Source organism: Strigops habroptila, chromosome 1 (genome assembly GCF_004027225.2).
Source record: "Strigops habroptila isolate Jane chromosome 1, bStrHab1.2.pri, whole genome shotgun sequence".
NCBI lineage: Eukaryota > Metazoa > Chordata > Aves > Psittaciformes > Psittacidae > Strigops > Strigops habroptila.
Window position 1 is genome coordinate 113,329,358 of NC_044277.2, and position 71,001 is coordinate 113,400,358.

General features: G+C 43.5%; 2 protein-coding genes across 6 annotated transcripts; one reads left to right on the top strand and one right to left on the bottom strand.

Annotated features, from left to right (window-relative positions):
• Window positions 1-760: 760 nt before the first annotated feature.
• Window positions 761-14,350, bottom strand: MTPAP (mitochondrial poly(A) polymerase). 2 transcript variants are annotated; one of them, XM_030489830.1, is made up of 9 exons: window positions 14,155-14,350; window positions 11,584-11,756; window positions 10,818-11,051; window positions 10,259-10,483; window positions 6,661-6,872; window positions 4,537-4,763; window positions 3,209-3,301; window positions 3,042-3,115; window positions 761-1,643 (listed from the first exon to the last, which is right to left on the bottom strand). In XM_030489830.1, the coding sequence occupies exons 1-9, from the start codon at window positions 14,315-14,317 to the stop codon at window positions 1,305-1,307; spliced, it is 1,740 nt and encodes a 579-aa protein (XP_030345690.1). In that variant the 5' UTR covers window positions 14,318-14,350; the 3' UTR covers window positions 761-1,304. The 2 variants fall into 2 exon arrangements, with proteins under 2 accessions (XP_030345690.1, XP_030345697.1); XM_030489837.1 differs by lacking the exon at window positions 3,209-3,301 and having other exon boundaries at window positions 14,155-14,337.
• Window positions 14,351-15,128: 778 nt separating this feature from the next.
• MAP3K8 (mitogen-activated protein kinase kinase kinase 8) lies at window positions 15,129-36,889 on the top strand. 4 transcript variants are annotated; one of them, XM_030489864.1, is made up of 9 exons: window positions 15,129-15,137; window positions 20,256-20,380; window positions 21,299-21,659; window positions 24,414-24,578; window positions 26,068-26,329; window positions 28,723-28,829; window positions 33,004-33,156; window positions 33,775-34,021; window positions 35,506-36,883. In XM_030489864.1, the coding sequence occupies exons 2-9, from the start codon at window positions 20,346-20,348 to the stop codon at window positions 35,637-35,639; spliced, it is 1,464 nt and encodes a 487-aa protein (XP_030345724.1). In that variant the 5' UTR covers window positions 15,129-15,137; window positions 20,256-20,345; the 3' UTR covers window positions 35,640-36,883. The 4 variants fall into 4 exon arrangements, with proteins under 4 accessions (XP_030345724.1, XP_030345708.1, XP_030345717.1 ...); XM_030489848.1 differs by lacking the exon at window positions 15,129-15,137 and adding an exon at window positions 15,324-15,455 and having other exon boundaries at window positions 35,506-36,889; XM_030489857.1 differs by lacking the exon at window positions 15,129-15,137 and adding an exon at window positions 16,894-16,968.
• The last annotated feature ends 34,112 nt before the right edge of the window (window positions 36,890-71,001 follow it).

Consider the following 71,001-nt stretch of genomic DNA (forward strand, 5'->3'; position numbering starts at 1 on the left):
TGCATCCGTATGGTAATCTCCGAGTCACAGCTATTTCTTGTACAGAATTTCTGTTAAGAATAAAGACAACAGTCTGTAGAGTTACCGCTGTTGCCATTTAGTTTCAGTGCATGAGTGGCTCTCAAACTGGGCAGGTAGAATACTCACAAATGTACCTGGAAAATCTATGTGACGTTTGCTTATCATCACATCTGCTCTCCACTTACCTTTCTGACTTTTTTCCCTCCCCTCTTCCCCTTCCTCCAAAAACACTCTCTTTTGTGGCAGATGGACAGAGAACTCAATGCTTTAAGTCAATGGGAAGGATTGACTCTCACTGGACCAACTGATCTGGAAGGGGGACAATCGTCGTTTTGCTGAATATCTGAAAAATATAGCAAGACTGGGAACAGGATTCCAGCATGATACCTGATTCCCTATAGATCTCTGCAAGGAACAGATCCTTCTGCAAAGCATAGTGAGAGGAAGGCTTTGGTGTTGTCTAGTAGGCAGCAACTTTTGAGGAGAGTGATGAGGCAAGAAGGCCATGCAAAAGCCCCTGCCTGAACCTGAAAGACAGGTTTAAAGTGAAGTTGAAGGCAAGATGAGAAACATGAGTGTATATACAAGTGTGGTGGGAACCAGTCCTATGGGTACAAACAACAAAAGAGTCAACTGAAGAAATTTCAAATCAAATGGTAAATACAAGAACAAAACCACTTTTCCACCATGGAACAGTTGCACTGCCCTTGGAGAGCAATGTCTTACGAAACGGCAAACCTTACTATCTAATTCCATTCTCTTTATTTTGTCTTGGCACTATCTACATGAATGGAAAACGATTGCAAAAATAGATACATGCACTTCGGTTTTACTGGGTTTCCAAAACATGATTGGATTGGAAGCAATGGTTCTAACACATTAATCTTTCAAACTGAGGTTTTACCAAAAGGTGGTTGTTTCTTGAGCTTTTACTTAGGATATCATTTGTATGTTAGCCATCAGAATTCCCAAAGGCTTCTTCTCATGCTGTTCCTGTCAGTCTTTTTTTAAACAGGGCCCTACTGAAGACTACTTCCAAAATGTATCTGTAAAACTTGCATTTGAATGCTCTTCATTCATCAAACAGATGGCAAAATGAAGAGCAAGGAGAAAAATGTACAGAAAGAAAGCAGACCTGTACAAAAAGCATCACAATGGAAAACAGAGGTCATTTTACTCTCCATTTCACCATAATAGAAATATTAAAAGTAATGTTCTTCAGACTGTGTGTCACTTTCAATTCCTAAAACAGAATATCAGCTACTGTGTTTCTGTGCTGAAAGTCACTTTCCCACTGCTTTTTGTAGACTGTTTGGATTATTTAACTTTAAAGAGTCCAAGAGGTTTCTGATTGTTTCACTTCCTATTCCTTTCATCCTATTCTTCATCTTGTTGGAATTACTTTTTCCAAATGGTATCAGTAGGGCTGCCAGTCCCCAAGGCTCTTTATTGATCATTTGCTGAGCTTTCTCTTCCTTCCGTAAAATCCAGGCACTTTCTCTGGCCATAGCCACAAATTTCTCCAGCTGTGGCTGATTAACATTCTTGCTAATATTAAGGTCTTGTTCAAAGGGATTCCAGATATAAAGAGGAGACGATTCAGGTTTATTTACTTCCTTTCCCTGCAGACAGTGGAAAGAAAAAGCCAAAGTTGCATATGTGTATTACAGGCTGAGCAAATAACAAATCACTTGAATTATTACATTAGCATTACAAGTATTTTGACCTAGTAGAGAACTTTTTGCAAAAAAAAAATCCCAGTTATTATTAATCAAGTTAATTTTCCTGTCAACCTGACTGTATGACTCCTGTTCTCTGGATCCTCTTAGTGGTGGTATTCCTTGCTGCATCCAGCTTAGATTTCCTTCAAGGCAAAGAACATACAACTACAGCTTAGCCTGTCTTTTTGGCCGTTTTCCCGTTTGCTTTTCCACAAACTTCAGACCTCACTGATTGCGGCTTCCTACTCCTATCTCTCTCCATTTGTGTACGGGCAGCATGAGTGTATCATATTAACCTGCATAGCCCAGTTTGATAAACTACTACAAGCACTTAAACTGTTCGAACCACTCCTCTTTCAGTACTCATTAGGAGCTAGTATAACAAAACAAGATTACTACTTTGGTTGAAATTGCTCCCCATTCAGTCTGTCCTTTAAGTACAGAGGTATTCAGGTCATGGTCCCCTTTTGGGCAAGTCGTTGACAACTATGTAGTTTGCTATTTCAACACGCTTCCATCTCGGCACTTATCAGTGCTACTCGGCTGACCTGCTCTGTATTATGGAATCTCTTCAGGCCTTCCACCGCAAGCTGTAGCGGGAATCTACCAACTACTGCTAGTCCAGGAAGTGTCCACGTACATGCCACATACTCTTGCCCAGGCCCAAGAGTACTGACTAGTTAAACAGAAAAACATCAGCAGCACAGACATTTGCCCTGATAAGCTCAGGCTCCAGCATGTGTATATTTTTTGCTTGCCTTTTTTAAGGCTTAATGGCAACCAAAAGTTCCCCAGGTTAGTGAATCAGTTTCTAAGATCAACCTGCAGCAGCAAAAAGATCTCTTAATGCCAGTAATCCCATGTAGGAAACAGAACACAAACAAGTGTCCACACAGCAACACAGCACTGAAACCCCTGCAAGCAGCCCAGCAGGAACAGGTGGAAGTTAAGGCAGCTACAGTTATCTATGTAGCAAAACAGCTTCTGTTTTTTAAAACTGCCACTTTTATTACAGGGTTTTCATGAAAAACCATAGAGGCTTAGCATCAGAGTTTGTGCTTTCCGACATACCCAAGTAATGACACTGTAAATGTCCTTAATGGTGCTATAAGTGATAAGGCTTTGAGAGGAAAACTTCCTGCCTTCACAGAAAGGACACTGTTTCTGGATACAACCGATGCAAATAGACTTTGTATATGCAATTAAAAATGACAGAAACTCTTGCTTAGCATATGTAGTTTGTCAAATGGCAGACAAAGAAATTCAGTTGATACTGATGAGAGATTAAAATTCATTCACCTTTCGAAGGTTTATGGAATTCCTTCTGAAATCAAAGTTTCCATAATATTCAAAAAAGTCACCCAACAATACATCTAAGGGAAAGAGAAACAACAGTAACATTAAAAGTTTATTTTCAATATGCTCATAAAAAAATAATTTTAAAAAGTTGATGACAATTTACCTACCAAGTGTTTCTGTATTATTTGTACGTTTAATCTTGCTTAAATCACTAACAAATGAGCAATCATATCCTCCAATTACAAGCTTGTCTTTTTGATCTGAAACAAAAATCATGGGCATAATTTTAAGTGATAAATAATAAAATGCCATTGTGTTTAATAAAATTCAGATAACAGACATGACTGAATTTGATGAATGCTATTGCATCAAGTACCTCAAATTAGGAGTTCACAAGTGAACTTTCAGGTTAAGATTCAACTTCAGTGCTTAAAAATTTAAAATAAAGAAGTCCATGGACAGGCAAAGGAAAAGAAGCATGAGTAAATGCTGTATTTTTAAAAGCCTACAGGAATAAGGTATAGGATATCTTTGTATCTCTTAAGTTACTTATTTTAAGTAACAAACCTGATATCTCTGCATACAGAGCTTTATCACACACTAAACAGCACAAATCTCTGAGGTTAATAACTATGAGGGTTTCAAAAAATTAGACCCTAAGTGTCCACTGCCTTTTTTTGAAAAACTTAAAAGATGTTTAGGAATATTCTTGTAAAATTTCAGTGCAGGTGTTTTGGCTTATGTATTAAAAAAAAAAAAAAAAAATCTATAGAATTCTGATGGAATGTTTCAACTGTTTTTAAAGCAACTGGACACAGACCTTTTTCTCCACTCAGAGCACTCAAACCTTCCAGAGAAGCATGTCAATAAGCAGAAGGCATGAGTGATGAATCAAGAACTTGGGGTGTCATTCTCTATGCTTTCCTAAGATTTACTGAAGATAATACACCTTGAAAGCTACGTATGAAACAGCCAGAACAGCTTGTTTGGGAAGATAAAAGGATTATTTGCAGATGGCCTAGACAGTCTCAAGGATATTATAAATTGTGAGGAAAAAATATAGCCTTTCTTTTAAACATTTGGTATCTATAAAACAATACACATCATACCAGTCTGCACAAAATTCTTAACAACTGCAGAGACATCTGAGACCCTGAAAGTCTTTTAAAAAAACCAAAATAGAAAATAAATGAAAACAAAAGCTAGCATGGGAGCACTGAGCAAATAAATGAGCTCTTGATTATCTGAGGCACAGAACAAGCCTAACCCCTCTAAACAGAATTTAGTATTGTATTGAAAATGGATATTTTGCCTTTAAAATATATTATTTTCACAAAAAAAATACATCTAAAACCTGTATATTCCCTTAAACATAAGGCACACATAGTATGCATTAGCATTTGAGAACATAAAGAAATTGCTTGAGTTTATTGATCACTTTAGAGAAAATAAATGTGAAAGTCACTGCAATAAACACACAAAGAGCTGTCCTCACCTGCCAGTTCTTTAAGTTGATCTAGTGTTGGAATGATAGGTGGTGATCTCCTTTGCAGAAAAAACATGACCATCATGGTCAGAGAGAAGTTTGTAATCCAGGTACCAGGAATACTATTTGTAAGTCCATGAACACGGGCCCAACATCGTACACTGAACACTAGTGCTCTTACACGGGAATCCAGACAGCCATAGATGTACAAGAGTTCTGAACTTTTTATAGCAATGCTGAAGAAGAATTGAAAAGTAAGAGACATGTAAATAATGAGAGAACTGTGAAGTACCAGATGCAGTGTTCACTGTTCAGCCCTACAGCAGCAGTGGGGTATCCATAAAAACCCACATTTAACTTTTATGCATTTAAAAAAATAGAAGAGAATGCCTGAAATTGTCCAGGATGAAATACTTGGTGATTTTCCATAGTAATAAGTATACAGTTATGGGTAAATAACAATACTGCATTTGCACTGTTCCCTTGTTCCACATCATAGTGTGAGTTAAACAAACAAACAAACAAAAATCAAACCAAACAAACAAGAAAGAAAGAAACAAAATAAGTCCCATCAAGTACTCGGGAATGAAACTATACATAATGAAGGCAAAAAACATAATTTAGCCACAATTGCCTTTGAGGTACATTAGATAGTATCACTATCCTAACACTGTATTGAAAAATACATGAAGTGCAGAGATACAATGGAATCTGCAAAACAAGTCAATTTTCAAATTACTAATATTTGGTCCTTCTAAAAAACTCTACCAATATAGAAGGATAAAGGTTTTCAGATGGATCAGTTTTTTTATCTGCTTCATCATATGGTCATACAAACATTCATGTAGTGTACAAATCGGAGGGCAAGAAAAAGGAGAAGAAAAATGGAAGCATAGTGTGAGAGCAAAACTTATTTTGGGTTCAGTTTAAAGTACTTGTTAAACTACAGCTGCAGGAGTTTTTACTCCTAATCTTGCACTGAATTCTTCTAAAAATCCACCATGGCATTTTGGGGAAATTTACCATGTTGAAGTTTTACACCTGGACTTCTAAAACTTCAGCTCTGAAGTGCTTCCTTGTGTCCAGAGATTTGGTTTTACTCCAAATGATAACAAGACAACACCCGCAGTCCCAACCAGCCAAACTCTCAGTAGAGAATTAAAAGGAAATGTTCACATGCCGACTTTCACTGTGGTTGCATATACAAAATAATATACAAAAGCAATTTTATTGCAAGACATCTGTTCAGCACTGCCTTAACAACTCCTGCATATTCTGAAATGGAATTTTGGGTAATTCAGAAAATTCAGGCTAGGTTCTGATTGTATCTCATGTAGACAAATCACAAAATCTGCACTAAAAGTCTTATCAAAAGTATTCTCAAAGATAATCACTCACATTCTACTATTCCCTGACAACAACAAAAAGAGTTACTCATTTTTGATTATGTATCCTTGAACCAGTGCTATGGACGTATTCTGGATTGAGGTGGGTATTTCTTAATAAATAAGTGACAGCAAAACAAATCATATGTTTTACTATCAACCAAACGAGAGTAAGCTGTAAGAGGAAAAACAGATGCAAAGAGAGGTATTTGTAAGAAGCTTGCTCCCTCTATTGGGCATTGCGGTGAAAGGTCCAACATGACAGTAACACTTGAGACTCCGTTTTCAGATGCAGCAAGTTAATTTAGCATTCAAGATATCTTGTCAGCAAACAGTTGTATGCAGACCGTTAAGAAGAAAAGGCCACCAAAATAACTAGAAGCCAAATAACTGAAAATTAACACAATGGAGCTGCTTAATCTGAAAACCAATCAAAAGAAGGCAGTGCATATACCCATACACATGAAGGGAAGTAACAACTAACAAGCATTGCCTTCTTTCAATTCCTTATAAATCAACCTTACTGTATAGAGTGGTTTCAGCCAGCAAGTATTTCCTATGCTGGAGAAAGATATCTTAACTACATCAAAACTTAAGCTCTAGAAGTCAAATATATCCTTTTTACTTTCAGAGCCAACATTCACATCTGTTACCACCACAGAAAGGAGGAGATGAAACAGTTTTCATTACCCATTTTCAGAACATAATTACATTAGTATTCTTTCTAAACTTTTTAAAACGGTCTCACCTGTTGCTCACTGACAGATCACACTGGAATCCTGTCGGTTGATGGGAAAATTTCACTAGTGGGCAGCGAGCATTGAGTATCTTCTGCACACTCACACATCCAGGACCAAAATTATCAAGGCAATCACCAATCACAGACAGAATTTTCTGGGTTGCTAATCTTTCAGATGGTAATCTCTTCATTTGATATTCCATTTCAAAGGGACCTTTTTTCTAACACAGAATTTTAAATGTAAAGTGTTAGCCGTGGAACCAGAGACATTTAAGAATAATTGTGACAGACTACGAGAATTTGCAAAGGAGTTTCAATTAAAGATTGATAGACAAGAATTATTCAAAGCAACGTGCAGAACTTTGAAAAAGGTAAAAACATATTGTATTATCTTTTATATTCTTTGTCAGTGATTCCATTTTTCCAGACTAATAGTAATCAACTTACCCTCATCTGAACAAGTAACTTTACAGTATAACATTACTACGTATCACTATTGCCTACAATAAGTAATTCTGGAATTCCTGAGAGAGCATATGCAATCTGACTGAAAAGAGGAGCATACAGTGAGATTAGAGAGGCAAACGACAGCCAAAACACCCTTAATTTCAAACCACCAGTAATTCCATTTCAGATCCTCAAAGAACAATGCATCGTTAGTGAATCAAATAGCAGTGTAAAGGAAAATGTCTTTTTCATTTAAAAAAATTCAAAAAACCCCAAAAACCCGTGCAAATAACTTCATCCGTCAAATTGAAGATAAGCTTCTGTAAGACCTAAAACAATCACTTCACAACACATACAGTTTTTATGACAAATAAAGACACCTGTGAAGAGGTATTCTGACAACATCAGAAATTAATTTTCCTGTAGGTCTTTGTATTTTGAACTGTCATATTTGTAGTGTATACCTCAATAAAGTGACTTCATACCTATGAAATCTCTGTTCTCTTTATAGTCCCTCTATGTTTCTAAGAAGCCTCAGCTGATTTTGCTTGCTAATTCAATAGGTGACACTGACCCGCCTTAGAACACATCATGAGTGAATGCACGCTATACAAACAGCATTACACAGTGACCTAACTAGTCCTCTGAGACACAGGGGAGGTTACTTTTGTTGTCACAAGTTAGTGCAAAAGAAACATGGGCTCACAGACAGGAGAAACGATTCAGAAGTTAAGGACCTTGGAACCTTTCCCATAAACTCAATTTAGGTGCTGAATTTCTGAGTTGCTCCAGCAATCACTGAAGTGGACTGTTCCTGCTCTTGCCAACAGTTCTCCAGACAGCATGTGTGTTTGACCATACCAGGAGAGAGATCCCTCATCCATTTAGCTGTGTAGCTGCACGCTACAGCAGGGCTGGCTCAAAGAGAAAAGAGCCTGTAACTATTAACATCGAGGTAGGTAACAAGAGAAAAAAAATATGGGAACTTGGCCAACATGTAGGTGTGCTGGTGTTCAGACCTTTTTGTTTGTGACAAAAATCACAACGTGCCTTCCCAAACAGCAGCTCAATATCTCTCAAAAGCTGAATAAAGACTTTTTTTTGTAATGATAAAACACATACTCTTAATCATGGATAGGACTTTCTTACATAGCTTTGGTGCCTGCTGAGCAGGGTGAAGTACTGATACACTTGCCCCAGTCCTGGGGTTCTCCACCTATTCTTGCCATGTCACTCAGAACAGCAAATGTACATAAAGTAAACTATTACTCGGGAGTAAACTGATACAGTAGCTTACCAGCATAACTGTTTTAACACAAAAACTGTTACTTTAAAAATATCACAGAACTCTGTTTTATGTCATTCACTAATATCCCAAACTGCCGACATGTTAAAAATGCCATACTCATGGTCAAACATTACATTGATAATCCACTCTTGGTAAAGAATGCTCCCACTTTTGCTGCTTTTTTAATTCACAATTAGCAAGCAGTTTACCATAAGACTAAAAAGAATGTCATTTAATGTAAATAGGTACTGAAATGCCTGGTACTCCTCCATTGCTGGTACCTCCTAAAAGGCTGCAATAGAGCAGAAATCAGAAGATACCCATGCCACTGCTGCTCTATCATCTTATAGCTAAAGCTACCTCCCCTTGTCTTCACTTGTTCTAAGATAGTCAAGTAACGTATACTAGTCACACAATTTGCCAGGGAGAATACTGTTCTCCCTACAAATCACACTGCCAACTACGTGAGACTTTTGCCTTTCTCTGAAGTATTGTCTCTTGCCCATCACAGGTGACGAGCCCAATGTTAGTATCAGGTTTACACGGCAAGGTTTTGGTAGTAGGGGAGCTGCAGGGGTGGCTTCTTCGAGAAGCCACCAGAAGCTGCTCCTAGTGTTGGACAGGGACAGTTCCAGCCAGCTCCAAGATGGACCAGCCACTGGCCAAACCTGAGCCTGTCAGCGACGCTCTAACGTTCCTTATTTTACATACTTTTACATTGATGCAGCAGATGTGCCCATGTTTTAACACTCTAAAATGTCAACAAAACCAACAAGATCATCTTCAGTGCATATAGTCTGTGCTTGCACGCAAGACAAAAGCTTTGCTGCACCACACAGAGTATAAGTATGCCACACAGCCTATCAACCTACCATGTAATCTGAAGGCACACACTCAGATAGTATCCCTGCTGGCTCTTGCTGCAGCATCCTCATAGTAGTAAGTCTGTGAACCATCCACAAGTAATCACAACTGCTAGTAAACCTGTCCATCATCAAATAGCAACAAAGTTCACAACAGAACTTCTATTTCTATAGAGGATGAATACTAAAGAAAACAGCTAGTTACAAAACATGCTTTGAAAATAGGCGTTTTATACTTCAAAGATTTTTCCCTCAAAATTTAAGAGGCAACTTTACTGTTTAAATGTAAAGGGTTCCTAGATTTTAACAATTCACACATGATGTGTGTGTGAACTCTTCAGCTGACATTTTGCTTTCGTTGTGTCTGATCACTGCAATAGTACTAAAAACTATGTATGTTTGAAGGGATATTTCTTTAAAAGTAATGTATATGGCAATACACAAATTGTACAGAAAAGCTGAGTGAATTTTTAATCTTCAAAAGCTTAACCCTATCATGATTTTAGTTTTTTTAAGGAAAACAAAGCTAGTTTTTCACAAACTATCACCATACAAATAAAGAGTTTTCAAAATGCCAGAATCACTTACTTAATTACCTATTAAGAATCCATGAAAACCCTAAGAATCAAAGCCAAGCTTTAAAACAGCATGGATGAAGCCCAGCAGCTTCGTCCATGAAGATGAAACCACAACAGTAGAATGGGAAGGTCTGACGTTGCATCCATTTCAGACAATGAGGGCCTTTTTCACAGGGAAATACACCCTACCAGTACAAAGTCTACATCAACACCAAATCATTTTCTTCCTATTGCAAGGAAGATGTTTTTCATATCACATCCAGCTTTTGAAAGTCTTCAAATCCAAACTTTCAAATAAACTTGTTCACAGTCTATAGTATGAACTGATGTAAAACCTAAGTATAAACAATTTGATTTCTGTGTGTGGAACAGCAAATGAGCTGCTCTGTTGAAGAAATCCAATAGGTTGAAGATGTAGAGCATAATCTTACCATTTTTGCAGCATGCTTTTGTGTATCACGGAAGTCCAGAAACATGTCCACATCACATCCCAGTTTGCCAAAGGTGTTGACTGAAGAGCCAAATGGTTTTACTGTGCTGTCTGGAAAATACGCATGTGCAAAATCCCGAACCAGGGAACATACCAGATATCGGAGCTTGATATTTTCATCTGTAAGCTGATACTCATTCAGTAGAATGTACATCTGACTGCTTATCTAGTTGAGAAAATAAATACTTTGAATATAAAATCACCCACTTTCTGTCTGTTAGCATACATTTACATCTACTTAACATCACTGCAACTGGAAGATTTTTTTTAATCTCAAATGTGCTTATTTCATAAAGAAAAAATTATTTTGACAATCAAAATTCCTAATTTCATCCATTTTTTCAATGAAGGAGAACCACTCACACAAAAATCTAAAAGAGGTTGAGGGTGTTTTTACAAAATAGAAATAAATTGTTTGGTAAGTTGCATATGACCACATGCAAATCTGAAATAGGCATGGTTCATTTCTGATTGACAGAGATCAAGAAACCTCTACTTACACTGTCTGCATGACAAAGCTTCTGAATAAGGTCTTTCACTGGAATGTGAAACTGAGGAGAGAGGTGAAGTGGTGTCTCTTCAGCAGCTTGACTAACTGGGTTTTTCAGCATGAAAGTAAAAAGTCTAGATTTAAATGGAACAACGTGATACTCCGCAGCACTTGGGACTCCAATGGCGTCCTGCAATGAGGCTATACTGTTCTTTTCCGAAAATTCTATTAAAGCATGGATACCCTAAAACATCAAGAATGCAAACAGACAGGGTTAGATAAATGCATACAAGTCCTGAAATGATACTATTTAGATGTTCCTGGGAGTATTGAGACAGTTTAATATGACAGTCCTGAAGCCGAATGCTAGGTTCTGTACCTCAACAATTTTTAAATGCTTCCTCACAAATGATCAGAAATATTTAAGATATGCTATTCATGGCAGTAAGCACTAAACATAAAAGTTCTAAAATCTATTTATCTTCACAACTGCAACGTTTAAGAAACGCATAAGAGTGTTATCTCTATTGTTAGAACAATGCAGAGTGCACTGCTATGTGAAAGTTTCAAAGGTTTAGTGTAAAACAGGTTAGCTATGCCTTAAGTGTTGCTTAGCTGACTTATGAATAAAAATCCGTTGCCCAGCATTAACAAAGATAAAAAATTAATTTAATATACTAATTATATATCATTTTCTTAACTTGCATTGTGAGGCCTTGACCAAATGCTGGTATTTCTTTTTGTCTAAATTTTACTTTACTTTGTTAATTACTTACCCGATTTTCAAAAAAGAAATGACTCTTAATGTTTCCATGACTGGATAAATATTGCAATAATTTGTTTTCATTAAGTTTTGGTGGGCACTTAATTAAAACAGTCCGTTCTGCTTGCTCCAATCGTTCTGTTTGGACCTCAGTGAATGTCTTCTTTCCGGTATTGACTTCAGCATCTGTGAGAAGAAATGAGCATCAAGACTCTTCTATATAAACAGGAAGATTTAAAACTGATTTTAGTACATTTAGTCTCTTTTTCTGGATTGAACAACTCGCCAAAGGTTTGTCCTGGCTCTCTGAGAGGGTTACAGCAAAAGAGAAAACAATCAAGAATGAGTGAAAGACACAAACATAAGTGTATTTCTGCCACAAATGCATACATTTGTAAGAACAAGAAATAGCAAATATAGGAAGAAAACAATACTGACTTCCCTTGATGCCCCAGGAAGCTTGATAATACAAGGAATCTTTTCTCTCCATTGATTTGCTGCTCACCATCAAAAAACTCAGCACGCAGAGTCAGACTCTACATATGAGTCTGGAAATACCAGCTAGGGTATGAGGTAGAGCTAGACCTTTGGCAAGCTGCGCTGGAAAGATAATCTCTCTCAGCTACCACAAAACCAGCACTTTCACCTTCGGAACAATTCAACGTTGGCTTATTTCTACAACTCGTCACCTTCTTTTACAGTAAACTCCTACTCAAAATTTTCATTTAATACTACACTTTCATCTGCTCTACTACAATAAACCCACAGATTAGTCATATCTTGCCACACTACTGGCAATCTACATTGCTGCTGACAGCCTAGAGAATTAACATGGAAATGAGACATGTTAAACGTCCAGAAACACAGACACTTTTTTCTTGATTGCATACATGAAAAGGGGACATGTCCTGAATTTGAAATCATAATCACTTGCCTGCATAACTCTCAAACTGATCTACTGACCACAGCACATTACTAGAGCCTGTGAAGCTGCTGCCTGTTAATACTGCCATTTGTAAGTCAGACTGGAGAACATGCTGTTACTTCCCTGCAGCTACTATCTGCTACAGGAAGACTCAGCAGACTGCTCTTTCTTCTGCGCAAAATCTTCTTGATTTTGAGGAACCCATGGGATATGGCAACCTCAAGGAAATCTTAACTATCACCCAATGACATTTATTAGTATTTATTATTATTAAAAAAAAAAAATTATTTCTCAAACTTAAACAGGTGAGATTTAGGTTAGATATAAGAACGAAATTCTTTACTGAGAATGGTGAGGCCCTGGCACAGGTTGCCCAGAGAAGTTGTGGCTGCCCCATCCCTGGCAGCGTTCAAGGGCAGGTTGGATGAGGCTTGGAGCAACCTGGTCTAGTGGAAGGTGTCCCTGCCCATGGCAGGAGATTGGAACTGGGTGATCTTAAGCTCCTTTCCAACCCTAACTATTCTATAATTTTATTTTACAAATTCATGGAGCTCTTACATAGCCTTGTAAATGCGAAGCAACATAGTTTTTTTGATAGCTTAGTTGTATAAAGCATTTTTCATCAGAAAACCAAATAAGCACTTTATGAAGATGATAAAAATTCTATTTTCCTTATGGTCAGAGCAGCATGAAGTGACTCTGATGCAGAAAGGACAAGTCCTATAGACGAGTGACACAATCAGGAGATGAACCTGGATCTTCTCACTCCCACAGCTCTGCATTATGCCAGACTGCCCATGTGATTCCCGCCCGATTTACTGCCTGTACGTGCTTAGTTACTACAGCAGCAGATGTGCTCTGACATCTCTTCCTGGCTCCGCTGTCATCTGCACAGAGCACAGCACAGGTGCAGACGATCACATCCAAAAGGTGGTTGGAAACATTTTAAATGCATGAGAGACAATCCAATTTGCTTTCTTCCCCTGTTCTATACAACATTTCCAGTTAGTGCCAGAGTTTCACCGTTATTTTAAACAGGTATACACCAGCACTCCTGCTGGAAGAAACGACACCATTCTCCACATGGTGCTCGTAGATATTCTAATGCTGCCCTCTGCATGCTGATGCTAATGCAAGCATACACACAGTCATATAGCAAACCAGGTGAGACTAATGATCAAAGTTATACTCCAAAAAAAGAATCATTAACCGAAATCTGGTCACATTCCAACAGGTCCACGTCCCTTTTATGTTTGGGGTGCAGAACTGAAGGCAGTACTCAGGTAGGATCTCACATGAGTGGAGAAGAGGGGGAAATTCATTCACCTCCAGCCCGTTTCTAGGTTTAATAAACCAAGTCCCAGACAACGCCAGCAGACTCCGGCCTCCCAGCTTGCACCCTGGCCGGGAAAGCACGGACCGACCCAGCCGCCGCAGGATGCCCCCGCTGCTGCAGGAGCTCCCAGGCCCTGAGCAGCTACTGAAGCCCGGGAGGCCGGCACTGCCCAGGCGCCTCTCCCGAGGCCGATCCTCCCGCCGCAAACACGGCAGGTGGCCACGCCACTCCTCGCGCCCTCTCCGGACCCCCTGGCCCCCCGGCAGGCACAGCCGTACCGGCGAGACCCTGAGGGGAACGCGGCGCGGCCCGGCGACCCCTACCTTCACCCGGCTCCTCGGGGGCGGCCGCCTGCGGCGCCCTCTGCACCGCGGCGCCGGAGGAGCCGGGCCGGACGTGCCCGCGGGGCTGCCCGTGCCCCGGGCCGGGGAGGCGCAGGCGGCCCCGCAGCAGCGACAGCGCCCGCCCGACCGCGCGGTGCGCCATTACCGGGCCGGCAGCAGCTCTGCGCAGGCGCCCGCCCTGCGTTGGACGGCGGCCGGAGAGGCTCAGCCTTCCTTCGTCTGGCACGGAGGGGCTCCCGGCGTACCGGGCTGCCCCGGGGCTACCGGCGCGACGTTTGCCGGGCCGGGCAGGACTGCTGTCAGCGCCGAGGCGTGTGAGAGCGGGGAGCTGCCTGCTCTGGCATGAGGGAGCAAACTAACCGGCCAGCCCAGGCCGGGCCGGGCGCAAGGCGTGTGGGTGCCCATGTGAGGCAGCACGGAGCGGGGCCTGGCAGGACTCCCGCCAGGCAAGGGCAGGAGGGTAAAGGTGGGCATGGGGGTGAACCCGAAGGGGCCAGTGGCCAAAGTGATAGGGGCCGAATGCAGGGTTTGGCTGACTGGCTGTTTAAGAAGGGGAAGCACTGGTGATAGCTACTGGTGATAGCTCTAGGTGCAGTCAAGAAATGCATTAGGGCTTAATTATTGAAACGTACCAAATAAAGAGTGTGTTTCTTAGTAATAGATACATAATAACGTGGCTGCTCCATCCCTGGAGGTGTTCAAGGCTAGGATGCGGCTTTGAGCAACCTGGTCTAGTGTGAGGTGTCCCAGCCGGTGGCAGGGGGTTGGAACTAGATGATCTTAAGATGCTTTCCAACCCAAACCATTCTGTGATTGTGTGATTTGCCTGGTCCCCTGCCAGGGATGCGAAAGGGGAGTTGCTGTAGAGAAGGCAGTATGCGTGTTCTGCGGGATCAGAAATGCAGTGGTTAGGTCACAGAGCTGCAGGGCACTCAGGAAGTGGCCTGCAGCATGGTTCCCAGGTACGAACTGATGAAAATGCAATCTCCTTTAGTACTTAAAATAGTCATTTTTGTAAAACTTAGGGGCACATGTGTATTGTGTGTTAGGCTGAGCCATGTAGCTCCTTTGTGTGTTAGCAGGTCTTCACTGCAGAGCTGTACTCTTGGGAGCCTCCTAGTAAGTCAGGGTCTGTAGGTAATTGCTATGACCGCTCTCAGGTTTGTATCTTAGGATGATCCTGAATCTGAGCAGATTGCTTTTTAAATACTGCATTTCAGTTTATACCCTACATACGCATGCCATGGAGCAGAAACTTGTGTTTCCTCTATCTCTCCATGGTGAGTTTCCTCTGGAATCCTATGACTTGTCCTTCCTAAATGCATTGATGTGGAGAGAAACTCCTCCTCTTTTCCTCTTTGAAGCTGGTCTAAAAAAAGGAAAATGGATTCATTAAAATTAATTGTGGGTTTAGAAACACTAATAACCCAAGCAAGTTCCTGAAAGAGGATACCAAAGGTTTCGTAGTGTGAGAGATGCTGCGTGTAAGAATGTGTTTGCTCAGCTTTAACCTTCCACATTTGAGGTGCTCTCAATTTTGCCTTGTCCTAAGCCTGGCCTCTCTCCTTTTTACCTCTCCTGTAGCCTACCTTCTTCCTCAGTCCCCTTCGATTTCCTTCCTCTGGTTTTATTTCAATGATCTTTAACTTTCTTGCATTTTTTCACAGGTGTTTCTTAGTAAATGCACTGAGTAGTGCAACTGAGGAAGGTCAAACTCAGCAAAGACATGTATTTCTCTGTGGAAGTTTGCTGATGTGTTTATCATCTGTCTGTTTTGGAGAACAAACTATCTGTGAACAGAGGTTAATGCTGCTAGCAGTATTCCACATGCTAAGTTATGATGCTAAGGGAAGCAAAATCAGCTAGTGAGTCTGTCCCTACACATTTCAGAATGTCATTTGTGCCATACTTGGGGCAATTTTGAACTGAACAAGTAGCAAACGTACAACCTTTAAACAAGGGAATCAGTGTGTCTGGGTAATGGAAACAGAAAAGGAGTTGTACGTACTGATGATAAACACTGGAGCCTAAGGAGAGCATTCTGACGCTTTATAATGGAAGTTTTGCCACTGACTTCAGTAAGCAAATAGTCATTATAGTGCAGATAATAAAGAGAAAATACAGCTCGTGTCTCATGAGACCTTGAGGCAGGTTCATCTCATCAGCTCCTAGTGCTGCTGCAACTGGGTTTGGCGATCAAGAGGTCCTACTTCTCTCCTTAAAAGCTAATTCAGTAAAGAGGAGCTGTTGGGCAGTGCAGTCCTGCAGGAGTTACTGCCTTTTGGACGAGAAATAAAACGTAATCCTGCCCAATTTTAGCAATTACCAAATCACGCTGCTGTCTCCAAGAGGAGCATTTCAATCCCACTGCTGCTAACAAATACTTCACATTGTTGTCCTGTGTTCCACCAGTGTCAGCTGAAGTTTTGTTCAGATAATCATAGAATCAACTAGGTTGGAAAAGACCTTCAAGGTCATCAAGTCCAGCCGTTAATAATGCTTGAACTCGGTGTGCGTAGGGAGCCGGTAGGCTCCGCCTGCATGCGCACGGGAACACGGGGGACCCAGGGTCTCACGGATGGCGTTGGGGCTGTGGCCGCGCCCGGAGCAGGGCGGCGCAGCTCCCGCCTTCCAGGAAACCGAAATAGAAACCTCGGCGCGGAGCGGGCGGCGCCACCTGCGCCCTCCCCGCCTCCGGGAGTTCCCCGCGGGACCCGGCCGAGAGCGCCCCGCGCTCCCGGCGTGCGGGTGGACGGACGGACCGACTGAGCGGCTTCTTCTGCCGTCCCGTGGGTAAGGGGGGACGGGCTTGGGGCAACGCGGCCTCGGGTAAGGCGGGAGAAGCCCTGGGAGGGCGCCGGCGGGACGGGACGGGGCTGCGGTGCCGGTGAGGAGGCGGCTGGCAGCAGGGATGGAGGTGCGGGAATAGAGCCGGGCAGGCTCCCGGCTGCTTCCCCGCGCCGCGGTGCACCGTGTTTACGCTAGAGCCGTTTGACCCGCAGCACCTGCGCTGCTGTTCCCGGGGGCTGTAGGGCAGGGGGGCACGGAACGCCTCCCCGCCGGAGGTGAGCGCTCTGCACGGGCAGCGGGCGGGGAGCGGGCACACGGACGGACACTTTCCTGTAGCACGAGAGTAAAACTGGAATGATGTAGAAGTTGAAATTGTTGGTACTTCTTGTTTCTTAATAGCAGAGCTTTTTTGGGTGGTTTTTTTTTTTTGTTTGTTTGGTTTTTTTAAAGAGGTTGTGGTTCTTGATGTCTGTCCATAGCTTTTCGTAAAAGCGAATAGTGACTTGTTTGCATCACTGGTGGACAATTATTTGCCGCTTAAACTGGAAATCATTCCCTAAAAGCAGCGCAAGAAATCTTTCTTACGGGTGTATGATCTTATTAAGCCAGTCTGTGAAGGTGTTGATTAGTTGGGTTTGTGTTTTTTGGTGCTTTGGTGGTTTAGTTTTTTGGGGTTTTTTTTGGTTTTTTTTTTTTTTGAGGATGAGGAAGGTATTTTTTGGGGGGGTGTGTGTGGTTGGTTGGTTTTATTGTAGGTTTTGTTTGGGTTTTTTTGCCTTGTTGATTCTTGACACACAAAAATCCCCCAGGGGCTCAGAAGGCTGGTATCCAGTTACTGTTCATTTGATATGGTGGAGGTAAGGATGCTGTCAAGCAGCACACTTTTCAGGAGGAAAAAAAAAACCAACCCAACAAACCGGGGGTTAAGGAAAAGCTACTTGTGATAAATAAAGAATTAAACGTTTGGCTTGCAAATTACTCATGTGGCAATGTTGAAATAATGGCGGAACCGGAGCAAGAGTCTTGTGCTTTAGAAACTGACTCAAGTGCTTACATTTAGTATTATTTTTCCACTGTAGATAAGAACAGTTTTTTAACTGAGAACCTAAGTAAAGCATACTTAGTGATTTAATTTCTGTATGTACCTGGATTGTATTGAGTGATTTAGAACATTACTTGAGTCCTCAATACAGGTTCTAGTATAGGATTGTAGGGATAAAAATGAAGGATGGCCCTGTTGGCAAATGGACACCTTTTTTTGCTGGTGGTGAAAATATAATGCATAAATTGCTGCATAATTTTAAAAAACAGCTTTGCATAGTCTAGTCACTGCTCTCATGTCAACATTTAGTGTTTAAAATTTGCTAGATAGAGGGAAAATAGAATCACAGAATCATTAAGGTTGGAAAAGATCCTTAAGATCATAGAATCCAACCGTTAACCTAACACTGCCGAGTGTACCACTAAACTGTGCCACATCTACACGTCTTGGTGACTCAACCACTTCACTGGACAGCCTGTTCCAGTGCTTCACAAGCCTCTCTCAGTGAAGAAATTATTCGTTATATCCAATCTAAACTTCCCCTGGTGCAACTTGAGGCCATTTCCTCTTGCCCTATGTTACTTGCGAGAAGAGACCGACACCCACCTTGTTACAATCTCCTTTCAGTTAGCTGCAGATGTGAATGAAGGTTCTGCTGCTTTTCTCAAGCACTGAAAGCACAGAACTAAATACACAGGTTATAATCACTTTTTCTTGTTATTCAGAGCTTTTGGGGTAATAGTGACACTGTCAAGGGTGTTGTAGTATTGTGATGTAGTTTTGGAACACTTTGAGGAACAGAGCAGAGCTGGCATTTACAGAAAGCTGCATTTGGTTTAAACTGTACAGATGCCTTATGCATGACAATGTTATCAGAAAGTGCATTAGTTTAATTGTGGTACATACTTGTCTTTATCACAAAAGACCCAAGCATCTAGGGGCTCATGTTTTTCTCCAGAAAGTCCCTCGGGACTAGTTTCTAACTTTGCCTGACTTTACACATGCAGTCTCGCAGTTCCTTTTATGACTGTACTGTTTCTTTTCTCTCCACCCCAATAATTCAGCACCTTAAAAAAAAAAATTAAAAAAAAAAAAAATGGCAATGACTAAAAGTACTGCTGTTGGGAAACCCAGAAATCTCCTTCACAATAAAGAGTAAACGCTCTGAAATGCTTTGTCAACAGCTTTTAGACTGGGTGTAGAGCAGGAAGGTTGGATGCTAAAGGTTAGAAAACACTTCTAGTATCTATTTTCTCTTCTGTAGTTTGGAAAAACCTGACCTCTCTCAGCACCCCAGATATAGAGCCTGGGTCTCCCCACTTGAGTAGTGCTAGTGACCGCAACGTTTCCCACCGGGCTGCCGTCAGGTTGACATGAGGCTGGGTGTGCTGGTGAAAGCTGCTGTCTCTCTCTTGGGGGGACAGGGAGGGGCACAGTGCTGCTCTGCCACTGTCACCCCTGGGGTTTGGAAAGGAGCGTGTTGCATCACAGGCGCTCCCCTTGCCTTTTCCTGTGCTGCGTCTGCAGGGCTGTCCTGTCCTGCCTTTCAAACTCACAGCACATGGTCTGAGTTTCTTTGCCAAGTCTGATGCGTCATTTTACTTGGTTTTTTTCAACGTTAGAGCTGACGTAAATACTCTAACCCATGAGAAATACGTGCCATAAAGCTTCCACATCCTTGTGGGAAGGGTAAGAAAGATAATAATCATAACCAGAAACTGTACCTGGGTAAACGCATTGCTTCATGGCCTCAGGGGACCGAGTCTGCTGTTCGTCCTTGAGATAAATAGGCTATGCTTGCTGCTTTTCTTTTTTGTTGTCTTTTTTTTTTTAATTATCTTTTTGTATGGTTGTTATCTTTCACCCAAAATAGATGGTTGCAGTGGATTATGAAAAAGGGAAGTGAGAGCTCTCTAAATAGGGCATGCTCTGCTCAGTTCTGCTAGAGGAAGAAGAGATCCTTTTCTTTGCTGTTAGCAAGCATGAGGCAGGGAGACTAAAACTCAGGACCTAACCATGGAAAAATTATTTTTCACTACTACTTGGAAATCTGGATGATGATACAGTAGCTTGATTCTTTTTTGAGGTGTCATCTTTTTCTGCAGAAAAATCCCCTGTTATCTCAGCCTTGTGATTACTAGTTTTTCTTTCCATGAAGCCTGTGAAGCAAATGATCATATGAGTATAAACCAGTCTTTCTGCTTGAACTAGTATGCCATGGCTTTATTTGTTTTGCTTTTTTTAATAGACTGCTACAGAACGCTGTGAAATTGTCATCAGTGGTAAATACGGGTTCAAGAAACATGACAACTTTAGGGATTATATTGAGGCGTTTTTGATGGTTTTGTGTGATGTAACCAGGATAAATACAAGGTAAGTGCCCTAGACATTTACGTGTTGAAAACTATTTGTGTAAGTATTTTAATTACTGACCATGCATATGGTTTTAACTTGAATAGAGTAACTCTCTCTGACTTAAAGTAGGAACCTGGGATGGGAAGGGACTTTTTGGGGTGTTGAACCCAGTTTCTTGTAGTGAAAGTCGACTTTAGCAAAATGGTCAAGATTCATCTTAAGAAGTTATTTTTAGGACTAATGAGGGCAGGACAAACTGCTGAAAACTGTTTCAAAAGCTCGTTGCTTTTATAACTCAATTTCTGACTTTCTTCTGAAACTGGTGAAAATTTCAGTTCCAGTCTAGTTCTAGATCAGTTTTTGTAAAAAAGATGGATTGCGTATGTCAGGTGGTGATTTACTTGCGCTTTAACCACAGATACTAACAGGTGCTTGTTACTAGTGGAGTGATCTTGCTCCGTGACCTTCTCCTCATTCTGGACGCATTACATAAATTGCTCATAAAAACTTGGGGATAAACTAATTGAGTATGTTTGTGTCTCTCTCTGTCATTCATTTCCAAATAATGAATTCCTTCATCTGTATTGAGGATGCTACTTCATTTTTGCATATCCAGCAAAATATAACCAGTTTGTGCTTCCTTACTGTCCATTTCCTCTAACAAAAAGCTTTATCAAAGTAAATTCCAAGAATGAATGACAGGAGAGGTTCACTAATAAATTCTAAATAAAATTTCACTAGCAAAGACTTTTTTTCTCCATTTCCTCTTCATCCAGGCCACTAATTACCTTTTTTTTTTCATAATACAAATTAATAATTTTAGACCTAACTGTATAATACTGAGCTATCACCCCGATCACTTCTTTTCATTCTTACTTTGCTAAAACAAATTTAGGTGAAAAGTGTTTTCAGGTTCGTTTCTTTCTTTTTTTTCAGGAGTGGTTTTGCAAAGTGGACAGTAATGGAGTATATGAGCACGGGTAGTGATAGCAAAGAGGAGATTGACTTGTTGCTAACTAATTTAAATATGTCTGAGGTGATAGACATCATGGAAAACCTTTATCCAGGTGGAGACCTTGCAGTCTATGAAGACAGCTTAATTGCAATGTGTGAAGAAGCAAATCAGAATGAAGAAAGTGCGGAATCTTTACTGTTTTGTGAAAGGGAAGTTTCTTTGATGTCCTCTGTCAAATATGGGACTGTGGAAGACTTGCTTGCTTTTGCAAATCAGGTGTCTAACACTGCAAAACAATTTAAAGGATGCAGACAGCAAGAATCTGGAATCCTCTTGAATATGGTACGTCTCTTTTCATTTTACTTGAAAATTAGTAGACCTTAGAAGTTAGAAGTTTTTAATGAATCTAAACAAAGTTCATCTTCAGTCCCGGGAGTAACAGTCAGGCTGTGGTTCCCTGGGCAGCCCTGGGATTGGAGGGGATCTCTGAGGGCGTCAAGTCTAGCCCCTACAGTCTCAGGCAGCTATGGAGAAAGGTCTTTTTTTCGGCAAGTCCACTCTATGTTGCCTCTTCGTATCCGTGGAGATTAGAAAGCATTTCCCAACATGCAGTAAAAAAGCAAAAGCCACAGCTATGATGGTTTTACAGGTTTGGGAGGTGGTAAGGATTTTCCAATGCCTTATGCAGTAAAAAGAGTTGACTATGCAAAACTCCCAAATAAAGGTCTAGGATCTATTTTGGTATACTTACTGAGTTCACTCTATCTGCACAAAATGTAAAAAATAATGAAGTAAGGAGAAAAAGCATATAGTATCAACAGTGACTTTCAGAATTACAATATTGCATAATATCACACAGTGCTAAATTAACGTATCAGTGCATTAGTTTGAGAGATATTAATTTTCCCCTGAAATGATTTGTGTTGTACAAGCATCTGTAGACATTAGCATCATTGCACTTCTATTTAAAAACAGTTGCACTGGAAATAATCAGTTATGAAATGGAAGTTTATTCATATATGCTTCTGCTGCTGCTTTATTTTCTTAAGATATTCTACATCTATAATCTTAAATATCTTGCATGTAGTATGTTTTACATGTGAACACTGGTTGCTTGAGGTGTACTGGTTACTTGGATGTGAAATAGCACAGGGTATTGCTTTATTCTGCTTTAAAGAGAGCGTTGCAGTATTGCAAAACAGTCACTTTTAAACTCTGTAACATTGAAACGACACTTAGTAATATTAAATGTTTCTTATACATAGGGTAGACACTGTTCTACATACTCGTGGTTGTTTTTCTTGTGTGGTGTTTCTACATGCAATTGGTATGAACCAAGTACAATTAGGTGCACGGGATCCCATTAAGCAACTGAGGATTGGAGGCAGGGCATTACCTGTACATGCTTTTCAGCAGGTGCATCTACATTGCAAATATCTGCAGCATTTTAGTTAGGATCAGGAGTGTTTCTGATTGCTCGATGACCCCCGCTGGCCCATAGCTTGTGTCACAAAGGGTCTTGGAGTGCACAAGCTGGAATTCTTAGTTGAAACTAGGTATGGAGGATACATTACAGCCAGGGATGAGCACTCAATCTGTGACACCAGGCTAGAAACTAGTCCTGAAAGCCTCCTGGAAACGTGAATGGTGTGGTGGTCACTGCTTTCTTGTTCTGCAAATCCAGTCCACTGCATCTGTGTTACTTTCCAGGATAGGTGTAACCCATGTGGATTAGCTAGTCTCAACCCCTTGAAATGCAGAAGCAAGCAGGTGAGATGTATGGATTGCTAGAGTCTTTACCTTGGTTCTGATAAGTAGAGGGGAGGCTCATTCTGTATATCGTAAGCAAAATACTTTTTCTTAAATACACTCCTCCTCCCTCCCCCACTGTTAAGAACTTATCCTCCATAAAATTAAGAACTTCAAAGAATTAGCTTAGTTCATGTAGATACTAGTCACAAATGGCAGTTTTAGCAGTCAAAAAGATACTTTCCCAACTGAAAATCATGGAAGAGGGTTAAAGCACAGAAAGATTGTGTTACATCTTAAAAAGAAATCTAAACCAAATAATCTTACCAATATGCTGTTATCTTAAAAAGAGTAGTGGAAGAGCTGTGTATGGGAGGCCATGTGACAGACATGAAGTGATAAATATCTTTGATGTGCTTCTACATGTCTTCAAGAATCTTGATAAAGTAGCAGTAAACAGGTTATCGTATTGCCAGATACTGACAATACTCTATATCCCTAAATGAATTAGAAGCGTTTTCATAGGAAACATTACTAGTTCTTTACCTTAGAGAATATTAAGAGACTGAAGAAATAATACCAAATGCAAAGCAGTACTGTAGTTAGGGAGTTTGGTCTGTCGTGCAGAGGGAGGGAGCTGTTTCAGAGGAAGATTTAGAGCAAGATACTGGCTTAGATGCTGTGAATTGCTTCCTGGATGAGCCCTCCTTCCCTTCTCAGTACAGAGAACCAAAGCTCCCAACATTACCCACCAAAAGCAGACAGTGTGACTCATGCTCTTTTTTTTCAACAACAGTGTAAAACTAGAAGGTGGTTGATAAAACTCTGGCAGACTTCTTTGACCTTTTACTAAGCAGCAGAAACTCTGATACAAGATGGAAAATTAAAATGTGTTCCCCTAGCAGTACATGTGATGTTAGGAAATGCTGAAACTCTTGCTCATGTTGTATAAGATAGCCTGTGAGTAACAGGTATGTGGCATAACAAGTTAGCAGATTACAGGAAGGGCAAACATGTGCAGGTAAATCTAATAATAAGAGGTGGGTAATTTCATTAACCCAGCAACTGTTGTTGTTGTTTCAAGACAATTAATTGCAACTTACACTTTGTAAGTTAGTCACTGGAGAGAAACATGGATGCCTGGGCTGTGAATGAATGCCACACCTCACATGCTGTTCCCATTTGATGTTTCTAAATAAAGACTGCTGAACAGATCACATGCATCATGCACATATATGTGATATATTATTTCCTTTTCCACTACATGTATAAAGTCAATTAGGCTTGAAGTAGTTTTAATTTCATTGTGATTTTTTGTTTTGTTTTGTTTTTAATTTAACTCCACAGATCACACCCAAGAACGGGCGCTACCAAATTGACTCGGATGTGCTCCTGTTTCCGTGGAAGCTAACTTACAGGAACATTGGCTCTGATTTTATTCCTCGGGGAGCTTTTGGGAAGGTGTACTTAGCCCAGGATAGAGAAACCAAGAAACGAATGGCATGCAAACTGGTATGTTAGTTCAGTAGTTTTATCTCTGAGCAAATATTGTATGACATAGTACATACAGTATATTTTCAAGCATGTCTGCATCAAATTCCACTGTTAGGCTGATAATCAACTTGGGTTTGTTCCCCTACACAAGGTAGGAAAAATGAATGTTTTAAACTGTTAACTTGTTTTAATTTTCTGGCTCTGAGGCTGCAAAAGTTTCTACATTTTGAAAATATCTGGAAGTATGTGTAACTGCCACATGGGCTGCAGTGTGGGGGTAGAATTTCTACTTGTCCTCCTGTACTCACAGTGGTAAATACCAGCATGAGATCACGTCTCTGCTGAAGGTGATAGCAAAACCCTGTGGCTGCAGACAGTTTTAGGATCTTGTCCTTTAACTGTTGTCCTTAGGCTTAAGTTTTCTGTACTCCAGTGCCATTAATGTCTCTGAGAGCTCAGTTTACATGCAATTCTCATTGTGTTTCGGGGCCTGACTGAGCTTAAGGTTGAGAGATGTCTCAAGAAAACTGCTGAGCACCCCCCAATTTTTGTGCAAGCCAGTGTTTTCTTTCAACATATTATTCTGAATTGAGCCGTAAATATTTAGGGCCAGTGCAAGCTCATCTGGGACATTGCTCTGTATCCCCTGGCTTGTGCATAAACACCTGTATTACTTTTGTGTGTGAAAGAGTTGGGGAGGCAGTTGTATGTCCTTCCCTTGCAGCCAGTGCATCCACATGGGGACAGATTTAGTTTGCTGCTCCTGCATAACCAACTGCAGAATTAAAGCACTCTAATAATCCTGAATATACAAAGAGTATTTCTCATTGCAGTAAAAATACTAGCGTTCTATTTGGTTCACAGTCACAAGTTTGAGGGAAAGAGAATAAAAAGAGTGGTAGCAGCCTTTCCGTGTGTAAGCAAACACGGCTTTTATTGTCTTAGTAATCTGCTGTTGGTAATTTTCAAAGAAATATTGTGCTGCTGGGTGCTCACTTTCAAGCAGGTTTCATAAAGCCATAAATCAGTGCTGATAACGATTGAATCGAGGTCAGGAAGGTCCTGAGCATGGTTAGTCTGTAGACTCTGCCGGGTGCTGCAAGCACTGATCCATGTGTCAGGTATATAGCTCTGGTAAAGCAGATGAGACTGCACAAAGTTAATGGAAAAAGCAGAGGGATTTTTTATCTCCTTCACCAGGAAGTTTGCGTGGAGCTTTTGCATAACCACCAGATTTTGACGGGAATAACTCTTGCTACATTGCTTTTTCTGGAAGATTGCACTTTTTATTTGGGCATGATTCCAAAAACTCTTTCAACTTTAAACAGGATGCATCTCAAGCGGAGAGGAAGAACAAGTGACAGGATCAAAATAAAGCTCCGTATTTTAGCAAGTGGATGCAAGTGCTTTGCTTCCTTCTTCCATTTTAATCTGTAGGATAACTAGTGTTAGTAGGGATAACTTGCTTATTGAGCTGGTTTTGTCTGGTTTTGTTTCAATGTCCTAGGTCCCAGTGGAACAGTTCAAACCCTCGGATGTTGAAATACAGGCATGTTTCCGTCATGAAAACATTGCTGAATTATATGGTGCTATTTTGTGGGATGAGACGATCCATCTCTTTATGGAAGCTGGAGAGGGAGGATCTGTCATGGAAAAGCTGGAGAGTTGTGGTCCTATGAGAGAATTTGAAATCATTTGGGTGACAAAGCATATTCTGAAAGGACTTGACTTTCTCCACTCCAAGAGGATTATCCACCACGATATCAAACGTATGTGTGTTCTTTGGGGTACTTTCTGGCCCAGGCTGGGCTGGGGCTCTGGCGGAGAGCCTGGGGCTGAGCTGGAGCACGTATCCTTGCATCTCTGGGAGGATTCTGGACATAATTGTTATTTACACTATTTATTAATTCAGTTCAGGGGAAAGGATGACTCAAAAGTCATAGTTCCTTTGCCTTTCTTTTCTGCAACTCAATTTGAAATAAAAACCTAATGAAAATGAACAAAATTATCAACCTGTGTTAAGCTAAAAGTTTCCCTCTTTCCATGAAAATTCATCCTGACTGTTTCCATGCCCGCTTTCCACTTGCACCTTCTTTTAGGTTTTATGTTTCTGCATGGCTGTTCCTCAGTTTGAGACACTTTGGACTAAATACGTAATTTGTACTGTCATTGTCTTTCAACAATTGCTGCAAATTTTAGTACATTTAAAAAGCTCTAATTTCAATGCATTACATTTAATATTACATACTTTTTCTCCCAGCACCACCTCCCCCTGCACACAGATAAATTCTGCCTTTTTAGTAACAGTGCTTCTAATGAAGGCTTAATCTCTTCTGAGTTAATTTTTGCTAAACTTGAGGGTTTAAAAGAGAAATATTCAAACTAAAGTGTTACAATAAATAGTTGTCAGAACATGATTATCAGGAATTGCTAAATTTTTGGCTCTGTTTTGCATTTTTTAAATTTTTTTTTATTAATGTATGTCAGTTCTTTAGATGTAAGCCTTTGAGATTCTGACGACTATAAAACTGCTTGATTTTTCCATTAGTTGTGCTTTCTTGCTCGTAGTAAGAGTCTTTTTTTATGGGTGTATTGTAATTGGCAGTAACAATGGCATTAATTAAAAGGTTTAAAAACCAAACCAGCCAAAACCCAACCCACTACATCTAAACAATGTACAGGAAAACTAGCCTGTTGTTGAATATGGTGGATGTGAGTGTGTTTCACTTTTTTTCCAGCCTTTTTCTTCCTTAATATCTGGTGACATGTCCTCTGCTCAAGGGTTTTCCTTCAACAGGCAAAATCAATAGAATAGGCTGTTTCTCAAACATCTCTTATGTCTTCCTTACTGCATCAGCTGCTACTACGGAGTCTGTCCTGCTGACGCAGGAGGAGGTGGGGATTTTACTGCGAGAAGGACTGCCCTGAGCCAGGAAGGGGAGGAGAACTTTATGTTGGCTCTTAGCAGCAGTTCAGTGCTGCCACTTATTTTAACCCTTGATTGGAAAGCAGTTAAATCATAAGGCTGTTTAGTGGGGAGAACTTCAGTCCAAAACCAGCCAAAGCTTGGGCTGGCAACAGTCCCAAACAGGCAGCAGAGTTTGCTGTGCTGTGGCAGTGTGGCCCTCTGCCTTGTCCTTTGTGGGGTGTTTAAAATCCTTATCTTCAAAGGTACCCCTAAAATTACGTATTTATTTATGTAGTTTTGTAGCACTGGTAAGGAGGCAGCTATGTGAAGGATTGCTTCAGGTACTGCTGAAATCAAGCCTGCATCTTTCTGCTGGATGGTCGTGGTGGGTGCTGTCAAGGTGGAAAATGACCCACAGCTTCTTCTGGGAGAAAACGTGTATCTGTTGTGTAACTTGGGGACTTCATTTGTCCACTTCTTCTGAAACAGCAAACAAGAATTTCTCAAGTCTTATGCAGAGCACTACCTTCATAAATATTTGATCAGAAATACAACTTCAAAGAAGGCCTCTGAGTACAAAGTTGTGCCTTAGGCAGAGTTTTATGAAGTGAATTAAGCACCTAGATGCTGCAGCAATTCAGTGGGAGTTCAGAACTGTCCATCTTTTATTACTCTTACAGCTATAGTCTGTCCTCTGTTGTCACACTGAGCTGCTCTCGCTGACTGTAGTGCAGGAGACCGGTGTGGCTGCTGTAGAGGGGCCTCGGTTACTCCCTACTTCTGTCTTCATTTGAATTGTTAGTGTAGAGAAACCTCGTGGTGACCAACAGTTACGTTGTTGATAGCCAGACCTGCACAGCATGCTCTCAACCCTGGAGACCATTAAACACCTTCAGAGCAAGTCTTGTGCTGAGGTGCCTACCAGTCTTCCACCTTTGTTCTTACCTCAGCCATTTTCTCTCTGTCTCTCTCTCTCTCTCTCTTTTTAGATGTCAGGAAAATGACCAAACATTGATTAAACATTGATTATGCTTTTACATAAACCAGTCCAGTTTGATTTTTTTAAGATACAGTTTAAAATTGGACCCAATCACGAACAGACTGGTTTTGGCTAGGAGAAGGACTGTTGGTTATCGAGACCAGTTGTGCTATCTCCCTTTTCAGGCTAACATCCAAATGAAACAGGCATGTTGTAAAATAAATGCTGAATGTGCTAGAAACTTATATGTGGTCATTTTTTTTATTTTCTTTTAGCAAGCAACATTGTCTTTATGTCAACTAAGGCTGTTTTGGTGGATTTTGGCCTAAGTGTTCAAATGACTGAAGACATTTACTATCCCAAAGACCTCAGAGGAACAGAGGTAAGAAGCTGGAAGGACAAAAGCCCTTCTGCTCTATTACTCCCATGGTTGTGATGCTTAGGCTCAAATTTGGAGCTTGAGGGTAGAAGCTTGGGCAAAAGAGTTTTATAATAACTTACCAAAAAGTTACAAACACTAATATAATCTCAATTATATTTTTATTTTCAACTTGCTGAATGGAGAATCAGGTGTTAAATTTTGAAAACCATGTCACCTTCTCTGCATTCCCATTTGTTAGTGATTATTAAATCTAAAAGTAAAGAGAAATTGGGGTTCACTGAAGTCAAACAAAGGAACAGTACTCTGAGGAGGGTTGCTTGCAGTGGATCAGCTGCTGGTCAGAGACACTTCAGACAGGAATTTGTCCTTTGCTGTAGCAAAGATTTGTTTGGAGATTCCAGCTATGGACTGGTGTGACCTGCTCAATACAGTATTATGACTCCTCCTTTGAAACCACAGAAACTACAGACCTCTAGATTTCATCCCTTAGCATTTCTAAGCTCCACTCCCCATCTACATGTAACCCTCTTGTCCTTCAGGGGTTATGTATGGCACGGCTGATGATTATCTGGTAAACTTGCTTAGGCATTACATTGATGGAGGTGGGGCAATTTTAAATGGTCTCGATGACTTTGACTCTGAACATGCACAGAGGTCCCACATGCCACTTGAGCTACACTCATGTCAAGGTGTTCCCAGGGCTGGAGATTTAAGCAAACAACCAAGCATCAACAATTGGCTTGGATAGCTGCTGCAAATGTGGCTCTGCATGCTCTCCATTGCCTGAGGAGGTTGTTTACATGAAACATTTCAGCTGAAATGTTGGTGCTTACCACTCAGATAGTCTTCCACAGCACAGGCATGTGTTTAGAGGAGATACTTGTATAACTGAAGCGCATTTCACTCCTTGGAAGGGTGGGATAAACCAAGATTTCACAGAATGTCAGACTTGTTTGTTTATTTTTTTCAAGATATTTGGGAAAATACTTGAACATTTCACTGTCTTTCTGTTCAGGGGAGTTAAGAGCTTAAAGTGCTTACTGTACTGGAGACAACATGCTTTCAGGCATTTAATGTATGTGCTTTGTGGGGTTTTATTTTGGTTTGATTGGGGGGTTTTGTTCATTTAAGGGGATTTTGTGTGCTTCTAAGTATAAGAAAAATGGTAGGAATGAGTTGGAAGCCCTGGTAGGGTATTTCCCAAGGATGGAGATGTATGTAAACAGGAAATTTCCACATTTGTGGAGTGGGCTGGTGATGATCCACTCCTATCTGTTGGAGGACACGCCAAGTTCATGTTGGTAAGAACAACTGTGAAAAACACTCAGTTCTTCATTTAGTAGGAAGAAAATTACTCTGTACTGTTGAGCACATGCAGCCATGTCCTCAGAAAGCAGATAGCCCCCACAACCCTGAAACGTGGTGCTTGGTGTTTGCTCTCTCAGGGGAGAAGTATCCAGTCCTCAGAACCAACAATCCTGCCATCCGCTGCAGCATCACAGGCCAGAGTAAGGTTGCAGAGAGGGCGATGGGAAAGGAGTATTTCAAATACCAAAGACTCACAGGAACATCAAGAATGCTAGTCTATAGGTTTTCATAGTCTTCCTCCTAGGCATCTTCTTCTCCACAGTGCCTGTGTTCAGCTTTGTGGGGTGCCTAATCCCTCTTTGTAGTCTTTGATAACACTGGCTTGCTTTGATTTTTTTCAAAGTAAGATCTTGACTCTCCAAAGTCCTCCTGAGTTTTTCACCCTGTATTATGCAGCCTTAAGAAGTGTTGCAGTCGCCCAGGAATGCTGTGCCTGCATGTAGTTGTGCAACCCCTTGCTAGGGCTCTATTACTGCCATGCAGCATCGTGCCTGTGAGCTGGCTGGTTTCTCTTAGGTCTGGTATTGGCAGGGACTTGTGTCCACAAAGGAAGTGGTAGCTGGAGTTATCTTTCTCCTGTGCATGTTTTCCTCTGGGGGTTTAGGATTTTTATTTGCTTCTATAGAATAGAAAGTCTGAATGTAGCAAATCTTTGTGCTTGTGAAAATGTATAGTTGAAATTCTGGACAGAATGATTGAAAGGTAATTTTGGTTGGTAGAGCATGACAAACCTGGGCTTTATGAACAGTGTGTGTACAAGGTATGCAGCACAACGTACCATGGTTGTGATGAAATTGCTCTGCAGGAAATAGTTTTTCTAGGCATTTGCTACTCTTTCTGCTATGTTTCTGTCGCTTTGTTAAAATACAACATAAGCTTATGTTAAAACATAAACTTCAGTTACAACTATTTAAGGGGATGAAAAAGTTGTCTGCTAAGGTTTATTGAATGTGGAAGGTGTGGTTCATTTGCAGGAATGCTAAACTAGCATGAAGAGGAGGACTGGTTTTTAGCTGGGTTGTGTCTCTGGTCTGACTGGCAGACAAGTACCAGCCCAGCAGTGGGAAGGAGTTAGAATGGGAAGGTATCAGGGGCTTGGGCTGCCTACAGTGGTGACAAGAGTCTTAGGCCAGCTTAAATCAGTCTGAAATCACAGCTTTGGTGCACATCTCATTTTTGCATTTTGTCCCTGTGCAATCAAGGTGCATCTTGACCGTTTTCACACTGACTGTAACCGCAGACAGGTTCTTGTCTCAGCATCCTTTTTTCCTCAAGAATGCAGCTGCTTTTTGTTTATATAGATTTCACTCAAGTTGCACTTTATTTGCTAATGACTCTACAAGAATAGAAATTATGTTCTTTGCTCCTTATGAGGCTTAAAGGTGGCAAGTGCAGATGCACTTATTCTATCTTAGCCCTGAGGAAAGCAATGGATAGGAGTAAGTAGCAGTTGTAGGTCTCTGCTGAACCTTTGCACACACTTCCAGTCGGCAGCTCTCTTTGCAGATATGGTATGTGATTTACTGGGAAATATTCCTTGGAATTTGCATGAGCCCTACAGCCATTCTCTGTCTGTAGTAATAAGTAGTCAAACCATGTGGTGGTGACTTAACTTCCTGCTCTTGTGTCAGTTAATGGCTTTTAACACGATTCTTTGTGGCGGTATGACTTGAACTAATTAAAAGTTCTGTTTGGCTCCTTTAGAGGGAAATTGGGTGAGGGAAAAGTAGAAACCAGAAGCAAATAGGGCGGCTTGCTAACCTAGTGTGTTGTGGGCTGTGCCCATCTTGTGTTGAAACTTACTTACTCCCTTGGTGATGGCAGAGTGGTGTGGGCAGCTCCTGCCAGCCAAGGGGTGTGCCTCCTGCATCCTGCCTGGCTGGTTCTCCTCCAGCTACACTCCGAGCTGCCTGGAACTGGCAGGAGCTTCCCAACATGTCCTTCTACAGGGTCTTGACAAATCCCAACATTTCAGTGAAATGTTTGGTTGGAAACTGAATTTTGGTTTAGACAAGATCAGAATTTTTGGTTAAAAAAATAAAAGGATGGAAGAGGGATGCTTGCCTTAATAGCTACTCTGGGGGTCACCTGGTGGAAAAGGCATGCAGCAGGACTTAACAGACCTGGCTTTTAATTTTACTATGTTGCCTTAGACCTGGCTTGTTTCTCGCTATCCTGTTTCTTAGGATAATGCTCCAACGTGCAGGTTATTGGCTAAGGAGTGGAGAGGAGAAGAGTAAGGAAGAAAGGAAGGTATATATGTCAGTTCCGCTCAGACACTCTGTGTAGTGTCCAGTGTAACAGGGATTTGGGAAGTGGACTCTGCACCCAGCTAGGTGGTTAGCAGTTGAGGTCATCCTCTTTTTAGCCTAGTACCTACACGTTGTTCAAGCAGAATGGAGCAGTTCCAGAGTGCCCCACAAAACAAAACTGACAATTCAGGCACCTACTTTTGCTGTGTAGGGATGAGGTTCCTGCTGTCCAGCTGAATGGAGCAGAGCTATGGCTTGAATCTCAGCCTCTCACAGCTCAGCTAAGCCCCAGAGCCACTGAACTGTGGCCTGTCCAGGGAGGGCAAAGCTGGAATATGAGTTCGTCCAGGTGCCAGACCAGAAAATCTCTGTGGTTGTGGTAATGTGCAGAGAAGAAAAACCTTATTCTCCAGATGGTGGTTGGTCTTTAGGCTGCGGTACTAGTGGGATGCATCCCTTCAGAGGGGGGTTTCTCAGATCACAAAATGTCACGGTTTGTCTTTGCTTGTTGTTTTACCTTATTGGTTAATCTTTTTTGTGACTGTTCTTCACAGATCTACATGAGCCCTGAAGTTATTCTTTGCAGAGGTCACACAACAAAAGCGGACATCTACAGCATGGGAGCTACCATTATTCATATGCAAACTGGCATCCCGCCCTGGGTGAACAGATATCCTCGTTCTGCATATCCATCCTACCTCTATATTGTAAGCGTCCTCAGCAAAGCCATAGCTCGGTTTCAGTTGAAGGGTTTCCTGTACTCTTGTTGGGAAAGCTCCAGCCGTAAAAACTATCAAAATATTTGTCAAAGAGATGATATCATCATTTTTGCTTCGGGGGAGGGAGGGAAGGAAGAAGTGGGTTTTGATCATTTAGGGGAAGACAGAGGCTGAGCTGGTTTGCATTACAATATACAGACTTGGGTTTACTGCAATAACAGGGTTAGAACAATGCGAACCTTGATTGAAACAAGCCCATCTGTATTCTATTTGTGTGTTTTGCTTAGAAGGTGCAGACAAAAACTGACAAATTTGCTTTTCTGGTTCTTCCAGTGTGATGCAGAAACCTGGTGAATTTGCATTGCACTGGATTTTAGGCTTGCTTGGAGTTGCTTCGAGTTTTTAGGTTTATGATAAAATCTGATTTTAAAAAGGTGGATTTTGTGCAGTTCCATGTTCTGTTCTCATTGATCAGTGCAGCTTAGGAAGATGATGAGTTGTAAGCAGGGAATTCCCAGGCTGCTTCTGTGGTTATCTGTGACTTCCTCTTCCATTGTTTTTGGAATAACTGTTTCAATGGTCTTTTTTTTTTTTTTACCCCAACAGATACACAAGCAAGCCCCCCCCTTAGAGGACATTGCTGAAGACTGCAGCACTGCCATGAGATTGATGCTAGAAGCAGCTCTAGAAAGGAATCCTAATCACAGGCTGTCTGCAGCAGACTTACTGAAACATGAAGCTTTACATCCACCCCCAGAAGAGCAACCGCGGTGCCAGAGTCTGGACTCGGCATTGTTTGAACGGAAAAGACTACTTGCAAGGAAGGAGCTGCAGTTGCCAGAAAACATTACAGGTAATGATATCGGGCTTACTTAGCTTGCGCTTTATAGATTTTACTTTGTGTCAAAACTTGATTTGAGCGAGTGTTTAGAAACAAATGAAACTCAAAAAGCTTCTGGAAAGAGACCAGTAAAAATCCCAATCAGATGAGATCAGACCCAGAGCTTATTAAGTGTTATGTAAAACGCCCATCAACTTCAACAGGGGAAGAACTTAGCCTGAATTCTGCAGCTCCGGAAGGGCTGGCTTATGAAAAAGCCCTGGCAGTCATTCAGGGCACTTCGTGAATTGCAGGTTGTTGCACCAAATTGCCTTAATTTGCCACAGTACTAGAGATGTTTTATTGATAGTAGTGATTTGTTAACAACAACAAAAGGTCCAACAACCACCATCAGGACCAAATCCAACACTTTTTACCTCCTTAAAGAAAAGGCACACGTAAAACCATAACTGTAATGTTGCTGAGTGTCAGTAGTACAAGCCCTTTGTTTTAAAAAACAAAAATGACTGTAGGCTAGAACATGGTTCACCTTGCGCATTAATAAGTGCTTTATGAAGGATAATACATGAGCCAGTTGAGAAACTCAGTGTGTCCTTAGATAATATCAAGCCCAAGGGAGATTTAGTGCCAGCAACCTGCTAACAGACTTCAAAATGCTTTTCTTACTTATAAAATACACTAGGAGAGTCCTGACAAAAGGCATTTAAAAACCGACCCCAGACAAGTGGTTTATTTGATAAGTATTTGAAAAGATATTTATGTGAAGTTTTGGGTGCCATAATGCAACAAATCCACTTAACATTTAAATCAGTCACAGCCTTTGCATCTAAAATGGCATTACTCCTTCCGGATTTTGCCTTGTGGGTGCATAATCCTTTGATTGGCTCAGGCCATCTGAATCAATTCGTTTGAAGATGAAAGAATATTTGACCATTAAACTGGAACTTCAGTTTAGATGCCTGAGATTCCAGAACACTCATCATACAAGTATTTAGGGGAGTTCTGCTCTTGCAAACCAGGTCTGGTTTCTTCAGACCTTGATTTAAAAGAAAAAGAAAATAATCTGAGACTGGTGGTCCCATATTTGTTCTGTATCGTCACGCATAGTGGCAGAGAGGATGTCATCTGTTTAGAGGAAAATTGCCCTGTAATGAAGGGGAATTCTCAGCTTCCAGAAAGTTAGCAGTTTTTTCCTTGCACCAAGCTTTTTTTTAGCACTATGGCTCAGAGGAGGAGGAAGCTCTGCCTAGCTGTCCCAGCTGATGGAGTTGGTTTTTTAAATAGTGGAACACACTTGCTCTTTTCAGTAGCAAACTGCTTACCTTTCTTTGCCCTAAAGCTGTGCGTTGGTTTGTTATCTTTTATTTTATACGAAGTTTATGTTATGTTGCCCTTAAAATGAAGCTTTCTAAACCAATGTAGTGTCTACAGCCATGAAATTGAACTAATGTAGATATTTGTGCAATAATGACATCCTTTGTCTCTTTCCTTTTTAGATTCCTCACTGTGTACCGGGAGCATGGAAGAGTCGGACCTGTTAAAGAGGCAAAGATCACTCTACATAGATCTTGGAGCTCTAGCTGGTTACTTCAATATTGTTAGGGGACCACCAGCTTTGGAATACGACTAACCCAGTAACGTTTTATGTTGGCAGGTCAGAAATGGACCTCTACCTCTTAAAACTTGATTTTAAGACTTAATTTTCAAATTTGTACATAAAAATATTGCCATTGTAGGCTGGCAAATGTGAATAGTGTTTAATTGCACAGATTATTAAGCTAAACCCTTAGGGGCTCTGATAAGCTGATCCCAAGCATTTATGCATCTGCTAGTTGACCAACAAGAAGATGGCAGAAAGAACATTGCTGGGAATGTCTTCATCTGGGATATCTTCCTGTGCTGCGCCTTGCACTTTCATAAAACTTATAAGATGGGCTTGCAAATACTGCCATGAAAAAAATAATAACAATTGAGCATGTGGGCTGTAAGATTCAGTCTCTCTGAGCTGTCCTTAGAGAACCTTCCAAAGGAAAAAAAAAGGCTGTGGTGTAACCAGTCAAAGAGTGGTTCAGTCTTGTTCTGACTTTGAGACTTGGCCAGTCTCTGGTCATGCTTAATGGAAATCAGGGCCTCCTTTATGCTGAACTAATTTCTATCAGCGATCTCTGGAGCCAAAGCATCACTTGGTTACTGATGTGTTTTAATTTTGCATCTTCCCTGGGCTGTTGGAGCTAAGCAGGGTGCTGTCCCCCTCTCTGTGGGTGGAGGGAATTCTGTAGCGGTTAGTTTTGGGAATAGCACAGCAAGCTGGCCCTGGCAAAGCACAGTGGTGACTCAACCCAATTCCGATGTTACTGATACTGCAAGGATATCCTGGGTAGTTTTCCAAGGTAGGTCAAATGTTATTCCCTATTGGTAACAGTGGGCAGGCTCCAGACTCTTGCTTTTTAATACTTCAAAATTGTACACGTGTATAACTGCTGAGTGCTATGGTTTGGAAAGCATGTCACTAGTGACAAGCTGTGTTCATGTTCCTATGGAAATGGAATTATATTGTTCTTGCTGTGCCTCGTGCATTTGAAACATGATGTTTTGGATGATAGTAAAACTATGTAAACTGCATAGTTCTGTACATCCCATGGGATGAGAACGTAAACTTTTATAAAACTCTCTTTGATGCTTAGGATGACTCTTTATAAGCATTTGTGTTAAAATGGCATACTATGTATGTTGTACACTGAATCTTTTCTGAAGCACAGTCTCTTTTTCATACGTCTATTATTTAATGCGGCTCCTATCTAACACGTGATCTTAAAGAGATGATTTCTAGTTTGATACTGATATGGTCAAATGAATAAATCCAGCTCAGTGCCTTGAGAAGTGGTGACTCTTCTTTCATCTATGAAAACAGCATGGGGCTGTGACTGTATTTGGGCCTACCTCCCCTGCTGTGGCCCAGGTACACTGCATTCGTTGTTCCACTTACTGGGGAGTTGAGAGAAGATCACTGTTGATGGATTTTGGACTTTGGTGACAGGTAAGTCACCAAAAATGGTGAGGTCTGTTTCTCAGACCTCAACACTCCTTCTGGACCTCCTGGATGTTGTGCAGTGGTTGTGTACAATATGCAGCACTTCAGTCCCAATGTTAATTGCTGCAAAAAATCCTTCTGGGAATAACGTACCTGCTCCGGTACTTTGTACAAAATCTCTAGATGACTAGCTGCTTTGAGGAGAGCTGTGTAGGGAGCCCTCTTTGTGTTTGTACTGGCTGTAGTGATCAGGATATTTGGGGATCAGACTTTTAGTGTAGCTGACTGAAAGAAAACACAACCAAATGGTATGGATGCTCACCTTTGCCTTGAGAGATCTGGGTTCAATTTTCTGATCTTTTGCTGATGGCTTTTGATCTTTAATGAGATTCACAGAATTAGTGGGATGCAGTATTTCAGATACTGGAGATGGGTTTAAAATCTCTTCCCCAGTTTCCCTTCTATAAAATTAAGTTGATAATCCCCACCAAATAGTGGGTGGATATTATGCAAATACTTATCAAGTGCCTGAATACTCCAACAATGAGAATCCACGTTGAAACTACAGGCTGATATGGGGCTTTGACCATTGAAAAATATTACACTCATTTTTCTTCTTTAATTTTTTTGTCCTTTAATGCCATGTTGCTCTCCCTCACCCAGTCATGAGAATCTGCTTATGGGGACAGGCTTGCTATTTAATGTTCATTCTCAGTATATGGCTGTTATATATCTTCACACTATGCAAGTAATATGTGACCAGGTTATCTAAAGTAATTACAGTTTATGTATTGCCAGATATGGGTGATAAGTTTTGGCTGAGTGAACCAGCCAAGCCTAGCTCTTTATAGGTATATCCACAGGTCTAAACAGTATATGAGGCTTTATGATAAATACCACTTCAGAGGACTGGTACACAATCAACAAGTAGCTGGTCAGGTACACTGAACACCAAGCATTGCTAACCAGCTCTGCGAGCATTCTAAAAGCTGAGGGCTATTTTTCAGGTGAGCCTCAAGCTGCAGCTAAGCAGGGATTTCTCTCTGGAGCAATACATCATATCCTGAGAATACCACATCCCTCAAGCGTATCCCACAGTGGTTGATCCCTGCGTTGTGTAGGTTCGCCTGTTTGTGCCACTGCTTGGGGAACAAGGTCAGGTCAATGAGCTGGGTTAGAAATAACCTGAATGGGGGAAGATTGTTTCTCCAATCTGATTGCCTGAGCAGCTGTGTAATTGGAGCAATTGAGGCTGGAGAGGTGGGAGGAATGAAAAGGGATGGTGGGAAAACCTGCCAGCACAAGCCCCAGGGGAATGGCTGATCCGTGCTGAGCTGTGGGATTTTGCAAATGGTTTGTCTCTGTGTTGGTTTCTGGTGTGTGGTTTCATTTTCTCTTGGGGAAATACTGTGAGTCGTGCTAACGACAAAGGAAAATACAAGTGTGTGGAGAAACCCATTGCTCGCAGTAACTGATGTAATCAGCGAGCTAGAGGCGCCTTTTCTCCCCCTGGGCTTAGCAGGTTTCGTGTCCTCAGATCACCCTGTGACCCTGAGACTAAGCCCATCACCATGCTCCTCCGCAGGGCTTCCTGGTGTAAGCAGCCTACAGAGGGTTTGGAGATTGTTTGAAGACATGCTGAGCTCTCCTCTCTGTTCACGAAGGAAGATCTGGTTTAGGTCATGCCTTTGAAAAAGCATGGGGGCAGAGAAGGAAGTCAAAGTCCGTTTCTTTCATGTTTTATTGTAGCTGCTGCTTCTTTGTCCCCCTGCCCCCATCCTGTCTCATGCCTCCTGCAAATGAGAGGGTGTTGCTCGCTGCCTGGTTCCTGGAGGGTTCTCAGCTCCTAAATTCAGGCCCTTGTTTTTCTAATCCTGCAAAAATATCATTGGACAGAAGAGACTGGGAAGAGCAACCAGAAGAAGTTTTCTTGCCTGGAGGTTAAAAGAGCTTCCGTGTAAACCCAAATGGAAGTTTGAGAGGAGCTGCAGTGGAAGTACAGAACAGTTTGCCAGACCCTCCCTGCGTGTGGTGCTGGTGGGGATGGGGAAGGAGGCCCTTGGCCAAGCCGTAGTCCCTTTGTTGGGACCTTGGGGAAAATGGTGTGTTGCTCTTCTGGCTAAATGGCAGAATCAAAGAAGCACCTGGGAAAGGGGTGCTGGAGGTGTGACCCTTGCAGCAGCTGAGAAGACCAAGCAGGTTGGTTGGGAAGGGCTGGGATGTAGGGAGCCATGCGGTGCTGTGTGTTGCCAAAACTGGGAAGGTTTGTGTGGCTGGAAACAGCTTCCCTTGAGGCTGTGCTAGCTGCTTCCACAGCAGGCTTATCTAGATATCATGGGTGAAGACTTTGCTTCCTACGCTTTGCTTTGTATCCCAAAGGAAGGAAGGACTTAGCAAATTCCCAGTAAACCAGTAAACAAGCTCTAAAGTACTATTTGGATCCCAAACATCCTTATATTTTCCTAAGAGAAAAGGCCCAGCAAGGCCCTTTCCTAAAACTGTCAGCATCCAAAGCTAGTTATCTGGGCTGAGGGAAAACAAGTCCTTTATAAACAGTGTGTGCTGACCAACTCAGCAACACCCAAAAAATCCAGCTGGACCTTGGGAGTGGCTCATTACAGTCCCATGGGCGCACTCGTGCTAGTGCTCTGGCTGGCCACCAGGCATAGCCCTGCCGACTGATACTGGGGCACGGTGACTCACTGGGGAGGAGGCGAGCTGCTGCCACAGCCACCAGCCTTTGCTCGCCTGCTCTCACCACGTGCCACCTGAGCAGCGGGGTGGCACAGCCACGGGGTCCATCCGAATGGGCCCAGGAGAAGGTGGGTTTGTCACGAGGGAGGCTGTCACAGGGAGGAGAGCTGGGGATGCTCCACAGTGAGCTGTGCAAGAGAAAATGGGTGTGCATAGCGTTTGCTTGTCAAAGCTACATGCAATAGCAGGGTCATGTTCATGCATAAATTTGGTCTCAGGTGTGAACCTTGTTCCAGTATGAACCAGTTTCAGAGGAAGGATGCTACCATAGTGTCCATGCACAGAAGGACCATGCTCCACTTGCAGGCTATGACACCAACCATAGCTTTGCCAATATGAAAAAGTCAAACAAACCAGGGTTTGAAAAGTTTAAAATCCCTCCTGGTGCTGATACCAAGTCACATGCTGAAGTGCCCAAAGAAGGGCAAGGGATGGATATGAGAGAGAGGCAGGGAGGGACTTGGCGAGGTGTATGCAGAGCCTCAGAGGAGGCGGTGGCAGGCAGGTGTCCATCTAACCTCTACAGTCAAAGCGCCAGGGAGCCAGTGAGCAGCCTGGGGGCTTGCCAAGGCTGCTGGCAGTGTGAGGGCTTGCCTTCTCAACTCTTGCTCACAGTAACCCAAGGTTAACATTTCTTCTTGCTCCCCACCCCCAAAAAAAAGAAAAAGGAAAGGAAAGGAAAGGAAAGGAAAGGAAAGGAAAGGAAAGGAAAGGAAAGGAAAAGAAAGGAAAGGAAAGGAAAGGAAAGGAAAGGAAAAAAAGGAAAGGAAAGGAAAGGAAAAAAGGAAAGGAAAGGAAAGGAAAAAAAGGAAAGGAAAGGAAAGGAAAAAAAGGAAAGGAAAGGAAAAAAAGAAAAGGAAAGGAAAGGAAAAAAAGAAAAGGAAAGGAAAGGAAAAAAGACAAGGAAAGGAAAAAAGAGAAAAAAGAAAAGGAAAGGAAAAAAGAGAAAAAAGAAAAGAGAAAAGAAAAGATAAAAGAAAAGTGAAAGAAAAAAGAAAAGAGAAAAAAGAAAAGAAAAGAGAAAAGAGAAAAAAGAAAAGAAAGGAAAAGAGAAAAGAGAAAAAAGAAAAGGAAAAGAAAAGAAAAAAAGAAAAGAGAAAAGAAAAGAAAAAGGAAAGAAAAGAAAAGGAAACCCACAGTTTTTTCAAAGAGGAAGTCTTCAAAACTGGTGTGTAAATTCCCAGGGTAGGTCTTTTCCCTTTGACAGCTCCTCTCTTGCCTGTCTAAACTGCAAGTGAGGAGGAGCTGCTGTGTATGGTCCTCGTACATGTACACTTATGGGAGAGCTAACCCTGAGAAAAGCCTGTACCACATCAGGATCCTTTATCCACCATTGCTGTAAATACCCCCTCAACCACTGAGCTGTTGTGCGTTATTTTTGTGCATAATGATAGTACTTTCCAAGCCAAACTTGGTGTCCCCATCACCTGTGCCAGTTTCTCTCCCATCCCACAGCATTTGCTCTCCCTCTGTAATGTTGTCTGGTCCCTGTGAGTCACCATCTGCACAGCACACCCTGCCGTGCCAGCCAGCCTGGTGGCCCTCTGAGCACAGAGGATTGCAGGGGGAGGCAGGCACCAGGTCTCTGGGTCACTAGCTGCTTGGACATGACCTGTAGTGGCACAGGTGGAGCTGTTTGGAGACCCCTTCCTCTGTCATCCACTGAGCTCCTGCTGCAGTGCCTGGAGGTGGTGGGTTTCAGCTGCTGCCCTGGGCAGGGCCAGGACCATGGCCATGCCCGAGGGATGCCAGCAGCCCAGTGGTGCTGTGCTCCCATTTGTCTGGTGGCCCAGGGACAACCTGGACCCCTGGAGCATCCACCAGGTGAGCCCTGCGAGGACCATGGCTGTGGTTTCTGGCATACCAAGGATGCCAGCAAAGGCTCCCCCTAAGGGATGTGCATGAAAAATAGGCCAAAAATGCTGTGCAATGATTTCTGGTCTAACTGGCTCCCTGCTCAACCTGCAGACCTGCAGTGGAGGGACACGTATGCTGCATCCACGTGGCTTTGAATGTATGTGGTTTTGAAACAACAGAAAACCAGGTTTCACTGTCTCAGGCAGTTAGCCAGTCATCGTTTTCATGTGCACACTGGGTTATTTTCAGGGAAAATGGAACCATTCTCCGTGTAAGAAAAGATCTTTTCAAGCAACCAAGGAGTACCATTTGAGTCAGACTCTTCCCCAGAAATATGAGAACATATTTGGCTGCAACACATCAATAACTCATCTTGCCAAAGGAGCAACATTTCACGGAAGAGAAATGACCCAAATAATGATAAAAATGTTCAGGAAGGTCTGGCTCCCTTTCTGCATTCTTATGCAACTACTACACCAGTTAGTTGTATTTTCCAGCCTTGCAGCAAGGCTTCAGTATTAACTGCGGCATCTTCTCTCATCCTCCCCTGTAGTGAGTAAGTGTAGATTTTATAAGAATTCAGAAATGACCTGGAAGGAGGAAGCCTCAAGGTGTGTCTCTGAGCGTGCATATCTCACAGAGAGGCGCGGTATTTCCTCCTGCACCCTGTGAAGTTGGTAAACGGGGCCAGAAGCATTCCTTCTCCCATGATGAAGCGGGGGGTGACTTCCAGCGCTAATTTAACAGGCAGGCGCTTGGGTAGCACTGCACGTTCAGACACCTGAAGCCAGAATTAGCTCATGTGCCTGTCAGCAGGCATCCCTGCACACCTTGTGCTCTGGCATGCCTGAGGACAGGAGGGACCACCCACCAAACCCCTCCATAAGCAGGCCTTGGGCAAGAGCCACTTTGTGCATGCCTCCAGACCACTTGTTAGGACATGTAGGAGGTGAAATCAGCCTGGTAGGTATGCCTGCTGAAGACAATCAGCAATAGAGACCTTGCATCCCCCTGCATCCTGGATGTAGGAAAAATCTGGATTTAGGCAAGGCAATGTAGTGCTTCTTGCAAACTTCAGCTCCCTACAAACTTCAGCTAACTCCAGCTGTTGTAAGCTGGAATTTGCGTTCTCTTAGATTGTAACGTTTTGCATGCCCAGCCTTTATATTTCAGCAGATGCTGTTCTTCCAGATTTTGCAATAATGATGATTACAGTACTTCACTGTGCCTTTTTAATCAGAAAAGGTCTTATTTATGTTTAGGAAGTGGTTTTAGTGGACGGGATAGTGCTGCTAGGTGAGAAGTCATCATGGGAGAGTCAAGCTTCTTGCAGAAGCAATTAGTACCAGAAGCCATGAAGGCAGATCATCCTCTCCAGAATGGTATTGTCTGTGTTCTATTTGTAAATGTCATCTCAGGGAACATGACCTCTGCCCCTGAAAGGTTATGAAATGAGGCAGAGGTTAGACACCAGGGAAACATATCCAGCTATTAAATATTGGCCTGTTGAGGTTGACTCATCTGTGTAACACTCCAGGCTGGGTGCTCCTTTCCCAAGTCCTGTGAGGCTGTGATTATTCTGAAGTCACGCACTCACAGTGACATAACAGTTTTAGACCAGAGTTTTGAAAACACAAGCAACCAACTGGGTGCATAAGATTGCATGCACGATTTCAAGTCTGATTTATAAGGTCAGTTGCCTTAAGTTTGTAAGTTGGTATTTTTACAGATGGAAGGACATGTTTTTAAAGCTTGGGTGGGACAACCCAAATAACTGAGTATGACTTTCCAGTCCACCCTGCGATTAGAGATACCTCCTGCTCCATGTGGAATTGAACATTGAGGGGTGGCAGGCAGCAGGAGAAGGCTGAGCCACCCCTGCATCCTGTTGCCCACTCACCCATGTTTTGGATGCCAGAGCAGAGGCTGGTGCATGAAAAGGCAGTCATGAAAAGGCAAACCTTATTTCCCTTCAGCATCTGCCTGCACCCTCACCTCTACCTGGAGTCCCAGAGCAATGGGACTCTTCCTCTCTTTGCTTTCCTTACCTCCCTTCCCAGGCTTGCAAGGTCTTGGGAATGGCTCTTATAATTTCCACCTCCTCACGACACAGTACCTTTTACTCTCTGTACCTCCAACTCTTCCAGGTTACTCCTTGTGCCTGGGAGAAACTACGGAATGAAGTTTCACCTATCCAGGCAACTTCTGATGTGCTGTGGGGCAGTGGCTCCCCATGCTTCCCCCCCTCCAGTCATCTTCTGCCCCCTCTCCTCTAAGGTTGCTGGGAGAGGGATTACCAGGAGCTCAGTGCCTTTCTGAGAAGAAAAGCCCACCTGAGCACCAGTGCTGTGATATGACAGTTACTCTCCTCTCTCCTGCCAGCCCCTGCAAAGGAAAATTTTACTGGGAGAGGAGCCAGGCAGAAAGCCTGGAAGGGTGCAAGTGTTTAGCAGAGGACAGCACTTGGCATAGCTGCACTGCCACCAAAACGTGCTGAAGAGCAGATGTGGCCTGTACACTGTGCTTGCCCTGAGCCAGTGTGCTGGCAATGCTGGTCTGTCTCAGGTGTCAGACACTTTGGGAAGCCGACCCCTGTGGGAATGGGTCTTGTGCTACCCGCAGGCTGCTGCTGAGCATGGCACCCAATGTGTCTCCTGCAGGAGCACTGGGGTATTGCTGTAATACAGAGCAGAAAGAGTGAAGTTTATTTCCACTGGTCTCCTCTCAGGACATGAGACAGTAAATCCAAAGCCGTTCCACTGCTGACTCATGAGTCAAAGCCGTAGGGTGATGCATGCACCAAAAGGGCACTGGGGATGCAGAAGCTGACCAGAGACACAGGATGTAGTCTGACCGTATTCATTTGACTAGTGCATTATCCATAACATGCACACAGGTTTCTTTCTTATTTGAAATAAGTCTCTTCCAGGCCTTTATCTAGCACACTCCTGTCTGTTTTGCAGGACACTAGCCAGCAGCTTGCCCCCTGCACCTCGCTGAGCAGGCTGGTGTTTCTGAGTTTAACTGCCTCCTGTCCTCTAAGTAAAGGAACAGTCTGGTTTGTGCCATCCTGCCCTCAGCTTTGCTAGGCTGATGCTTTCACACCTCTAGCCTTGCATCTGCCCAAATCCCATGCAGTCTATAGGGAGCTATCTAGCCAGCAAAACAGGAAAGCTGCCTGCATTCAGTGAGCCTGCTCCTGCCCCAGCCCCAGCCATGGCAGCTGAGCTGCCTCCTGTCACTCAGACATGAGCTCAGAGCTATTCATTTACAACAGGGTCCTTACAATTATCTCCACCTCCTCCTCAGCAGACGGTAGTGTAGTGCATGCACTTCAGAAACCCCGTATAGAGCACGTCTGTCCCGCATCTCCCGGGACAACAGGCAGTCATACTTATTTAAGGAGTTATGCTGCTGCTAGGGATGAGCTTCACATAGCTTTCCATCCCGGGGTGGTGCACGCGGGATTATTCACAACCTCCACAACTCCCACAGACTCACTCTTGGTGCATAGCTGACTCCCAGTGTCACACCACTGACTGTACGGGCATGCTGCCAGGAGCAGCATATCTTCCCGGTTGGTAGATGGTTTCTCAGCCATGTGTGCTGGAGCCCTCAGTTTATTTCCTTGCTGTCGAGAGCCAAGCACGGTATAGTGTTTATTTATTTGTGGCTGAAGCTTGTCTCACCTTTCACAGGGCGTGGGAAGGAAAAGCTCATGTCTGCGGAGCAGCGTGTTCACATGCGAGGCAGAGCTGGCAGGCTGCCTCACTCATGCCGAGGAAAGCTGTGGCCCCTGGGACTGCAGGAGGGAATGCGGCTCCCGCCCGGTTGGGGCTGGGCATTTTGGCAACAGCATGCTGTCTGTATTGTGCCTTCCTCTGCTGTGGTTCCCCAGCCTTTGAGGTGCTTACCACGGCGAGGCTTTGTACAGTCCCTGCAGTGTTGGTGGAGATGCCCCGGGGATCAGACCTCGCTGCAGACCAGCTCAGAGGGGAAACCTCTAGTGTGGGGCAAAATGAACAGAGCAGATGTATGTGAGAGAGGAAATGGTTCAGAAGCCTTAAAAGTGAAAGGGATAATTTATCATCTTGTCTAACTTTCTACATAACACGAGCTAAAGGACTCCTCACAGAAACTCCCCCAGCTCTTGTGCTTTTCCCTGCTCCCTGGAGCAGGAGGAACAGGAGCGGTGGATGAAGTACTCAGAAACATGAGAAGACCCGAATGCCACGGCTGAGTGATACCAGCTGTGAAAACTGGCCGTAAGGACATGAGCTACGTGGATTTCTGCTGCAAGGAGAGGAGCGCGGCAGGACCGCGGAGGAGGACTGTGCACTGTAGGCACAGTGAGCACCCGGGGCTGGACACCAGCAGCAGAGTGTCCTCTCCTGTCTCTGCTGGTGGCAGGGGGAAGTGCTGCGTCCGAAGGCCACAGGAGCTGGCCACTGCCTCTGCTCCATCCCATGCCCCCATGGTGGTAGCCACCCTCAGAGCATCATCCCTGCTCATGACTTCATCTGCCTCATCCAGTGTCTTCACATCATTGCAATCTCTCTCAACCTTCTCCTGCACAGACCAATGAGACCCAGGCTTTGCCCCCTTCCCTCCCAGGCTGCCGGTTGTTGCCCTCCTGGTAGCTGGAGTGAGCACCTATGGGCACCAAGGTGTTGGTGTTCTCCTGCCCACCTTCCCCATGACTCAGCCATCCTGGGCTCGGACCCCCCTCAGGCACCATGAGCCCATGTCAAGGCAGGGAAAGGGAGGTGACCCCTGCTGCAAGGGGCTGCTTCCATGTTTGCATTTTGCACCCCTTTGACAACTTTCTTGGAGAAGTCTGTCTCAGGCTGACGTTTCCTTGTGCCCAAGATCAGTGTAGGAATGAGCAGGCAGTGGGGAAAGTTTACTTTAAAAACCACTTTCAGACTTAACTGAATGTAGAGAAAAGCTCTTTTTCTGTTACATTTTCAGGTACCTTTCTGTACTCTGGTACAGAAATACCAGAGGCTAGTTTTATTTTCAGCCGTTCTAGCTTGGGGATTTCCTGAAAGCTTAAAAGAGGAAGGTGTCTGGAGCCAGATCCTAAAAAGGACATAGGAACTGAAGTCCAGCACCTGATCAGCTGATGCCAGCCTTGACCATGTCTAAACGCTCTCTATTTTTACTTTATGCCCAGACTTCCTTAGAAACTGGAGGAAAACTGGAACTAAGGAGAAACTAAGAGGATGTAGTAAAAATATTGTCATGGAAAATGTTTGTACAATCCTGCTGGGTTTTGCAACACTCCTGGGCACTGCTGCATCATGCAGCAGACCTTGCACAAAAGAGGAAGAGTTCCTGCAGTGAGGTCTTTCACCACTTCATTTAACACATACTTTTCTGTTTGTTTTGATGTCCTTTTACTGATCTGCCTTGCCTCATGATGGCTCTCACTTTCCCCTTGCGCTCTGAGATATCCAAGGCATGACCTCGGCTGCTCAGTCCCTTTTCCCAGCCTCTGTAGGCTCCTGCTTACACCTGAAACCCTTACTCAGCTACTAACGTCATCCCATTACGGATGGAGCCTTTCCACACCTTCTTCTTTCTCTTGAGGGGTGTTTCTCCAAACAGCATCTGCATCTTCTGCTTGGTGGAGATTTGAATAACGTGTAGCCTGTAAGCTTGCCCACACTTAACCTGGACAGGGAATTGCCCTGCCAGCCCATTCCCTGGACAGGGAATTGCCCCTGGCCCATTTCCTGCTGCTCAGGCTACCAAGGGCTCTGTGTTTTTTCCTTCCTATGTGACCTGTGTGCATCTGTCATGCACCCAGAGCTGGCATATGGCACTGCCCATCCATATACCTGGCAGATGTAGGCACATGTGTCATGGCTGCACGGCAGGCGTATCTCTGGTTCTGCAGCAGGGAGGGGTGTCACACGCTGGCCTGCACCTTGGCTTGTAAGTCTGTGAGGAAAAACCCTGCTGGTCTCCCAAACTGTCACTGTTACCCCCTCTCTGGAGAGTGCTAACGCAGTGCAAATTTGACCTTAAGGAATTTATAACAGATTCTTAACACTGCCCTGCTAGACTTTGTTACAACAGTTCAACAAATTGATTTTTACACGGATAATTGTTTTCTTTGCCAGTCTCAAAGTGAGGAAAGTGTTCCATTCCCTCCCCTGGTGCTATTTGCTTTCCTGCTCGCTATCGATGCTACAAACTCAGATGACATTCCTGCTGCTCTTACCTCTATACTACCTGATTTCATGTCTTTCACTGGAAGATTCAGATGCTCCTCCATTTTATCACCTGGACTGCCTGCATTTATGTATGATCCTCTCAGGTTTTGTGGGGTTTTCTTGTTCATTCCTTCTGTCTGACATCACCATATTTCGTAGCAGAAACAGGCACAGTTCTCCCATTTACTGCAATGTTTCCTTAATAACTGTCCTTATCAGCACGAGTATTTTCTTTCTCCTTGATGCACATTCTCCTGCCCTCTAGACTTCTTATATCTCCTACTCTATCTTACTTTTCCTGTCTAGTGAGACTAGGAACAGCAAAAAAAGCTTTTTCAATAGGTGAAACTTGGAGCTGAGTGGGAAGTTACTCTGACAATAGGTCATAGGCTGCAAGAGCAATTCCCTGCCCAGATCTAAGTTTCAAAGTTTTGTTGTTTTGTTGTTTGAGGTGTTTTTTAAACTTGAAGCATTGACTAGGATCATGTGAACCAGATCCAGCCCCCAAAGGTTAGTCTTTAATCTACATAGATTTCATGTTGTGAAAGTCTTCCTCAGGTCTCACATCCCCAAATTACCCGTATAGACTTATAGACTTAAAACATCTCTTTGTTTTCACTGTGCAGTCAGGACTTTGCACTCCTCTTCTGTGGCTGGAAAACTCCACTGGACACCACCTAAAACTTCTGCACTTTAAGCATCTTCCATTGCCTGCTATAGCTGTGCTGACCTATTCCAGTATGAACTACTTATGGTCATTTGGTCTAACAAAGAAAAACCTATAGGTTTTCACTGCTTTCAGATGATCTTTGCAGTTTCAATTCTTCACTTGGTGTCACTGCTATGAAAAAGCAACAGTTGCTACCTCTTATCAAAATATGGCCCGTTGTTGAGGAAAATGTGAAGAAATATTACCTACTTAAGGAAATAAGATAGTTGGGCTCTATCTCAGAAACAGAGCATAAGGCTTGGGCAAGTAAAGTAAGGCCTTGTGTTCAGAAAATCTGTTGTTTCTCAGCTCTTGCTTTGGCGAAATTAAAATTTTGCAGTTATTTTGAGTCCTTCAGACAGGAATTCTAACCGAACAGCAAAACATTATTACCCATAAACATATTCTGCTTGGCAAAGTTGGAACTGAGCTGTGGATACTGGTATAAAGTGGATATTTCAGAGGGAGGACAAAGTATGCGGCTGGTTCACAGGGATAGACAAGTGTCAAAATTTGGGTTTCCTTTAGCTAAGCACAAACCAAATTATCTCATAACGCCTGTTCTGTTTCCAAAACCTCCTGACTGCACTTGAACCTGAATTACCCTGAGAATGGCTTTATTTGCTGCTTTTCACTTCTGCTTTCAGTGGTAACTGGAAACCAGAAGCTCCAGCACACATGAAAACGGTAGTGACAGGAGAAAGAGAATTACATTTACTCCTTTGAACTACCAATGGAAAAAAAAGCTAAAACTTCCCAGGTTGGTCTGAGCTTTCGGTGGAGCCTGGAGGGAAGAGGCTGATGTGACTGTAGTTATTTCTGCCAGAGCATGGGGTGAGGGCCAGGTTATCTGCCTCCAGCCTGGTTGGGGGCTGCCTATCCAGATACAGACATTAATTATGAATCCCTGACATTGACTGTGAATGGCCAAAACACAGCTTTGGAAGTTGTGGGAATTTTCTTTTCCCTTTTTCCAGGTGCACATGTCCTTCAGGGAGGAATTCCCAAGGAAATACCCCTTGCTTTGGAGCAGAGAGGGGGGCATTTGGTCCCAAGCCCCTTGTCTTGCCAGAAAACTGCTTGCTAGCTCAGCCCAAGTTGTGTCAGGGTAAACAGGGGTTGGTGAGCAGTTTCCACTGTTAGGAGAAGCAGGTGGTACAATCCTGACCTTCCTGACACCACGGGAAGTGCCCCATAGCACCCTTGGCCCTGGCAAGAACCCATCCCAGCTGTTGGGTGAATTTTTGCTGCACCATCCCTGGCCTTTCACGGTAGCCCTCTGCTCTTGCAGCAACACCAGATGTGCCTCAAGGGCTTTGCCGTCTCTCTCCTCGGTGCTCCTCCACCAATGGCTCCCCTTGCACAGCCAGCCCTCACACCACTGGGCTGTGCCTCTTCCTGCTCCCCTCTCATGTTGCTCCTGCCTTTCAGCTCCTGTTACCAGTTTAAGCAGTGTATTGGGAAGGATGCAACATGGTTCTATTCTCTTTCCATAACCTCACCTTAGAAACACAGAAATGAGCTTTCAATGGCTTCTGTAATATTCTAGGATTTCTAACACTTAAGCACATCACAGTTAGATGCTTGGTGAGTGCTAACATGCTTGGATGGCTAAGAGAAATGAAAAATGGTACCAGAAAAACCCATAAAATTGTCTCAGTCTGACAGCGTGAAAGACACCTGGCTTATGAACAGTGACAGAGGGTATAGAGGGTATGTGGTTTGGGTTTCCACTTTTGGGGAAAAACAGAGCCACTGTTGGGACTGTCACCTGTGAGCACCAACCTTACCCAAAGCCGTGCTGATACCAACCTGGTATCATGCCAGACTGACACAGCACATGCCAGGTTGTCTGCCCAGCAATGCAGGTGCTCACCCATGCATTTCCCCAGGGTGCTGCAGGATGCTGCCTACTGAGCCTTGCCATGATTGAGCAGTGTTTACAATAAATCTTCTCTGCTCTCAGCTCCACTGAGAGACTCTTATTCCTGGAACTGACCCAGCCATGACTGTAAAGGTGGTTCAGGGGCTGGTGTGGGCGTGCAGCCCTGGTGCAACTCCCTCCTCTGCTGCAGGCTCCCAGATGGGTCACTCTTGCTCCTGATGCCTTGGTGCCCACCTGTGCTCTCCTGCTCACAAAGCCCATCTTCATTGAGAGATGAAAACTTGGAAGGCTGTGCAGATAAATGCTCTGCCCTCTCACTGAAAGTTAATAGAAAGCAAAAGACTGTCATCTAGACCATGGCCTCTTCTTTCTGTCTCACAGGGTTCATTTTCATCCAGACCCTCACTGCGTGATGTGGGGCTGCAGGGTATATGAGAAAGACATGGCATTTAGAGGGTGCTATGAGAATATGAAACCCATGGCAAAGTGATTTTGCCCTCAGTTTCAGGCTGGCACTGGGAGGACTCATTTTCATACTACAGAGAGGCCACCAGACCCTGCCTGTGCCTACATTCATCCTTGGCTCCCAGGAGTGCCCTTAGTGAGGTGTGTCGTTTCCTGAGTCATTGGGGAAACCTGGGGCACTGAAGGGCACATGTAAAGGCTGTCAAAATATGTCCCTGAAAGCCCATGAAGATGATGATGAAGACGATGTGCTATGGAGACTAGAGGAGCAGGGGGCAAGATTCAGTGTCCCAACAGATCCTGCTGTTCCTGCTGTGAGGCAGAGGGATGCCGTTACATTTGGCATGCCATCTCTGCTCTCCTAGCAGAGCACAGCAAGCAGCAGCAGAGCAGAGGGCTAACAGAAACACATGAGAAACAGACATTCTTGGCTTTGGAAACTTCAGTAATACTGCAAAGTAGTTTCGATAATTAACCCTTTTGTGACTTTATGATTTTGCACGATGGGACAGAAAACACCAAGAATTTGCTCAACCCCTTTTTTTAAACTCAGCTGGAAGTGAAACTCTGAGCAGGTTGCCTCACAACAATGAATCACAGAGGTCATTTATACAGAAAAACAAGTTAATCATGTTTGCAGCATATAATAGGGAGATATGCCTCCCACAGCTTCCCCAGGGAGTAGCTTAACACCCAGAATGGCAAGCGGCTTCCTTGCAGAAGAATTTTATTCTACACAAAGTTAAATATAGTTTTTCTTGGCCTCTCCTCTTTTGATGTCTTTTATTTCTTCTTTCTCCACCTTTTTTGCATAGAATTAAATTACACCTGAGCCTGAGCACAGGACAGAGGTGTGCCAGAGCAGCACTGTGGGGATGGCTGGCTGGTGAGAAGGCAGCGTGCTGCAGCCTGGGAGTGAGCCCAGACACTTTTATTCCTGAATGATGTGACAAATGCTGCTCTGGGCACCTCAGTGTTATTATTCTGGTCTGTTGACTAAGCTTAGATTACTCAGCCACGCTCAGGAACTGCAGTGGGAGGAATGGGACGTGATGATATACATTGCCCCACTGGCAGACAGAGGTCCTCCAGCTGAGCAACTGCTTCTCTATCTCCAGCCCAGTATGCTGGATTCTTGCCTTGAAACAAAGGTAAGTGTAGCATGATGTGGCATATTGCCCCACTAGGAGGGAAAGGACGGGATGGCTGTATCTAAAATAGGCCCATCAGCAGCCCAAGATGTAGTTTCTGCCCCATAGGATTATGTATACGTGGGGGAAGTTAGGATATCTTCCTGGCACTGTGCAGGGCAATTCTAATACAATATTTAGGCTCTTTCCTGCTCTCTCTGAGTGACGTTTTTTCAGATTTAGTGGACTCCATGAGCAGTGCTACCAAAGTTAGCCTCATTCCTCCCTGTGCCAAGAGTGGTTTTGGGGAGTTAAAGCTTAGACCACATTCTTAGCCTTTTGCAAATCCTAAGGAGACTCCAGCTTGGTTTGAAAACTTCTATCGCCATCTAGTGACGTCCCCGCGAAAGCCACATATTCAGGAGCTGCACGGCTGGGACCTGTATCTCATCCCCTGGAAAGAGGGATAGGGATAAAAAGACCAGCTGAAAGCTGGCTACTGCAACCACTTCTCCTCGGTGGGGTGGCGGGTTGGCCTCACATTGCGCCAGCTCCCTGCTTTCCTCCGGGGATACCCTGTGTCCAAACCATGGCTGAGCCTGCACCGATGCCTGGGGGGACACAGGGGTTATGTGCTACTGGCAGGCGCAGTGCCTGCCACCTTGTCACTCTTTACTCTGGTGGCAGCCATCAGCTACCCCATGGACCCAGCAGCCAGGGAACATGAGCCAATGTTCACCTACCCAGGGACAGGATTTCAGCGATGCTCAGCTTAAATCCCCAAGCATAGTGTGATCTCCCTTGTGTTAAATTAGGAATATAAATGTACTGGTAACTTGATGTTACAAGCATTTTATTGGCTTTCCAGCTTTACTGCCACAAAATACCAGACAAACCTTGGAAGTAATCAGGTGCAAGAATTAAAGTGACCCAGAGAAGAAACATGACCTACATAGCACGTCAATGTCTGCTAGGCAAAAAAAACCTCATTAAGCTGTTCATTAGAAAATGGCAAGCACTTGTCAATTCACGACTGATGTAAATTTAATTCACTGTAACTGAATTTTCTTACACAGAAAACCTCTAAGAGATGACCAGGATATTTGTGCAGTATAAGTAGGAGGATCCAGATTCACAAAATGAAAAAAAATATATATATGAACCCCTGCCCCCAATCCAACACCATCCCTAGCTCATTGGCACTCTCCTTCCACTCAGCTGTGCAGCAGCCACAGGTTGACACCTCGCCTGGCTTGGTTTGCACAGGTAGAGTCATGCAAGCGCATCTAGGCTGCAAAGCTGGAACAAGGAGTTCTTTGCGCTGCCCTAGGCACTTGTTCCCATCCCCATGCAGAGTATGTCTCCGTATCACACCTGCCTGGGACTAGATCTGAGTTTAAAATGAACACAATAAAACTGAATAAATTTGGCAGTGAACAGGCTGGGATGAGGAACTAGAGAGCTTTCTGCTGCAGTGCTGCTGAGCCTCCCGTCCTAACCTTGCAGTCTCAGCATGCTGTGGAAGGACACCCTGACATCTGTGGCTTGCTTTCTTTTCCATTTTAGAGCCCAATTCCACTGTCTTTTAATCCCGCTCATTTTCCATTCCAGTCTCTTCCTTCTTCTATTTCCCCATGGGGTGCCCAAGCGCACCTATGGGCACTGGTGGTCAGGTGGCACTAAGAGGTCTCCAGGCATACTGGCCACATCCACGCCGGGCACATCCAAGCTGCTGATTCACCACACTGCTGTGAAAATGCCACTGGCACTTTCTTGTCTCTGTGCCTCTGCTGATACACAGCATTTCTACTTCTCGCTTCGGTTCCTGGTTTCACTTTCATCCAAATGACTTTTCCCCTCTAATAACACCACCCAGAATTTCACCAGGGGTGACTCAGTCCCAGTTAGTTCCCTCTCTGTGCAGCGCAGGAGGGGTCAGGTATTTGCTCTTACAGGCTGAGATGACACCAACTGCAGCACGTTTCTGACTGTGTGGGGTCCCCCAGGGCTTCACAGGCTTCACATCAGTGGCCTTGGAGATCTGGCTGGAGACGTCTAGGCTGGCCTTTCTGCAGCATGTTGGACTCCCCTGCTTTTGCCTGCTTTCCATAGCTCCAGCCTGCATCCAGCCTGTTTGCCTGCATCTTTGCCTTCTCCCCTGCCCTCCTCACCTCGGGAGGCTCCCACCTCCCCTAACCTTACACCATGCCTAGACTCCGGCCATTTCTCCACAGCAGTGGCCTGGCTTTCTCCTCTGTAGTCCACAGCTCTTGTAATACGCTTTTCTCTGAGCAGGCTTCTCATACTACCCAAAGATTTTACGATTCTGCCAAGGTTCTTTCCTTGACACCAGAATGCCTCACAGTGTCTGGTGACATTAGTCGGAAGGCACAGAGATGGACCTAATCAGCATGTGCCTACAAAAACACCTGAGTAAGAGAGGTTTTACATTTATTAGGTTTGTTTAGTGACTTTTTAAAAGAAAAGTGTGTGCTTTTCTGGGTGGGGATAAAGTTGGTAAAGCAATGCAATAAATAATGTGTATTAAATGTAGAGTGTGTGAAATACAAACATTTTGTTTAATGGCTGGGACTCGGAGGATTTTTAATGGCTTCCTACCCCAGAGCTGGAGCTGTTGTTATATATATAGTATCAGCACTGGAAAAAAAAATTATGGAACCACATTTTATAACTGAATGGGAAGTAAGGGGTTTTTTCTTGCCTTGGGAGAATTTGCAAACTTTATGTTGAGGTTTTCTTGGACTTTCCAGTGAGGTCACTCATGGTGGAAGGCAAGGGACAAAAGCATAAAAGCTGGGATAAAAATAAATAAACTGAGGGAAGTAACCTCTGAAAACAAAGAGAGCTACAAAGAGATACAGACTTGAAAAATAAAACAATTATTCACTGATACTAGAGCTGGACTGGTTTCATTTATTTATGTTTTAAACTTGGTCAGAATTTTAAAACAAGGTCCTTGGGATTGTTCTTAGCTTGTGTCATCACTTCAAGGTAGTATTTTAAAAATGTGTTCATGACCAAAAAATGCCCACTAACTGCAGGGGATTTCCAGTGCATTTCAAGCCAGTGGTGCAGAAGGGTTGTAAGAAGGTAGCTTCACCCGCAAAACCCACAATCCATTTACCACTGAAATCTCTTTCTGAAATCTCTCAAAACATACATGTTGACTGTCACTGTTTTGCTCCAACAGATCAAAAGCTTGGACATGGTGTATTCATTCTGAAATACACAAGAAAAAGCCCTACAGACCAAAACGCATTTAGGATCCCTCCTCCACCATTTGGCAAATAACCCAAAGATATGAGCGAATAGCCTTCCCCCATCAATTCGCTGCTTCTGGAGAGTTTGTGATCAGAAAAAATCAATTTTACAAGTCCTTCTTGAGTAATGATTCAGATCTTGTTGGTAAGAAGACCACTGGGCTGTGCCTGGCTCTTCCCCTCCCGGCACTGAAAAATAACTCAATTATTCATTCTGTTTGCAGAATGCCGGAGTTGTGCAGGTATCTCACGGGGTTGTAGTACTTGTGCTGTGATATAGCAATTTTTTACACATGCATGGAAAGGCTGAAAAATGGCACAGGAATTCAGTCTGACCCCTCTCACTAATGGCCCACACCACGGTCCCTGCTCTGCACCCGTCCTCCAGCAGGGCCATGATGTGCAGCATGGGCCATCCACTCCATGTGTGGGGTTTAGGAGGGCGGGCAGCACCCAGAGACCCTTCCTGGAGCCCCCCACCAAAACCCTGCTGCAGGCAGAGAACAAGAGGAAAAATATTGCATCAGTTTGGCACTTCCAAGTTTTCAAAGACTTCTCCAGCATTTAGTAAGGAGACAATTTTAAACAGAGTACTATTTCTCAAACTCAGAATTTGTTATGAAGGATACCGTGGGTTTTGAAAAAACATGAAGACCTACAGGCTCCTATAAACAGAATTTACTGAATGAATGGGTGTTCTGTAACGAAAGCATGCCAGTAAGGATAAATGATGTCAATACTTGTGCTTACAGCTCAGATGGAAAGATAATATGCCCAGAAGGAATCAGAATTTATACTATCCAGTCATTATTATCCAGCCACATAAACATCACCTTGCTTGCACAGCCAGATACAGTCTGCTCAACACTGTTAACCTGTTGACATGTTAAAGAGGAACTATGGATTTCCCAGAAGCTCATATCACTTCCTTGACAACGATGCAAGGACTTAAATATATGCAACATACCCTGCTATCTCCCCCCTTCATCTGCAGACAAGATTGTGAAGGTTGAGCAGAGCCATTTTCTGCAACCAGCTTTGCTTTTGTTGGCAAAGGGTTCCTGTTCCAGGTGAGGAGAAATCATGCAGTAAGGAGGAGACTAAATGCCTTCTCTCAAAAAACTTTATCAGTTTATAAAAAGATGGCCAGGAACTTCCTCCCTGCCTGGCTATAATACAGCTTCCTTCAGCCTGCAAATTAAAATTGCCCTTTGGCTGCTCTGCTCTGTACACACTACAGTCCTTATTAAATAACATTTGACTGAAAAGGATCTGGAAAATCAAATAGAGTTTACAACTAGTTGATAGAGATAGAGGAAACTACATAAAGATAAGCGCTTTCATGTTTCAATAGCAACAAGAAGACCTATAAAAATAATCATCAGTATACAATGCAATTTCCTTGAAGTAGAAACCACTGGTCCTGTCTTCTACAAGCCTGGAACTTGTATCTCAATAAAAGTCGTACACAAACCACTTACTAACCACTGGCACCTTGCTCACGGTGGTTTCCAATGAAAGGAGTCCTCAGTCACTTGCAGTTTTCTCAAGTTCTTTTCACTATTAATATTTTCTGTAACTATGTTGGTTTAAGGGCCTCTAAGTCTGCCATTAGCAGACTTTAGACTGATTTTAGAAGCAGCTCTTAAATCTGTGTAAGTTTGTAAAAACCTTACCTTGCTGGATCCTTCAGACTGACATTTCCTGGGGTTTGGGGGAATGTGGTCAGGCTTTTTTTTTTCATAATTTGAGCAGAAATTTACTTCTGTTTAGGACCAAGTGAAAATCATATGTTTCCCATGAAGATTTTTGTTTGGGATTGAGGTGGGGATGATCTGGCACTGGAATGATGCAAGGCTCTCCAGTGGTTTTCATGCTGGATCTTGTGGGAACAGCGTATTGACATTTTCTGCATAGGTGAGCTCACCGTACCGGCAGTCTGGGTTTGGGAATTGGTTTTGCAAGGATGCTTGTGCGTCACTTCTATATGCAAACATTTATAAAACCAAACACTACTAGTGCTTTCTTTTAAAAGCCCTTGCAAATCTCTAACTTGAGTTAATTCATTTTAGAGCTAAAAGAAAACATAGTGTCTGCTGATCTAATATATACCAGCAAAAAATTTTCTGTCCTGTGTGCCTATAGAGTGAAAGTCCTAGACATGGAAATTATTCTAATTAAAGTATTTAAACCCTGCCCTAAAATACTTCATACGCTTTCCTTCCTCTTTAAAAAACACTACTTCTCTATTTCTGTTGTAGCAACACTAAATCTTGTAAATTACCCCAAATTCTGCAATAACTTGCCTTTTTTCACACTCCCTAACTCTTGGAGTTAGCAAGTATTTATGAAAATTTTGCTATTCTTTAAAAATAGCCTAGTGCTGATGGCTGCAAGATGTGTCTGCTGCTGTGAAGCCTCTGCGCCTTAAGCTGTCGGAGGCTGGAAAATAGCCTCATCATCCCCGTACTTGCACTAGGAAACTTTGTGGTCTCTAAGCTAATGTCAGGCAGTGGAGGGAGGCAGGCCTGACTCCTGCTTTCACAGCACCTCAGCACTGCCCAGGCTGATTTCTCATTTTGTGAATGCCACCACGTTTCCCCCATATTAGGGGTTGTCCTCTTTACATTCTGCTCAGGGATTTTCAGATGATTCATTATTCTCAGAAGGTGCAGGCATGCACCCAGGAATGATGGGCACAAGCCATGGAAGGAACAGAGGCAGCATGGAGTGTCCTCATCCAGGTCCTCTGACCCATGGTTAAGGACTTCGGTTGATTTTTGCAGAGCGACACACTCAGTCTGTCCATCACTGCTGCCCCATGCCTGGCAGTGTTTAAGGTCAGGGTGGATGTGGCTTTGAGCAATCTGGTTTGGTGGAAGATGTCCCTACCTGTGGCAGGAGGGCTGGAAGTAGATAATCTTGAAGGTCCCTTCCAACCCAAACCATTCTATGATGATTATGCCAGATGGGGCAGGAAGATGTCATGATCCAGTGAAAGAAACAGTGATGGGAAGGGAGGTTTAGGCTGGCTATTAGGAAGAATTCCTCCACTTAAATGCTTGTCAAGCACTGAAACAGGGAAGTGGTTGTGTCACCAAGACTTAAGGACATGTTTTAGTGGTGGACTTGGCAGTGTTAGGTTAAGAGTTGGACTTGATGATCTTAAACGTCTTTTCCAACCTAAATGATTTGATGATTCTATGATTTCTTCACACCGCTTCACTCTCACCTGGATATCATCCCCCCTTCCTGTCTCTTTGCCAAGTGATGGTGGTTTTTGAGGGCAGGAAAGCCTTTCCCGTTCGACTCTCGTATTTGGCCAGGGGTCTCTCTTGCCAGGGTGAGTTTGGGAGTGGTGCCAGCATGCTGACCCCAGCAATGGTGCTATCCTGTTCATGTTGTGGGAGGAGCAGTGTTATAGAAGAACTGGGTTTTATAGGGAAACTGGGCTGGTTGGTTCTCTTATGTTCCCTGGGAAGCCTGTCATAAGAGGAAAGGCTGAGAGAGCTGCGTGTGTTCAGCCTTGAGAAAAGCAGGCCCAGGGAGGACCTTATCACAGTGTTTCAGAATTTAAAGGGTGGCGAATTAAAAAATATAGAGACTCTATTTATACAAGGAATCACATGGAAAAGACGAGGGGTAATGGGCAAGTTACTCCTGGGGAGATTCCAACCAGACACAAGAGGAAAATTTTTCACATTCAGATCAATCAATCAGCCACTGGAATAATCTCCCCAGGAAAGTGGTGGATTCCCCAACGTTGGACACTTACGATTCAGCTGTACAGGGCACTGAGACATCTGTGCTTGCCAAGAAAGGTTGGACCAGATGATCCTCGAGGTCCCTTCCAACCTGCTATTCTATGATCCTATGATATGATTATGTTTTGCACTGTCTGGAGCGAGCGGGGCACCCAGCCACGGCGATGGGTAACCAGCTGCGGAAGCATCTGCCCACCCGCCCCGACCAGCCGGGCTCGGAACGCCACGGGGGCTTCCAGCGCTGCAGCACCGCTCCCAGCCGGGCCCTCGGGTCACCTCTGGTCCCCCCGGCCTAGCGGCGGAGCCCAGCTCCGAGTAGCGGCGGTCGGCAGGTGGCAGCGCTCCCTCTGCCTTTGCGACCGGCCCGCGCAGCTCCATCGCGGCCCTCCCGCCTCTGCCGCCCCTTCGGGGCCTGGTAGCGGGCTGTAGTGCCGGGGAGGAGGGATGGCTTGGGGCTGTGCTCCTCCGCGTTTGGTGAGCACAAGGCCAGGGCAGGGGCGGGAAACACCCAAAATACGCGGCTGGCCATACGGAGGAGTATTTAATGTGCTGTCTAAAGCGGGGCAGGAGAGGTAAGTGACATGTCTGATAGCATTCCTGGAGAAAGAGCCCCACACAAACCCACCCTCATTTTTATGAGCTGCGTTTGTATGGCAGGAGACAGGCGGTGTTGGCTAAAGAACACAGCAGCAGATAGGGATCTGGAGCGCAAGGTTTTACGTTGGTTTGATACATGACCTTGGGTGGGTTATTTGAGCTTTGTAAACAAAGACTGCTTGGCCGGTTCTGCATCACTTGGGGGTAGGTCTCTTCACTCCCTTCTTCTGCACTCTTTCTTTCCACAAAAGTTGCCATGGGGGCAGCATGAAAGTGCTTGCATGCCAAATAAAATAGGTGCTTTGTGGGAAGTACAAAAAGTCCTGTAATATACAGCTATGGAACAATTTGACCTCTCCTATGACAATTTATCATGGATTTTTTTTTTTTCTTTTCCCAGTCCAATGATATATGTCTTCATATGGATCTTGTTTATCCATATCTAAGCCCTCTTGGAAGCCTGATATCTGCTTGGCTTCAATGAAATCACGAGGCAGTGCGTGCCAGAGATAATGTGATATAAAAACTCCTTTCTGTTGTTCATTTTAACATTATCCTCGAAAGTGCAACTTTTCCGTTTCTTTGAGTTACACAGTTCCAGTGTTTCCCATTGCTTTTCTTTTACCTCTGTCTTTCCTGTCTTTCAGCTCCCACTATCTCTGCATCACTTCTTGTGAAAGATTGACCAGAGCTCAGCAAATTATTCTTGTCAGGTTAGACTTAGGACTTACATACATTTTCAAACACTTTTCCATTGACTTTAAGTGAGCTATGACTAACTGTAGTATGTGAGGTTTCAACCTGTAAATATCACCGCATTTTCATCAGTTTCAGGGCAAACTCCCAAACCCCTGGAAGTCAAAGGACATTCTGCCAGGAACACAGAGAAGTTTGTGTCAGGCTTTATGGGTGCAATTCCGCTCACAGCTAAATGCAGGTGTCCCAGTTTGTGAGGTGAAGCCCTGCCATGTCCATGCTGCAGAGTAAGAGCCAGATCTAAGAAGGACCGTAAGCACCATAAGCATGTCATGATACTGCAGTCACTATCGTACTGTGAAATGAGTATAGCCAGAACTGTAGCATGGGTAGGTTGACAGGCACCAAGTGAAACAAATATGTGACTTCATCCCTCTTTGCCACATACAGTGGAAGTTCAAGTCCCGCTGTCATCGTGCTCAGTGAAGAGTGTCAACACCTGCCCTTGGAGTGCTGGCATGACTCGCAGGTGCATGGTGATCGCTGCAGATGGTGGCTTGAAGGCTCAGCTCTGCGTAGCATGGAGGGGCAGCATCAATCAGCACTGGAAAATTGGCGCAGAAGATTTTTCTGACCTGGCGGGGTCCAGCCCAGCAATGTACTTGGTCTGGACAAGTGCAGGTGTCTAGACTTTGCGCTGTGCCTTTAGGAGTTCTGCGGGATATAATCTGGCATGTCTTTAAGGGGAGAAAATGACCAAGGCAAAGCTGTTCTACAGTTGAAGGATATGAGAGGAGACACTTTTATAACCATCAGAGTAATCCTAAACAAATCCTGAAACTTTAATGGGAGTCATTTTAGCATATTTCCTGTAATTTGTAATATTTATTTTGATATACATTCAGAAAGTTTGTGTAATATTTTTCATGCATGAGCTACTTTTGGCAAAATAGAGAGATCTTCACATGCGTACAAATTTGCTATTATGATTAGCCAAGCTTTAATAAATGATTTGTAATAGCAAATATTGGCCATGTGTTTGGAACAGGGATGTGCCAGGACCACATTACCCAGTACTCTGGCATGGAAATATCTACTTATTGCAGATGACCTGACCTCAGCTGGCCTTTGTGTGACTGCCGCAGAAATCGGTCTGACCTGTGGCCCTGCTTTCTGCCTGGAAAGCTTTTCCAGACTATACAAGATTGCAGCTTTAGGAACCAGATTCCTCACTTGTAGCTTGTCTTATACTCTGCATCTGTCATTTTCCTGTAGCTATGTAAGAGAATTGTGTTCTGGCTTTCAGTATCTTTTGCACAATGTGAAAAACACTGGCAAACAGAGACAAGAATTGATCTTGCTGTCAATCATGTAATAAAAGGGAAACTTTCATCAGAAAGAGTAATTCTGGATCTGAATCCAGCTTGTTATGTCTACTAGCAAGAGTGATTAATTTCTGCAATTAATTGAAAATGGTGCAAGAAAAGAAAAGAAAGCTGGAATTAGCTAAGAAACATTTAGAAATGGGAGTCCCTGTGCCTCCCTACCCATGAGAAAGCAGTGCCCTGTGTTACCTACATGAGTGAGAATTGGTTTAAGTGCATGCCTCCACAAATCTCAAACTTTTCAAGTGAAAATGAAACTGAAGTGGTTTTATTGACATATGAAGGAAAGCATTACAGAGCTTGATGTCCTCAGTATGCTGGGAGGCAGATAATGTCCCCTCCTCCCCACCCGTTGTCTGGGACTCCCAATTCTGTGTGCATCGCTGGATGCTCTTCACACAAGTGATGCTCTGCTGGCCACCGCTTGTCTCAGTGCTGCTTACCCAGCTCCCAGGCAGCCACAGACATCACTCATGTCACCTGTGTTCTTGATACACCAGCATCCTGACTGATTTTCTTGGACTGCAAAATGGAGAGGAACAGTGCAAAGCCCATCTGTAAGAAGCATCCGAGGTGAGCATCTCCAGAGAGGAGCCTTCAGCACTGGAGCGAGGGGAAACCCCGCGTCCTGGAGCCTCAGTTCTGAGCGGCGGGAGCCACTGAGGAGCTGGGAGGGAGCTGGACTGCTTGCTCCAGGCCCAAACTGTGCAGAGGCCGCCAGCGCCCACCATAGCGCCTACAGAAAAGGAGGAGGGTGTTAATGCAGGAAGCTGGGAACTAGTAACAAAAGAAAAGCAACAAAAGAAGGAAGAGGAGGATAAAAGCAAGGGGCTTCCTCCCAAATCAGACGTCCCGCATGACATCTTTGTCTCTAAACCGGAGAGACATCAATTTAATGGATGGACCACTCAGTGGATAAAGAACTGGCTGGATGGCCGCACATCGGTGTCCAATTGGAGACCAGTAATGAGTGGTGTCCCTCAGGGATCAGTGTTGGGACTGATCCTGTTCAACATCTTTGTCGGTGATGTGGACGGTGGGATTGAGTGCGCCCTCAGCAAGTTTGCCAACAATACCAAGATGTGTGGTTCGGTTGATATGCTGGAGGGAAGGGATGCCATCCAGAGGGACCTTGACACGCTTGAGAGGTGGGCCAGTGCCAACCTCATGAAGTTCAACCAAGCCAAGTGCAAGGTCCTACACCTGGGTCAGGGCAACCCTGGGCACAGCTACAGGTTGGGCGGAGAAGAGATTCAGATCAGCCCTATGGAGAACGACTTGGGGGAGGCTCCAATGGGGAGGCTTCTGCTGGTGAGTGCACACCTCCATGCCGACCCTGGCCCTGGCAGGGCTTTCTCCTTCAGGAGGTGTTTGAAACTTGGCTGGCTTGAATGAAAGGATTTTTGGTTTCTCTGGTTGCTGACCTGCAGAAGGTCTCCTTGGCCATCGCTGCTGAGCCCGGCGAGCGTGCTGCTGTGTTAGCCTGTGCCCACACAACCCCAGGCCATGGTCAGGGGCTCAGCGTGTGCCACAGCTGAGGATACTGGTGACGATGCTCAGTTTGCAAAAAACTGGAGGCATCAAACTACACCTGGGCTAAACCTTCTCTTTTAGGGCACATATAAGTACCAAGTAGACCAAATTGAGTTCAAATCGGAGTAGAAAGCATATCGGTTTCCAGGTGATTTTAAACCATGCTTAGCACATGGCATGACCCCAGCGTTGCCCTTTCAGGAGGCTGTGGCCTCTGGACGAAGGGTCTGGCAGGCAATCTCTGCTCCGGGACGTTACATTATTTTATAGCACCATCTAGTGGGTAGACAGTCCTACATGTCACCTTAGGAGCATGTTTTTCCTTTATTGCAGGTTTAAAAGAACGGTTAGTTACAAAAGCTTGCACTTGACCTCTACTCTTTTTTCCATTCCTTCCTTACCAGCATTGTTACATGAAACGATGTACTGATACACGAACAGGCAATCCGCCCCGTCCCCGCAGGCACAGGGCTGCTGAAAAGCACCAGAAGATCTCAGTTTATCATCAGCCCTTTGCAGGAACTTGACTGGACAGGCTCTGAAAGAAACTCAGCATTTTGTAAGCAAAAAATACATTTGACAAAGCTGCTACTGATCTAATTTTGCTGCCTGAGATACATGGGACAAGCCAGATGTAAGCAGATATGAAAAAAAAAAGAAAAAAAACCCATTAATTTTCTAGTATTTATAGCATGGCTGTCACACACTGCAAATGTGCCAGGATTTTCTTGGCCGTTGTTTCCCCCCTTGTTTTGAAACACGCAAATAGTAAACAGAGAACAGATAAGGCTCAGCCACAGCTGACAGGAATATGTGAAAAGAGGCGGCGAACAGCGGGATTGGCTGGAGCTCTGAGCACTGCTGTAACTGGAACTGGCTTTATAGGTTGTGTTCAAGTCAATCAATCTTTAAGCTAAGCTTTAACAGAGTTTTCACTGTCAGTATGTGTAGGAGAACCAGGCCAACAGGTACCTTTCAGCAAAAGCTCAGGCCTGATCCTGCTGTGCCTACTCCAAACATGGATGAAGATCAAACCTGTTAGTTTCCACCCAAGGGAGGGATGCAAATTTAGATGTCATCTCAAAACATAGAGGGGAAGAAAAATATGAGAGAGAACTGTGTCCTTGCTTAGCAGCTTTCCTCATAGCTCTAACCAAACGTGCTCCAGCGCCAAATGTTGGAGTTGCTGAAGCGTTACTCACTTTAGTAGACTTGTACCTTATTCACTTAGACTTGGAGCAGAATTTGGCCTCTGGATTTTAAAGATGTTTGAGAGAAGCCTGTCTTTTGCGTTTGTGAAGTTTTTTTCTGCAAAAAACTTGCATTTCTGTTAGAGCTGTATGTTATTATTACAGCAACTAACTGCCTTTTTTTTTTTTTTCATGTGGGTTCTTCCAGACCTCCTGGCATGCAACTTTTGTTGACTTCTGCGGAATTATTTCCAGTTCCTGCCAACCGAAAGAACTCACTCACTGTATGTAAACATATGTTATAAATTGCTTATGCAAGAACCAATTGCAGAATGATAGCAAACAGTCAGAAAAGGGCATTTGGCTGGATTTGGCATTGTGTTCATCTACCACCACTACACAGATGTTCCTCCAAATGTAGGTAGCATGCAGTCAGCCCCCTGTTTTCCCATCTGAGTCCCGGGGAGAAGGTTGTTAGAGACGTTTCCAGCAGGACAGAAATGATGGCACTCCTTGTGCAAGTGACTCCTGCTCTGGGGAAGCCCTCTGAGGGCTCTTGGAGGCAGCACAGCAAGGGCTTTCCGTGGCCAGGCTGTTTGCTTCTTCAGGTCTGCCCAGACCTCTGCTTGGAAATCCCAGGGTTTCATTTTTCTATACCTTATTTTGAGTTTCATCAGGCATAGTATATCCAGTCTCCGGGCTTCAGCTGAGTGGGTTCTGTGAGCAGAACGGCACCCAGTTTGCACAGTGCTGATGTGAACATCAACCTTAAATAAATAGTGCATGTGGCCAGTTAATCATCTTGCTGGCTTCAGGTGGAAATGTGCCAAGACCCTTCTGTAGTGGTGAGGCCATTACATTTGCACTTTATTTGCATCGGATGTTCAAATATTTCTGTATTCCAGTCAGTTTCCCACAACAGATCTTATAATTGTTATACATGTTTTGGATGGAGCTGAGCACAGAATATTTTTAGTTAATACATAAATTCACAGCAGTTTTAGAGCAATTGAATCAATTTGGGTCAAGTTTGATAAATCATTTTGACAAAAAGGGAGGAGAAGGCCTGGAAAGCATTTTGTTTAAAAATTATATTTTCATTTTGAAATCAGGCTATATTTAAAATGAACAAATAAAATCAGCCCCAAATACTTGTTTCCACTTACAGCTGAAAAAAACCTCAACCTGTTTTTCACCCAGTTCTACTGAAGAATTTGACAGGGTTTGGTGGCCTAATAGGCACGTCTCAATAGGAAAAGAAATACTTTTGGATTATTTGTGGTTGACCCTATAATGGCTTACCCCTCAGGACTGTCACAAAGAGTTTTGAAAGCAGGGGTCTTGTAATAGACATGGTACCTCTGAAGAAATTGCTATGTAGGTGACTGTCCATTCCAGATTACTTCCGAGGGCTGAGAAATCACTGCACCAAGAGGAAAACATCTGTAAGACAAGAGGCAGGATTCCTTGTAAGTAACATCTCTGACAGTCTCTTGGCCAGGGAATTTCAGTGGCATTGCACATAAAATGACTCTCTGCCCCAGCTCTCAACTCAGGCTCAATATCATCCCTATATCATCAGTATCACAAAGAACACTGTGAAGAAGTTTGTCAGGTCTTGCCCTTTTTTCACACCCAGGTGCCTTGCCAATGCATAGCTATCAAGTTTTCAATATGAATACTGATCATGCTTATAACATGCTTGTAGCATATGGGACAGACAAAATAAGAAGCTAAAATGTAGTTGGCTTAGGGGTGTTGCACTAAGGCACTCGGGGACAGAAATTTCCTGCACTATTAATGTGGCTTATTATCATCTGATTTATGATACAATGCTGTCAGTTCTCTGGCTTTTTCATGCTTGCACAAGAGAATGAGGTATGTAAATACACTCCCAACATATATAGATATATATTTAGTGAATGATAAATATTTAATTGTGAATAAATGCTCTGATCAGTTTAATCCATCCTCTGATCATGTTCTGACTTCTGTTTGCTTGTTCATTATTCATAAGGCTTTGCCGAATAACACAGACAAACCATTTTCAGACTATGAGTTTTCTGGGAATCATTCACTTCAGCTATTCACTATTCATCTTTTGTGGTAGAAGACTGGCTACTTAAACCACACAGTGGTTTTCCCCTAATTCCTAACTGGGTATTTATAAACAGTAAAATAAAGGCAGACGGATTGTGAATGCTTTTCTTTGATTGTGAAGATCCTTGTTTGCCTGCCTATGTGGGCATGTGTCCCAAGAGCAGCCTTGCCCGGAACCATGTACATCCGTACAAACACACAGAAATTTGGGCTTTGGGGAAAGGTCTGTGAACATAAAGGAGCTCAGCCTGCAGAAACTGTGTTTCAGGACATAGAACCTACTATATATGTGTTCTGGATGTGATCTAGCAGTTCTAATGTTTGCTTTACAGCACAAAATAATGCTGTATGTTCTTATTTTAAAGGCTTTGGACTACCTGCTACCTTTTTGTGCATGTATACCCCTCTTAGTCACAGTGTTGTCTGTTTAGGTGGCTCCTTTTTAGCACCTGCATCCCTGAGTAGGGCTGTGATGCCAACATTAAAAGTCATAAAAAAAGTAAAGACAGATTTTCATCATTGAGGTTCAGCTGAAAAAGGATAACAGTCTTGGTCCCAGCTGAACTGAAAGAGGGGGGGGCTGCCCCCTGACGCGCTTGTGTTTTGTCAGACTTGTCAGGATCCCTGTTTGGCTGGCAGCTGTGCCTCTACCAGGGGCTGAGAAGCAGGGAGAGAAGGGAAATGGGGTGGGAGATCTCTCCACTCAATGTGATCTGGAGCTCTGGCACTGTCACCTAGGGACGATCCAGCAAAGAATGGCGTACATGTAGTTGCTGTTCATGGAGCAGAACTGCCTAGGATAATGTTGCTTTTGCAACACCTCTGTGACCTGATTCTGGGAACTATGGAGGTCCCGGTGCTTGATGGTTTAGGGTGGACTCCATCTCTCCTATCGTTGGATTCTTTCTGTGCTTATTCCCCTCTTCCCACCTCAGAAGGGTGATGGATCACTTCTGACAGTGCCGATTTCCCTCTGCAGACCACAGGGATAAAGGCTCAAATGCAGACATGGGCATTTACCTACACTTGCTGTTGTTGCTCTTGCAACACACGGAAGTCCTTAATGATCTGTCCATGTATCTTGGAGGAGATAATGATTCACTTCGTTTGTTCACAGAAGGGTGCGGGCACCTTTGAGAGCTTTCTCCCAGGTTGCCTGAGAGAAGCCTGTCAAGTTTCACGTGATAGTGATGGGTTTTTGCAATCAGCTGGGAATGATTCACGGAGCTAAGGAGAGATTAAGTGAATGGCTGCAATGAGCTGAGATGATTTAGCTTTTATTAGTATTTTCCAAGTAGAGATTCTTCTGGGTAGCATTTATGTACTATCACCACTAGTACTGTGCTGCCCAGTCAGACCATACTGGAAGCTACTGGAGTATGTGAAAACTGTGTGTCTGGAGAATTTTAACATAAAAATATCCTGAAGTATCTATGGATTTTAGGGTAACATAGCAAGTGGCTGGGAATTTGTGGATTGCATTTATGCATGTGCTTGTTTTCTGCTTATGTGCTAGTTCTGGTGGCCATAACTTTTTTAATCTCGTGCCTAGACAACAGTGATATCCTGGGGCAGAGGATGATGGACTTACTTGGTGCCAGTTAGGATATTAATTTTCTGTAATTTGTTTTGACTTGGTTCTATCTATGTATCTATCTCAGATTTTATTGCAGAGGCCACCATCATAAATAAGCAGATGGAAAAAGGGGAGTTGCCATGGTGATGTGCTAAGCAAGTAGTGTTTCATCTACTCAGATTCTCTTTTGAGATTTGTAGGTCTGTAACTTAATAATAAAATAATAATAAAGTTGGACTGTGGATCCTATTGAGTAGGCATTGTAACTGTCACAGAGGGAAACCCACCCCAACCTTGGAGAACGCAGGAACTTAAACCCACTTCATATAGCACCTTGCTCTTCCCAGATCTACAAGTAAGTCACCAGTCATTCTTCCTCCCTTACTTGCAGTGTTTTCCACTGGCAGATGTCAATGTGTTTTATAAAGATGGTCATTCAAAGACATAATATGAAGGCAGAGGGAGGCAAACTACTCATGAAACACTCATTATGCTTCCTTGTGCAATGCCTTACATTGAGTTGCACTGGACACTGAGAGGACTTCTGTGCATTGGAAGAAGCCCTCACTGGAGTGCTGTTGTGAGCCACAGCCACAGTTATGAGATTATAGCAGAACAAGGCAAGGGATCTGTGCTTGCAATTCCTTCCTCAAAATAGTATCAGCACGTTACGGTATCAGGGCACTAGAGGAGAAGGGGAAGGCTGCTGTAGACACAGGAAAAGAGATATGACTTGAATGTAGTAGGTTTTACAAAACACGAGTACAGAAACCACCAGGAAGCATCCCTAAACTGTGGGAAGAAAAATGAATCTTTACTTTCCAGCCCAAAGACTAAATGTAACACCTTTGATAAAGGGTCTCAAAGTGTGGGGACAGAGCACACTGGGGGTGTCAGGCAACGTGTCCTTCTTCATCGGTTGTGAATCCCGAGTTGTTCTGCCAAGCAGAGAAGAGCCAGATCAGTCCACTGTAGTGAGGATTTTGTGCATACAGAAACCTTTCTCTGCCTCCACCAAGTGAAGAGAAGCTGGGACACTCAAACCACCCAAATGTTTCCTTACCCTTCCTAGGATGCCTATTAGGAGTTTTGAACAAGGTAGGCTGGTGGGCTAGGCTGCCCAAAGGCTGAGAGAGGTCATGGTGGAGTGGGCTGCGTCTCCTCTGCAGACTCTCGGTAAGGTGGGTCCAACAAGACTGAGCACTATGTCCAAAGTCTTCACATGAGAACACTTATTCCTCTGCAGATGCAACAGTGAAAACAGTGACTGAGCTGGCCAGTGAGTGTGCCAGAGAGCTATACTGGATTCCGCTTACTGCTGTGATGAGGTACAAGTTTCCATTTTCTCCATGCAATGTCTGTAAACCTGTGACCTTGCTAAAGAAGTAAAATAAAAAAATAAATAAAACAAGACTTCACTTTGTGTCCATGTGAGATTACTTCACGAGTCAGTTTTCAACCACAGTCAACAAAGTACCTTATGTTTATCAAGGCACATTTTCCATTATATATACAGACTTTTTTTTTTTATAATATGAAAGGTCATTTTGAGAGCCCACAATACCACCCTGTCACGTAGGCCCAACAGAATTTCTGGAAATGTTTAATTTGTGTTCTGCATTGAAAGCTCTCTCAAATAAAGTGTGCATCATTTAATCTATTTATAGAACCCCTTGCTTCTCCTAAATGTACTCACATTCTTTCTTTCAGCTGAGAAAACCTTACTTTCTTTTATCATCAGTTTTTAGTGTTTTATCGTAAGCATTAAGGGATAGTCAAACTTGTTCAAACCAAAGAGGAATGTCTGACATTTTCTTTAATTTTTTTTTTTTTTTTTTATGTTAGTCTGAAAAGGCTTTCTTGAGGACTTGGAAAACACAAGGTTTTTAAAAAAGGAAAAGATCAGATGTGCTAAACTAAAAGACTCTTCTTAATGTACATCACTTTCAGTCTACTCTCGTAGACTACAAAGAGTGCAGTCCAACAGCACCTTCGGTAACACCTGATCATATTTGAGAAAGTAGACTTGCTTAAGCATATATAAGGGCAGAATTGGGCCTTGTGCTTTGTTCTCAGCCATGGACTTGACCCTGCTGTTGTGAGGTCAGGCCATAAAGAGAGGTAAGGAAAGGCTGCAGAACTGGGCTCGCAGCTATGCTGGGCATACTTCAAGAATTTAATTTGGCCATGGGAATATTCCCAGCACAGCAGTACTCCTTCTCATTAAAGGAGGGAATATTACTGTAGCCCGTAAGCTCTGTAGGGGAGGAATTAAGTTTTAAACTGAACACTGCATTTGGATAGGAAATGAGCTTAGTGGGGTCTGCATGCTAAGGAACTCATGCACTTTGATACAAATACCCTTTCGAGTTTCAACCTATGAGCAGAGTAACAATGGTCAAACACAGACCAGGAATTAATTACTGTGAAGTAATTTCCAGTTAAAAAAAATATTCTTACTAGTTTATCATTCCTTTTCTGGATGCTTTCTAGTGTCATATAATTGTGTTGATTACTAAAATAATTACTGAAATGAACCGTGTAGGTTGTTTTTGCAGAGGGAGAGTGGAAAAAGAGAGGATCTTTCAAGCTGCTTTGCATTGCTTGTGTGCAGGTTCATCCATGCAAAGCCACATTTTGACCTGCTTCAGTGTTGGTGTGCGTGAACCTCCCAGTGTGGACAGCTGTAAGCAGAGCTGCAGCAAAGCTTCTGTGGTCTTTCTGTGCAGAATTTCAGGATCTGGGGAGCCTGGCCAGGCTTATATCCAAAAGTCAAGCAAGGCTTATTTCATTCTACCTTGCCTTTGGTTTCTTTTTC

What these genes read in the sequence shown, in the direction of transcription:
- MTPAP (XM_030489830.1), bottom strand. Translation starts at nt 14,317, where the DNA reads ATGGCGCACCGCGCGGTCGGGCGGGCGCTGTCGCTGCTGCGGGGCCGC. An exon ending in ATTTCTTTTTTGAAAATCGG is followed by an intron (nt 11,052 to 11,583) that starts GTAAGTAATTAA and finishes TTGATGTTTTAG; the next exon opens with GGTATCCATGCTTTAATAGA. An exon ending in AGCTTTGTCATGCAGACAGT is followed by an intron (nt 10,484 to 10,817) that starts GTAAGTAGAGGT and finishes TTTCTCAACTAG; the next exon opens with ATAAGCAGTCAGATGTACAT.
- MAP3K8 (XM_030489848.1), top strand. Translation starts at nt 15,414, where the DNA reads ATGCCATGGAGCAGAAACTTGTGTTTCCTCTATCTCTCCATG. An exon ending in GTTTCCTCTATCTCTCCATG is followed by an intron (nt 15,456 to 20,255) that starts GTGAGTTTCCTC and finishes TTTTTTTAATAG; the next exon opens with ACTGCTACAGAACGCTGTGA. An exon ending in GTAACCAGGATAAATACAAG is followed by an intron (nt 20,381 to 21,298) that starts GTAAGTGCCCTA and finishes CTTTTTTTTCAG; the next exon opens with GAGTGGTTTTGCAAAGTGGA.